Below are 72,089 nucleotides of genomic sequence, written 5' to 3'. Positions count from 1 at the left end.
CGTCTAATGGCATCATAATTGCCCTTCCGCCAGCTATAACTCTTGCCCTGCGGTGTATACTTATCCCTTTCCATCATTAACGTAAACGTCACCGAATTGTGGTCACTGTCCCCAAAGTGCTCTCCTACCTCCAAATCCAACACCTGGCCTGGTTCATTACCCAAAACCAAATCCAACGTGGCCTCGCCTCTTGTTGGCCTGTCAACATATTGTTTCAGGAAACCCTCCTGCACACACTGTACAAAAAATGACCCATCTATTGTACTCGAACTATATCTTTTCCAGTCAATATTTGGAAAGTTAAAGTCTCCCATAATCCAGGTTCCCATGCCCCTGCTGCATTAGTTTAAACCCCCCCAAAGAGCACTAACAAATCTCCCCCCCAGGATATTTGTGCCCCTCAGGTTCAGATGTAGACCATCCTGTCTGTAGAGGTCCCACCTTCCCCAGAAAGAGCCCCAGTTATCCAGAAATCTGAATCCCTCCCGCCTGCACCATCCCTGTAGCCACGTGTTTAAATGCTCTCTCTCCCTATTCCTCATCTCACTATCACGTGGCACGGGCAACAACCCAGAGATAACAACTCTGTTTGTTCTAGTTCTGAGCTTCCATCCTAGCTCCCTGAAAGCCTGCCTGACATCCTTGTCCCCTTTCCTACCTATGTCGTTAGTGCCAATGTGGACCACGACTTGGGGCTGCTCCCCCTCCCCCTAAGGACCCGGAAAACACGATCCGAGACATCACGTACCCTTGCACCTGGGAGGCAACATACCAAACGTGAGCCTCTCACGCTCCCACAAAATCTCCTATCTGTGCCCCTGACTATAGAGTCCCCAATTACTAATGCTCTGCTCCTCTCCCCCCTTCCCTTCTGAGCAACAGGGACAGACTCCGTGCCAGAGGCCCGTACCCCATGGCTTACCCCTGGTAAGTCGTCCCCCCCACAAGTATCCAAAGCGGTATACTTGTTTCTCAGGAGAACGACCGCAGGGGATCCCTGCACTGACTGCTTTTTCCCAGTCCCTCTTACAGTTACCCACCTATCTCCAATCTTTGGTGTAACTAATTCCCTGAAGCTGCTATCTATGACCCCTTCTGCCTCCCGAATGATCCGAAGTTCTTCCAACTCCAGCTCCAGTTCCCTAACTCGGTCTTGGAGGAGCTGGAGATGGCAGCACTTCCCGCAGGTAAAATCAGCAGGGACACGAACTGCATCCCTCACCTCAAACATCCTGCAGGAGGAACATTGCACTCCCTTCCCTGCCATTCCTCTAACTTTCTACCAAGATCTGGCTAACAACTAAATTAAATTTTTATAAAAAATAATAATAATATAATAAAATATGGTACTTACCTCAGACCAATGGGTTTTATTATTAGGTTAGAGGAGGAGGGCGGGTGGGAGACACTACACGTGTAGTGCCTCGGGTTTCCTCTGCACCAGAATTTATTGGTGAGGGTCTTCCCAGACGTCCGCGGGTCGATTTCCTGTTCCCGCCTAAAAAACTAATTTAAAAAAAAGAAAAATTCTCAGCTCCTGCTGAAATTGACTAACCAGCCAGCTCCACTCCCGCCGAAATCGACTGGCCTGCCCCTGCAAAGACAAGTGCTTTTAAAGGTTGACTTACCTCCCAGCAGCCACTTCCGCAATGCTCCCGCTGAAACTGACTCACCAGCTGTTCTCACGCCGAAATCGACTGGCCTGCCCCTGCAAAGACAAGTGCTTTTAAAGGTTGACTTACCTCCCAGCAGCCACTTCCGCAATGCTCCCACTGAAACTGACTCACCAGCTGATTCTCCCGCTGAAATCGACTGGCCTGCCCCTGCAAAGACAAGTGCTTTTAAAGGACAGACTTACCTCCCAGCAACCACTTCCGCAATGCTCCCGCTGAAACTGACTCACCAGCTGTTCTCCCGCCGAAATCGACTGGCCTGCCCCTGCAAAGACAAGTGCTTTTAAAGGTTGACTTACCTCCCAGCAGCCACTTCCGCAATGCTCCCGCTGAAACTGACTCACCAGCTGTTCTCACGCCGAAATCGACTCTGTGAGTCTCTTTCGTTGCCACAGAACCATCTATCTGTCCCTGTAACTATCAAGTCCCCAATAACTATTGCTCTCCTGCTCTCTCTCCTTTCCTTCTGAGTGCTGGAGATTCGTTCACCGTGGCCTACCCCTGGTAGGCCGTCCCCCTCAACAGTATCCAAAGCGGTATGCACTGACTGCTTCCTCCCAGCCCCTCTCACCGTCACCCATCTATCTTTATTCTTTGGAGTAACTACATCCCTGAAGCTTCTATCTATAACCACCTCTGCCTCCCAAACGATCGGAAGTTCATCCAGCTCCAGCTCCAGTTCCCTAACGCGGTTCCCAAGGAGCTGGAGATGGGTGCACTTCCCACAGGTAAAATCAACAGAGACACTGACAGTGTCCCTCACCTCAAACATTCTATAGGAGGAAGATTGCACTGCCTTCCCTGCCATCCCCCCTAGATAACTTGCGGATAAAAACAAGAAAAAGAAAGAAAGAACTTACCTGATATTCACTCAACCCCTTAGGTAAGAGGAGGTGAAAGGGCGGGGGACACTACAAGTGTAGTGTCTCGGGTTTAGGAACCGCCCAACTTAAATACAGGTAAAAATAAAACACTTAACCAGCAACCACTGCGCCCCGCACGATAACAGCAATCAGCTGTTATGGACCCGCGCAAACAATTTAAATCTTGACTGCTTACCCAGCAGTCACTCTGTCCTCACCCCGACCAGATTCAGCTGGAAACCGGCACAGTAAGTTTTTTTAAAATTTACTCCCCTTTGCAAGCACTCGCTCAGCTACCACTGCGCCCTGCACGATAACAGCAATCCAGAAGAGGCGTGCCGGTTTTAACAAAGCCAAAGCGGTGCTATACCGAAGGCAGATTCGGTTTGGGATACTGTACCCGGTGAAACTGTGGGTAATTTTTGATGGTCAGGAGTATTAATTTGAAACTCCAGAAGAGGTCAATGACTTCATAAGAGATCATAAATTGGGGGAGAGACTTCCGGGTGCGGCGATGACCAGCTAGGTCGCACGTTTCGGCAGCTCCCGGTGGAACGGACTTTTGGGCTCTTAATAAGAGCCCCAACGGCAATTTCAATGGCTAAAAGCACTGTGCGGTAAACCCCTGGATACGGATGGAAAAAGGAGAGGAAAGTGGCCGGATTGCGGTGGATCCTTTAGAGCAGCGGCAAGGAAAGCAAGCAAAAACCAAGATGGCGTCGGAAGGTGGCAGTTTAATATGGGGCCCTGAACAACACGAGTTTTTGAAACGCTGCGTGGAAGAGCTTAAAAAGGAGATGAAGAAGGAGCTGTTGGCCCCGATATTACAGGCGATTGAAGGGCTAAAAGATGAGCAAAAGACCCATGAGCGGGAGCTTTGGGTCGTGAAGGCAAAGGCTGCCGAGAATGAGGACGATATACAGGGCCTGGTGGTGAAGACGGAGATGCACGAGGCACACCATAAACGATGTGTGGAAAGGCTGGAGGTGCTGGAGAATAATGCAAGGAGGAAGAATTTAAGGATTCCTGGTCTTCCTGAAGGTGCAGAAGGGGCGGACGTCGATGCTGCACTCGTTAATGGGAGCGGAGAGAGATGGTCCTCAGATGGGCAAAGAAAACTCGGAGCAGTAGGTGGGAGAACACGGTGATCCGCATATATCAAGACTGGAGTGCGGAGGTGGCGAGAAGGAGGGCGAGCTTTAATCGGGCCAAGGCGGTGCTTCACAAAAAGAAGATTAAATTTGGAATGCTGCAGCCGGCAAGACTGTGGGTCACATATCAAGGGAAGCACCACTACTTTGAAACGGCGGATGACGCGTGGACATTTATTGTTGAAGAGAAATTGGAATAAGCGGGTTATTAAAAAAGAACGTTTGAGACAAAGTGGTGGGGCGAATATGGGGGGCGAAGAGGGGGGAAAAAGGGGGGAGAGATGATTTTTATGTTGTTAATCCTGCGACCCGGTAACTTTTCGCTCTTCCACAGGTCGTGGGGGAGGGAGGAAGGGAGGTGGCCATTGGGGGCGGGGCCAAAAGGGAAGCACGGGCTTTGTTCCCGCGCTATGATAATTATGGCGGGAATAGGGAAGCAGGAAGGAGGGGGCGTCGCACGGTGCGAGCCGAGGTCACGGGGGGAAGCCGAGGTCGGCCAGAGTTTGCTGACTTCTGGGAGCAACATGGGGGGTGTAACTACGCTAGTGGGGGATCTAGCGGGGGGGGGTGGGAGGGGGGATTTACTGGGTTGCTGCTGCCGGGGAGAAGGGGGAGCTGGTGTGGGGTGGGGTGGGCGGGGTGGGAGGGCACCGCCTGGGGGGGACACAGCTGCGTGGGAACCGGGTGAGGAGCTGGATAAAAGGGGATGGCTAATTGACAAGGGGGGGGGGGGGGTAAAGAGCCCCCAACCCGGCTGATCACGTGGAATGTGAGAGGGCTGAACGGGCTGATAAAGAGGGCACGGGTACTCGCACACCTTAAGAAACTTAAGGCAGATGTGGTTATGTTACAGGAGACGCATTTGAAACTGATAGACCAGGTTAGACTACGCAAAGGATGGGTGGGGCAGGTGTTTCATTCGGGGCTAGATGCGAAAAACAGGGGGGTGGCTATACTAGTGGGGAAGCGGGTAATGTTTGAGGCAAAGACCATAGTGGCGGATAGTGGGGGCAGATACGTGATGGTGAGTGGCAAATTACAGGGGGAGGCGGTGGTCTTGGTGAACGTATATGCCCCGAACTGGGATGATGCCAACTAATGAGGCACATGTTAGGACGTATCCCGGACCTAGAGGTGGGGAAGTTGGTAATGGGTGGAGATTTTGACACGGTGCTGGAACCAGGGCTGGACAGATCGAGGTCCAGGACTGGAAGGAGGCCGGCAGCAGCCAAGGTGCTTAAAGACTTTATGGAGCAGATGGGAGGAGTAGACCCATGGAGATTTAGCAGACCTAGGAGTAAGGAGTTTTCGTTTTTCTCCTATGTCCACAAAGTTAATTCGCGAATAGACTTTTTTGTTTTGGGAAGGGTGTTGATCCCGAAGGTGAGGGGGACGGAGTATACGGCTATAGCTATTTCGAATCACGCTCCACACTGGGTGGACTTGGAGATAGGGGAGGAAAAAGAACGGCGTCCACCCTGGAGAATGGACATGGGACTAATGGCGGATGAGGGTGTGTGTCTAAGGGTGAGGGGGTGTATTGAAAAGTACTTGGAACTCAATGATAATGGGGAGGTCCGGGTGGGAGTGGTCTGGGAGGCGCTGAAGGCAGTGGTTAGAGGGGAGCTGATATCAATCAGGGCACATAAAGGAAAGCAGGAGAGTAGGGAACGGGAGCGGTTGCTGCAAGAACTTCTGAGGGTTGACAGGCAATATGCGGAGGCACTGGAGGAGGGACTGTACAGGGAAAGGCAAAGGCTACACGTAGAATTTGATTTGTTGACAACGGGTACTGCAGAGGCACAGTGGAGGAAGGCACAGGGTGTACAGTACGAATATGGGGAGAAGGCGAGCAGGTTGCTTGCCCACCAATTGAGGAAAAGGGGAGCAGCGAGGGAAATAGGGGGAGTGAGGGATGAGGAGGGAGAGATGGAGCGGGGAGCGGAGAGAGTGAATGGAGTGTTCAAGGCATTCTATGAAAGATTATATGAAGCTCAGCCCCCGGATGGGAAGGAGAGAATGATGTGTTTTCTGGACCAGCTGGAATTTCCTAAGGGGGAGGAGCAGGAGAGGGTGGGACTGGGAGCACAGATCGAAATGGAGGAAGTAGTAAAAGGAATTAGGAGCATGCAGGCGGGGAAGGCCCCGGGACCGGATGGATTCCCAGTTGAATTTTACAGGAAATATGTGGACTTGCTCGCACCGCTATTGATGAGAACCTTTAGCGAGGCGAGGGAAAGGGGACAGCTGCCCCCGACTATGTCAGAGGCAACGATATCGCTTCTCCTAAAGAAGGAAAAAGACCCGCTGCAATGCGGGTCCTATAGGCCTATTTCCCTCCTGAACGTAGACGCTAAGATTCTGGCCAAGGTAATGGCAATGAGGATAGAGGATTGTGTCCCGGGGGTGGTCCATGAGGACCAAACTGGGTTTGTGAAGGGGAGACAGCTGAATACGAATATACGGAGGCTGCTAGGGGTAATGATGATGCCCCCACCAGAGGGGGAAGCGGAGATAGTGGTGGCGATGGATGCTGAGAAAGCATTTGATAGAGTGGAGTGGGATTATTTGTGGGAGGTGTTGAGGAGATTTGGCTTTGGAGATGAGTATATTAGATGGGTACAGCTGCTGTATAGGGCCCCGATGGCGAGCGTGGTCACAAATGGACGGGGGTCTGCGTATTTTCGGCTCCATAGAGGGACGAGGCAGGGATGTCCTCTGTCCCCATTATTGTTTGCACTGGCGATTGAGCCCCTGGCAATAGCATTGAGGGGTTCCAGGAAGTGGAGGGGAGTACTCAGGGGAGGAGAAGAACACCGGGTATCTCTGTATGCAGACGATTTGTTGTTGTATGTGGCGGACCCGGCGGAGGGGATGCCAGAGATAATGCGGATACTTGGGGAGTTTGGAGAATTTTCAGGATATAAACTGAACATGGGGAAAAGTGAGTTGTTTGTGGTGCAGAGCAGAGAAATAGAGGACTTACCGCTGAGGAAGGTAACAAGGGACTTTCGCTACTTGGGGATCCAGATAGCCAAGAATTGGGGTACATTGCATAGGTTAAATTTAACGCGGTTGGTGGAACAGATGGAGGAGGACTTCAAGAGATGGGACATGGTATCCCTGTCACTGGCAGGGAGGGTGCAGGCAGTTTAAATGGTGGTCCTCCCGAGATTCCTCTTTGTGTTTCAGTGCCTCCCGGTGGTGATCACGAAGGCTTTTTTCAAAAGGATTGAGAAGAGTATCATGAGTTTTGTGTGGGCCGGAAAGACCCCGAGAGTGAGGAAGGGATTTTTGCAGCGTAGTAGGGATAGGGGGGGGGCTGGCACTACCGAGCCTAAGTGAGTACTACTGGGCCGCCAATATCTCAATGGTATGTAAGTGGATGGGAGAAGAGGAGGGAGCGGCGTGGAAGAGATTGGAGAGGGCGTCCTGCAGGGGGACTAGCCTACAAGCTATGGCGACGGCGCCGTTGCCGTTCTCACCGAAGAAATACACCACAGGCCCGGTGGTGGTGGCTACTCTGAAAATTTGGGGGCAGTGGAGACGGCATAGGGGAAAGACGGGAGCCTCGGTGTGGTCCCCTATAAGAAATAACCATAGGTTTGCTCCGGGGAGAATGGATGGGGGATTTGGAACATGGCAAAGAGCAGGAGTAACACAATTGAGAGATCTGTTTGTAGATGGGACGTTTGCAAGTCTGGGAGCGCTGACCGAAAAATATGGGTTGCCCCAAGGGAATGCATTCCGGTATATGCAACTGAGGGCTTTTGCGAGGCAACAGGTGAGGGAATTCCCGCAGCTCCCGACGCAGGAGGTGCAGGACAGAGTGATCGCAAAGACATGGGTGGGGGACGGTAAGGTATCAGACATATATAGGGAAATGAGGGACGAGGGGGAGATTATGGTAGATGAGCTGAAAGGGAAATGGGAAGAAGAGCTGGGGGTGGAGATTGAGAAGGGGCTGTGGGCTGATGCCCTAAGTAGGGTAAACTCATCGTCCTCGTGTGCCAGGCTAAGCCTGATACAATTTTAGGTGTTACACAGGGCGCATATGACTGGAGCACGGCTCAGTAAATTTTTTGGAGTAGAGGATAGGTGTGCGAGATGCTCGAGAAGCCCAGCGAATCACACCCACATGTTCTGGTCATGTCCGGCACTACAGGGGTTTTGGGTGGGGGTGACAAAGGTGCTTTCGAAGGTGGTGGGGGTCCACGTCGAACCAAGCTGGGGGTTGGCTATATTCGGGGGTGCAGAAGAGCCGGGAGTGCAGGAGGCGAAAGAGGCTGATGTTTTTGCCTTTGCGTCCCTAGTAGCCCGGGGAGGGGAGGAACCAGAAGGACTCTCAGGGATGTTAGTGTATAAGTATAATATGTATAGGTTGTTGTTATAGGTAATTGTATACTGGACTGCTGAATTGTATTTTTGGAGAGTATTTATTTGGGACAAGGCAGTTGCCATTTAGTTTTGTTTTTTAATTTTGATGTTGTTTATATATTATTTATTTCTTGTTTAAAAAACTGGCCATTGTTATTTATATTGTTATATTACTGTGTAAAAGATACACAATGTACTGTTATGGTTGGCCAAAAACTTTGAATAAAATATATTTTTTTTTAAAAATTGGGGGAGAACTGAATGTTGATGGGAGATGGAGGAACTGGAACAGCAGAGGTCGAAGTTGGGTAGCATAGTGGTTAGCACTGCTACCTCGCAGTACCAGGGACCCAGGTTCAATTCCGGCCTGCGGTGACTGTCTGTGTGGAGTTTGCATGTTCTCCCTGTGTCTGTGTGGGTTTCCTCCGGATGCTCCGGTTTCCTCCGAAAGTCCAAAGGTGTAAGGGGTAGGTGTCTTGGCCATGCTAAATTGCTCCTTTGTATCCAGGGATGTGCAGGTTAGGTTATAGGGTTGCAGAATAGTGTGGGGTGGTGCAGGTAGACAGGGGTGGAGCGCTCATTTGAAGGGTCGGTGCAGTCTCGATGGGCCGAATGGCCTCCTTCTGCACTTTAGAGATTCTATGAAGATGCGGGTGGGGGCTTTTGGGTTGGGGAATTTTGTCACTTTTGTTGTTGGTTAGGGGGTAATAAGTTTGTAAAGGGGCAACTGCCCCCACCCTCCCCCGCCATCATTGGTGTTCTATGTTTTGGAGGAGGTGACCTGTGGTTTTGGATTGTCTTTGTTTGGGTGTGGGAGGTCCAAAGGGAGCCGTTTGCACAGGCCAAGGAGGGAAGGGCCAGGGGACGGGCAGAGGGGTAGGAGGAGCCTTCCTGCAGGAGCTGCCACACTGGCAGGTAATGCTGGTGAACGGAAGTGAGGTGGGGAAGGTGGCCACGGGGGATGTCCAAATGGAGGAGGTGGGGTGGGGAGGGGGAGGGGTTGGGGGGGGAGGGGGGGGAGGAGGAGATGTGAGGTGGCAGAGTTGGAGACTGATCGTGGTCATGGGCGGAGAAGAGAGGCCATCTTGCGTGGGCCCGGTTCAGGATGAAATTAAAGGAGGGAATGATGGCAGATGATAGAGGAAAGAAAGCTTCCGGAAAAGTTCATAATGTGGAAGGTACAGGGACTGAATGGGCCGGTGAAGAGGTCTTGGGTCTTCGCGCACTTAAGGAGTTTGAAGGCAGGGTCGATCTTTCTGAAGAAGACGCACCTCCGGGTCAAGGGTCAGATTAGGTTGAGAAAGGGATGGATGGGTCAGGTATTCCGCTCGGGGGTTGACTCAAGGTCGCAGGGGGGTGACCATCTTGCTGAGCAAAAGGACGGGGTTTGCAGGAGCCAAGGAAATGCGGGAGCCAGGTGGGAGGTACATGATAGTGAGCTGGGTATTGGAGGGAACGCCGGTATTGTTAGTGAATGTATATGCGACGAAATGGGACAACGTGGGGTTTGTCAAGGGGTTGCTGGGAACAATTCCGGACTTAGATACGCATGAGTTGATTATGGGGGGTGATTTTAACTGTGCTGGAGCTGACGGTGGATAGGTTAAGCTCTAAGTCAATGGAAAGGCTGAGGATGGCGAGGGAGTTGGGAATGTTTCTGGAATGGTGGATCTGTGGAAGTTTAGGAACCTGTGGGAGAGGGAGTACTCCTTCTTCTTGACTGTGTACAAGGTACACTCCAGAATTGTTATTTTCATAATGAGTCGAGTGGTGTTGGTGGGGGCGGAGTATGCAGGAATCACAATCTCAGATTATGCGCCGCACTGGTTGGAGGTTGGACTTAGCTCAAGGCAGGAGCAGAGGCCAGGATGGGCGTTGGATTCAGGGTTTTGGCGGACAAGGGGTCTGTGAGAAGGTGTGGTCGGTGATCAGAGACAATGTGGAGTACCTCAGATTAAAAAAGAAATCCAGGAGGGTGGAAAAGAATTGAAAAGTTTCAAATGTTTTCACTGTAATAAACTAGGCCATGTAAAGTCACAGTGTTGGTGGTTGAAGAAAAGCATTAGGAAGGCTGATGTGGTAAAACAGGATAAGACAGTGGGGTTTGTTAAAGTGGTAAAGGAAAGCGAAGGAGGTGCAAAAGATTGTACAGCCTGATCAAGAGGTGATTGATAAGAAGGTGCCAGATCTCTTTAAAGAATTTACTTGTGTGGGTAATGTTTACTCATGTGTACCAGAAAGAGCAGGTAAAGAAGTCACAATTTTAAGAGATACGGGAGCTAGTCAATCTTTAATGGTAAGAGATGAGGAGTTATGTAGTTTGGGAAGAATGTTGCCAGAAAAGGTGGTAATATGTGGAATTCAGGGTGAGAACATAAGAGACCATAAGACATAGGAGCAGAATTAGGCCCTGGGGACTTAACTACCTTAATATTTTTCAAGACGCCCAATACCTCATCTTTATGGATCTCAATGTGACCCAGGCTATCCACACACCCTTCATCCACATCCACCAGTTCCTTCTCTTTGGTGAATACTGATGCAAAGAGTCCACATCCATGACTCCAATGTGAAAGAGTATTGTGTGCTTCATGTCTGCCACTGAGAGCACTAGTTCACAAACATCGAACGTCTCCATAGTTCTTGTTCTTGAAGTCTATCATCAGCCCTGGCCGATCAGCGACTTTCCGCTGCACGTTCAGCTTTTGCAAAGAAGATCGACTCACGAGGTTGGCTGTCACTTTAGGGTCAAAGTCACAACATATTAAAGCATTGTTTACCATCAATTTCAATTTAGATGTAAAGGTTTTCGGAGAGTTCTTACTATCTTCAGTCTTTCTTTGGATTCTGTTTTCATCTCCGTTGTTCAGACTCTTCTGGTTTCTTGCCATGATAAGATCGATAAAAAACTGCTCTTCATTATTTATCTAATCAACTGCATGCACTCCTCGTGTATGGTCCATGGTAGAATGCGCAAAACATTGTTTTGCAAAATGTCCAACACGGCCACACCTGGAACAAACTTTTTTTTCCAAAGGACATTGCATGTCAAGTACCACACTTTTGGCACAAGGTGGTGGCCACCGCTCCTGGTAGCCACTTAAAATGGCCGCTTAAATGGCCGCCCGCACTGAGACCACATTTCTTCATGACTTACGTCGCAGCACTAATGGCGCTGGCTTCTTTTCCGAGTTCACGCCAAAACGTTTTGATCAGAGTGAGCTTATTCTCTGTGCAGCTATCTCACTCGCCTGGCAAATTTTCACCATCATTTCCAGCACCAAATCTTCCTCCCGCAATAATATTGCCCGAAGTTTATCATCAAGTAAACCAAAGACAATTGGGTCGCAGATTGACAAAGATTTCAGGTCACTGAAGTTGCATGATTGGGCCTTCCAGCCTCAAATCTGTGACAAAACTGTCAAATGATTCAGGCCTTTGGGTATGCATAGAGAACATGTAGCGCTCAAACGTTTCAATCTTCTTAGGGGAACAATGTTTATCAAAGCGCTTCATCAATTCATCAAATTTCTTGTGATCCTCCTCATTATCAAACACAAATGAGTTATACAGTTCGAGCGCTTGTGAACCTGCCAATGTTAACAGCAACGCGATTCGCCTTTCATCAGGCTGGGCCTGTAGACCCAGGGCCAAAACATAAAGTTCGAACTGCTGTTTGAACAGCCGCCAGTTCTCACTTATGTTACCTTACCAGATATCTGAAGCTGGTGGGGTGGCCTCACTCCGTCCATCTTGAGCTTCATCGTTTTCTTGCGCATTGGGTCACCTCAGGTTGCAGTTCACCAGACCGGTCTTCCAGCCGAATGCCTAACGTTGTCACTGCCATCGCTATCTTTAAATCTTAAGCACTCGTGGTACCATGTTGTGTTTGGTCTTTTATACCTTACAAAGGAATCCACCAAACACCTCAACTTGTCCAAACCAGAACCTTTACTGAGACTCGTGTGATAAGATAGAAATCTGTTACAGAGCACGTTATCATGGGGTCCGTTTGTTACTCCTCTGGAACTGAACCTAGCACCGACCATTCACTTCTATGTCTTATTACCCTCTCAATCTTCTTCTGAAGATGGCAGATGTGTCTCCCCTTGTATGGGAGTCACTGGTAACATGACATTGGTCTTGAGACCGCATGGTGTGTCTGCACCGCCAACTGCTGGTTGGAAGTTGCACACCATCGATCTATGATATAACTCACAGGCATATCATCACAGTCACCTGGAACATCAGGGGCATTATCTGCCTGGTGAATAGATCCAGAGTCTTCTCCCACCTGCAAGCCTGATGGCTGACATAGTCTTCCTCCAAGACACATACTTGTGGGAGAAGGGCCGACCGAGGGTAGGAAAGAGCTGGATAGGCCAGACCTACCAAGTGTGCTATGGGGCAAGGGCTATGGGGATGGCCATACTGTTTCGTAAAAGTATGACCTTTACAGCGACGAACACAGTGATGGACCCAGGGAAAAGTTTTGAAATGGCCAGCGATGTTCTGGAAGGGGCACCGGTGGTGCGTGCGAATATATACGCCCCTAACTGGGATTTTATCTGCATGTCATCCTTCCACGTGTTAATCGATAAATCATCATTCTAAGTCTGGGGGTCGCCAACAGTCTGTCCTGGTCCACTCACATTGATGTAAGTCAAGAAAGCCCAACAACATCTCTACTTCCTACGGAAGCTAAAGAAATTTGGCATGTCTGCATCGACTCTCACAAACTTATACAGATGTGCCATACAGAGCATCCTATCCGGTTGCATCACAGCCTGGTATGGCAACCGCATGGTCCAAGATCGCAAGAAACTGCAGAGTGTAGTGAACTCAGCCCAATGCATCACACAAGCTTGCCACCCTCCCATTGATTATGTCTACACCTCCCTCTGCCTCAGGGAAGCAGACAGCATTATCAGAGAACCCTTGCACCCAGGCTTTTCCCTCTTCCAGACCCTTCCATCAGGCAGAAGATACTGAAGTCTGAAGACCCGCATATCCATACATATGAACGGCTTCTTCCCCACAGCTACTAAACTCATCAACAAGTCTCCCTCAGACTGATCTGTTCCCTGTAAGACACTATTCATGACGCCTTATGCTGCTCCTGCTTATGTATTTGCTTTGTTTGGGCTTTTATCTGCATTTTCATCTGCATATTCCGCACTGTAACCAATTACTTATTTGTCAATGTACTTTGTCGCTTATTCTTTTTGTCTACTGTGTATGTACTGTGTACATCACCTTGGCCGAATAAAAATACTTTTCACTGTTCTTCGGTAAATGTGACAATAAATTAATCAATCAATAAAGTCATCAGCAGTTCTGTGAGCATCATTGCAACATTAAAACAACAGAACACAACATGGTACCAGAGTGTTGGACATTTAAGGAAACAGCAGAAAAGACAAAGGAAAACCAGCCGAGGAACGAAACAGAAAAAGGAAGATTCTTCAATCGGCGTGGTAAACTATTGCCTGTGGCAACTCAACGCAATAAATGATGGTGAAGCTCGAGATGGAGAGTTTAAAGGCACCCTCCAGCTTCAAGTATCGGATAACGTAGATGAAAATATTTTCAAATAGCAGTTTAAGCTCTATGTTTCAGCCCTAGGCCTGCAGCCTGCCGGCACAACCTGCAGAGAGGCGCATTGCATTGCTGCTCACGGTGGCAGATTTACAAGCAATCAAAATCTACAATACATATGCTTTTGATAGCGAAAAGGAAAGCAAGAGATACAATCAAGTGATAAGAGTTCTTCGATCGGCATTGCTCTCCCAAAATCAATGAGACATTTGAAAGATATATTTTTTGTCCGCGTACCCAGAAACTGACTTGAGGCTGAAGGCCCAGTCCTGCAATTTCAGTATTCTAAAATCGTCAACGATCCCCGACCTAATAGTATTTGGCATATCAAATGACAAGCTCCGTGAGAGATTTCTGCGGGAAGAAGATTTGAAATTAGAAAAAGTAATTAAGATTTATCATGCGAGTAAGTTGGCTGCACAGCGGATCAGTGCATTCAGCTCAAAACATTTTGGCGCCAACATGGAAGAAGACACCAGAGCCAACAGCACTGTAACGCCAGTCAATAAGAAACGTGGTCTCAGTGTGGGTGGTCATTTTAAGTGGCCGACCGGGTCCAACATCTTATGCTAGAAATATGGCAACCGACATAGCCCATGGCAGTGTCCAACATATGGAAAGGTATGCTCCAGGTGTGGCCGAACTAACCACTTTGCGAAGCAATGTTTTTTGCGTCCTTCAATGGACCAAATCAGAGCAATTAATGCAGTGAAGAAGATGTCTTTACAAGAGCAGTTCTTGGGGTAGCACGGTGGTGAGGTCCCAGGTTCGATCCCGGCCCTGGATCATTGTCTGTGTGGAGTTTTCACATTCTTCCCGTGTTTGCATGGATTTTGCCCCCACAACCCAAAGATGTGCAGGGTCGGTGGATTGGCCACGCTAAATTGCCCCTTAATTGGAAAATATTAATTGGGTACTCTAAATTTTAAAAAAAGAATAAGAGCAATTCTTTATTGATCTAATTTCAGAAAAAGTCCAACCGAAATGAGTGAAGAAATCCTTCTGAATAGTCATGAGCGGCTGTATGGTCCAGACAGCGAATGGCCAGACGATTATTACGACTCGCAACGAGATATGCTGGTGAACTCATTCAATGAGAAGCAAGAGACCGTCCCGCTGAAAGAAGACAAATCCAATGAGGCGCTGGAAGAGCCAAAGGGAATTCTAGGGTTCTGGTTAAAAGTCTTCAAGAAAGCATATATACTCAGTGGCATGATACAGGAGCACGATGAGCCCATATTAAAGCATCTACAAGATATGAACTTTAAATGTTCAAAGTGCACATAGCCGAGGAGCTTCACTCTGGAGTTTACGTTTGCGTCAAATGAGTATTTTACAAACGTGGTAATCACAAAAGCATGCCAGCTGGAATTGCGTCCTGACGAGTGGGAATTCTCATTCTGTGACGACCCAGAAATCATGGATGGACCAAGTGCTAGGTCGACTGAAAGAAATGAAAAAATGTCACATTGACGACCATGAAAATGAAGCCGAAGCAGAACAGTCGGAGCACTCGCAAAACGGTTACGAAAACTGTACCAAATGACTCATTCTTAAATTTCTTCAGTCTTCCAGAAGCTCTGCAGCATGGAATGTTAAATAAAAGTTCTGCAGCAAGACTCGCTGCTGACTTTGAAATTGTTCACCTCCTGTGTGAACATGTTTCCATGTGCAATGTCATACTTTACAGGAGAAGCTGATGACACTAACTCCGAAGGTGAGTACCTTGATGAATCCTACGAACACTTTGAAGGCAATGAAGTAAGTAAAGGTTTGGATGATGAGCTGGAGCTGGGCGAATATGAATCGCTAGTGAAGCTGTTTTGCGGGTGAAATTGCGAACTCAGTGAGGGAACCTGTGCAGCGCTATGTGGGTGGTTTGGCGGGAATGACAAGGTGATCGGAAGGGACGCCCAGCCTGTGCCGGACACCGAGAACAAACAAAGAACAAAGAAATGTACAGCACAGGAACAGGCCCTTCGGCCCTCCAAGCCCGTGCCGACCATGCTGCCCAACTAAACTACAATCTTCTACACTTCCTGGGTCCGTATCCCTCTATTCCCATCCTATTCATGTATTTGTCAAGATGCCCCTTAAATGTCACTATCGTCCCTGCTTCCACCACCTCCTCCCGTAGCGAGTTCCAGGCACCCACTACCCTCTGCGTAAAAAATTTGCCTCGTACATCTACTCTAAACCTTGCCCCTCTCACCTTAAACCTATGCCCCCTAGTAATTGACCCCTCTACCCTGGGGAAAAGCCTCTGACTATCCACTCTGTCTATGCCCCTCATAATTTTGTAGACCTCTATCAGGTCGCCCCTCAACCTCCATCGTTCCAGTGAGAACAAACTGAGTTTATTCAACCGCTCCTCATAGCTAATGCCCTCCATACCAGGCAACATTCTGGTAAAAAAAGTGTGAATACTCTTAGATGGCACATCTCGAAATGGACAGCAAGATTGCAGCAGCAGCCACCTCGGTCGAAATTGATGTAGCTCTGAACCAACTGAAAAAGAAAACACTAGACCAATTCTGAAGAAACTATCTCCAGAAGGATACGTGGAACCATCGCAGTCCCATGGAAAAGTTCCCGTAGTGGGCACCCCGAGACTGGAGGCCACGCCACCGCAGGAGGAGTTTGAAGAGCAAATGATGGCATCCCTATACAGTTCTACGGCGACGGATGATACATACATAATAATCTATGACAAAGATGACCCATGGCCTGCATCTGTATGCAGTGCCACAACGGCAGTTGATACTGAATCTGGATGCAGTTCCATGGCATTGGATGATACATATATACTATCACATGATGAGGATGAGACCCCACTTGGGCTATCTGAAAAAGATGAGGTGTGCATAGTAATCTAATGTGCGAGGAACCATCACTTGGGGCTCAAGCACAAGATGAAGGGGCAACACCCAGCGTTGACGATGCTAATCCTACCCAGATACCAGAGTGTGAGGCTCTGCAGCTGATCGTTGAAGGTGCTGACTTAACTACCACCGCACAGTCCCTCGGAAGCAAGCCGACACGAGATGTCTCTGCAGATGATCCACAACACACTACTTCCATGGCTCAGGCCAGCGACAAGATGTGTGCTACCAGAGCCAAACGAAAGATGAAAAACACTCAAAAGACAGCTCGCAGAAAATATAAAAGGAGCGGTCACAAATTGGCACTAAAAACAAAAAAGAGGAAGAGAAGGAGAGTGGGAGATACAGTGAGTCCCACCGTGGACACCAAGAAAAAAGACATTGGCAATGTGGCCAACAGGCCGGAGACCACACATCAGAGCAGCAGCAGAGAGCATCGCAAGACCACACAGCAATGCAGCATTCAATAGCATCGAGTAAAGAAACGGGATAATACAGGGATGGTGTAGCCATCTGGGATGGCCACTTCCAGAATACAAAATGGACGCTCACAAAGTATGTAGGGAAATGTGGACAATGCTAGACAACAAGCAGGCACAGTGAATGTATATTTGGGAAGCATTTACCAGACGGAATCAAAACTCTGGGTCGACTAGCATATTGATAGCCCATCTCCGAGGAACAAAGGACTAACACTCAGGTAGTTGATACTGATACAGACATCCCGACACCAGAAAGACACAAACAAAGCAAAGCCAACGGCCACCTAAGACACGCCCAGCCATCAGGGCACCCACCCATTTCATTGGTTAAGATCGATAACAATGATCGAGAAGCTGCCCAATTAATTGGGACCAAGTTTAAGGCCTGCCTAAAAGTGCGCAAAGCCCCTCCAAGTATAAGAAGGAACCACCACAAGAGATTTGCTCTCTTGGATTTGGCTCTCAGGCGGAGAGACACATCCACCAGCATCACCAGAATTAAGTAAGTTCAAGGTCAACGCTCGCTACCAGACGGATGACCTTAGCTGTTCTCCTGTATCTCTTCGAACCCAACAGCCTCAGATCCGAACCACAGCCATTGTTCCTCTGACTAAGTGGGCATCCGAAGTTAAGTGTTAGCATTAGAGATAGTTAGTTTGTAGTACTGTTGTGCATACAAAATGATCAGGGGGTTGGATAGGGTGGACAGTGAGAGCCTTCTCCCGCGGATGGAAATGGCTGGCACGAGGGGACATAACTTTAAACTGAGGGGTAATAGATATAGGACAGAGGTCAGAGGTAGGTTCTTTACGCAAAGAGTAGTGAGGCCGTGGAATGCCCTACCTGCTACAGTAGTGAACTCGCCAACATTGAGGGCATTTAAAAGTTTATTGGATAAACATATGGATGATAATGGCATAGTGTAGGTTAGATGGCTTTTGTTTCGGTGCAACATCGTGGACCGAAGGGCCTGTACTGCGCTGTATTGTTCTATGTTCTATGTTCTATGAGTAGATCTTACTGTGTGTGTAAATAAATAGTATTGACTTTGAACTAACTAACTGGTGTATTGGCTCTTTGATCGGTATTCAGATTGAACCTTGTGGCGGTATCGAGAGATACCTGGCGACTCTGAAAGTAGAAACATAATTAGGATTAAGGAAGGCGACCATATTGACCGCCATTTTTATAACCAGATAAACAGAGCAACATTACTGGCGACATCTGACGGGACTCGACCTTTGTCACTCCGAGAGAACCCAAATTTGAATTAGAAATCCAATTGGAAAAGGAAAAACCATAAGCGTAAGACCAATACCGATCAAACCTCCAAGATTCGGAAGTGCGTTAATGCGTGTGTACAAACAGGGATATAAGGTAAAGCTGAGAGATTTTGTTGCGTAAAACTGTCGGGAGTTTTGTAGACCGGAAAATAGCGTAAGCCGTACCCGTGTTTACATCACCACTTTTATTCCCCCCTGTTCCAAATTCGGTAGAAACTCCAGAGATAGCGATAGAAATGGCAATGAAGGCAATGGAACGCCTTATGAACCCCCAGGAATTCGGGGTCGCAGCGACGAGTAGAGTAGGACAGTGTCCCGTATGGGAAGAGGAAATCAGAAAATATCTCAAAGGGAAAGGATGGCCCTTTGAAGTGAATTTGGTGCGAAAGATGAAACAGGTCCCGGAAGTATAGGGCATACTTGGTGGGAGAACCTGACAGAGATCCATAAGAAAGCTCGTAAGCCGATGGCAATCGTGTCCTGCTTGGCACAATTGCGAGGCACAGAGGAGGTCGTGAGGACGCTCCGCAGAGAGAGAGAAGAGAGAAATAAGAATAGTGAGGGTACGGGAGCAATAGGTCAGAAGGTGAGAGCATTGAGGGAGAACTAGGGAATAGGGACAGTGTGGCTCTGAGGCAGAGCAGACGGGGAAAAGTTGCTGAACACGGGTCTAGTGGCCTGAAGTGCATATGTTTTAATGCAAGGAGCATTACGGGTAAGGCAGATGAACTTAGAGCTTGGATTACTACTTGGATGTTATTGCCATTACAGAGACCTGGTTGAGGGAAGGGCAGGATTGGCAGCTAAACGTTCCAGGATTTAGATGTTTCAGGCGGGATAGAGGGGGATGTAAAAGGGGAGGCGGAGTTGCGCTACTTGTTCGGGAGAATATCACAGCTATACTGCGAGAGGACACCTCAGAGGGCAGTGAGGCTATATGGGTAGAGATCAGGAATAAGAAGGGTGCAGTCACAATGTTGGGGGTATACTACAGGCCTCCCAACAGCCAGCGGGAGATAGAGGAGCAGATAGGTAGACAGATTTTGGAAAAGAGTAAAAACAACAGGGTTGTGGTGATGGGAGACTTCAACTTCCCCAATATTGACTGGGACTCACTTAGTGCCAGGGGCTTAGACGGGGCGGAGTTTGTAAGGAGCATCCAGGAGGGCTTCTTAAAACAATATGTAAACAGTCCAACTAGGGAAGGGGCAGTACTGGACCTGGTATAGGGGAATGAGCCCGGCCAGGTGGTAGATGTTTCAGTAGGGGAGCATTTCGGTAACAGTGACCACAATTCAGTAAGTTTTAAAGTACTGGTGGACAAGGATAAGAGTGGTCCGAGGATGAATGTGCTAAATTGGGGGAAGGCTAATTATGACAATATTAGGCGGGAACTGAAGAACATAGATTGGGGGCGGATGTTTGAGGGCAAATCAACATCTGACATGTGGGAGGCTTTCAAGTGTCAGTTGAAAGGAATACAGGACAGGCATGTTCCTGTGAGGAAGAAAGATAAATACGGCAATTTTCGGGAACCTTGGATGACGAGTGATATTGTAGGCCTCGTCAAAAAGAAAAAGGAGGCATTTGTCAGGGCTAAAAGGCTGGGAACAGACGAAGCCTGTGTGGCATATAAGGAAAGTAGGAAGGAACTTAAGCAAGGAGTCAGGAGGGCTAGAAGGGGTCATGAAAAGTCATTGGCAAATAGGGTTAAGGAAAATCCCAAGGCTTTTTACACGTACATAAAAAGCAAGAGGGTAGCCAGGGAAAGGGTTGGCCCACTGAAGGATAGGCAAGGGAATCTATGTGTGGAGCCAGAGGAAATGGGCGAGGTACTAAATGAATACTTTGCATCAGTATTCACCAAAGAGAAGGAATTGGTAGATGTTGAGTCTGGAGAAGGGGGTGTAGATAGCCTGGGTCACATTGTCATCCAAAAAGACGAGGTGTTGGGTGTCTTAAAAAATATTAAGGTAGATAAGTCCCCAGGGCCTGATGGGATCTACCCCAGAATACTGAAGGAGGCTGGAGAGGAAATTGCTGAGGCCTTGACAGAAATCTTTGGATCCTCGCTGTCTTCAGGGGATGTCCCGGAGGACTGGAGAATAGCCAATGTTGTTCCTCTGTTTAAGAAGGGTAGCAAGGATAATCCCGGGAACTACAGGCCGGTGAGCCTTACTTCAGTGGTAGGGAAATTACTGGAGAGAATTCTTCGAGACAGGATCTACTCCCATTTGGAAGCAAATGGACGTATTAGTGAGAGGCAGCACGGTTTTGTGAAGGGGAGGTCGTGTCTCACTAACTTGATAGAGTTTTTCGAGGAGGTCACTAAGATGATTGATGCAGGTAGGGCAGTAGATGTTGTCTATATGGACTTCAGTAAGGCCTTTGACAAGGTCCCTCATGGTAGACTAGTACAAAAGGTGAAGTCACACGGGATCAGGGGTGAACTGGCAAGGTGGATACAGAACTGGCTAGGCCATAGAAGGCAGAGGGTAGCAATGGAGGGATGCTTTTCTAATTGGAGGGCTGTGACCAGTGGTGTTCCACAGGGATCAGTGCTGGGACCTTTGCTCTTTGTAGTATATATAAATGATTTGGAGGAAAATGTCACTGGTCTGATTAGTAAGTTTGCAGACGACACAAAGGTTGGTGGAATTGCGGATAGCGATGAGGACTGTCTGAGGATACAGCAGGATTTAGATTATCTGGAGACTTGGGCGGAGAGGTGGCAGATGGAGTTTAATCCGGACAAATGTGAGGTAATGCATTTTGGAAGGGCTAATGCAGGTAGGGAATATACAGTGAATGGTAGAACCATCAAGAGTATTGAAAGTCAAAGAGATCTAGGAGTACAGGTCCACAGGTCATTGAAAGGGGCAACACAGGTGGAGAAGGTAGTCAAGAAGGCATACGGCATGCTTGCCTTCATTGGCCGGGGCATTGAGTATAAGAATTGGCAAGTCATGTTGCAGCTGTATAGAACCTTAGTTAGGCCACACTTGGAGTATAGTGTTCAATTCTGGTCGCCACACTACCAGAAGGATGTGGAGGCTTTAGAGAGGGTGCAGAAGAGATTTACCAGAATGTTGCCTGGTATGGAGGGCATAAGCTATGAGGAGCGATTGAATAAACTTGGTTTGTTCTCACTGGAACGAAGGAGGTTGAGGGGAGACCTGATAGAGGTATACAAAATTATGAGGGGCATAGACAGAGTGGATAGTCAGAGGCTTTTCCCCAGGGTAGAGGGGTCAATTACTAGGGGGCATAGGTTTAAGGTGAGAGGGGCAAGGTTTAGAGTAGATGTACGAGGCAAGTTTTTTACGCAGAGGGTAGTGGGTGCCTGGAACTCACTACCGGAGGAGGTAGTGGAAGCAGGGACGATAGGGACATTTAAGGGGCATCTTGACAAATATATGAATAGGATGGGAATAGAAGGATACGGACCCAGGAAGTGTAGAAGATTGTAGTTTAGTCGGGCAGTATGGTCGGCACGGGCTTGGAGGGCCGAAGGGCCTGTTCCTGTGCTGTACATTTCTTTGTTCTTTGTTCTTTGTTGAGACGTGTGTGAGTATGAGAATGTTAACAGGGAACTGAGAGAGCAGTTAGCGGCAAAGGACAAGGAGATGGCGGATGTCAAACGGGCACACCAATCTTGTCTCGCCCATTTAAGCAGCTTTCAGACGCAATATGATAAGGCCTACCAAGACACGCAACGCGTGGTGTTGGTAAGAGAAGAAACAGAACACCAAGTCGAGCAGTTACAGAAACAATGTAATGATTTAAAAGCAGCCCTACGAGCACTCCACAGTTCCACGACAGAACAAAGGCAGAGCTCGGTAGATCACGCCAAATGCCGAAAGCAAATTGCAGACCTGCAATCTCTGCTTTCTGTCCAAAATGGATTCCAGAACACGGTTGGACCCCAATTAGACCAAGACAATTGCCCCGATTGGCAGGAGTTAAATGAGACTGCTCAACGATATGTACACGGCACATGTACTCAGGACAAACCACAGAAAGGAAAATCACCCCCACCCCCGACTGCACAGGCAGAACACAACCCTATGAACCCTGTCACCACACAGCGCAGAGCCACAACAGACGGAGACCCAGATTTTCTGTACACCACCCCATTACCCGTCACTCAATTAAGGGACGCATGCGATAAAATAACACGGTTCCTACCCACATCGGACCCACACCATAATTTCGCAAGAGTAAAACAACAGGTGACCATTTACGGTCTGGATGAAAAAGAGCATGTGAAGCTCACAGTTTTGAGCCTCGACCCCTCAGTCATGGCAGCCTTTCCCGACCCACAAAATGTAGGAGGAGGTGTTCACGGAGTGATATTGAAAATTGACGGACCTACCTCGAGTGAATCAGCATCGACCAGCAAGCAGCCATCCGGTGAAATGGAAAACATCCAGCCTCCTCCCCAGCTCCGCATCTCCGGCAACGTCGGCGCAAATTGGAAGCTCTTCAAGCAAAAGTTCCTCTGGAACATCGAGGCCTCCGACCTTGAAGCAGCATCGGATGCCAGGAAGATCACGCTATTTCTCTCCACGCGGGGGACCACGCCATCCACATCTACAACTCCCTCACGTTCGCTGACAGCGAAGACAAAACAAAATTCAAAACAGTCCTGCTGAGGTTTGACAGCCACTGCGACATTGAGGTGAATGAAAGCTTTGAACGGTACGTTTTCCAGCAGAGGCTTCAGGGTAAGGATGAATCTTTTCAGTCCTTCGTCACCAATCTCCGCATCCTAGCGCAGTCATGTAACTATGACTCGATGGCTGATTCCATGATCAGGGTCCACTCCGACTCCCTTCGGCAGCAGCTCCTGAAAGTCAAACAGTTGACCCTGTGTGAGGGTGTTGAGTTTGGGTAGGGTGCTCTTTCCAAGAGCCGGTGCAGACTCAAAGGGCCGAATGGCCTCCTTCTGCACTGTAAATTCAATGATAATCTATGATTAATCTAGGACAAAGGTTCGGCACAACATCGTGGGCCGAAGGGCCTGTTCTGTGCTGTATTTTCTATGTTCTATGTTCTCTCTGTCACTATCGAGGCGTGCGTTGTCCATGAGCATGCTAAGAATCGTTACTCCCACATCAGGGCGGTAGAAACTGCGAAGCTGGCCTCCCACGAGGCGGAACGGGTGCAGGCCATTGCACAAATGCAGGGCCTGAGCATCGAGGAGAGTGGCCGTTTCGCACTCTTTTTGACGGGTCCCTGCGCATGCGTGCCATGACCAAGTGGACGACGAGCCCGACAACCCGACTGAGCAGGTGCGTACGTCGACCGACCACACTGCGCATGAGCGATGGCGCACGGAACGCGCTGACGTTGGCATCATGATGTGTCCAAATTGTGACTCCGCCCACTTAACGCGGCAATGTCCGACAAAAGGACGCCGGTGTCTACAGTGTATCAAGCTTGCCCACTACGCAGCCCTTTGCAGATCCGCTCCACGGCTCAGCAGCCAGTGATCCCAGCTGCGGCGCAGAAGTGTCCGCTCAATACAACAAGGCATGGCCAGATTCCGATCCCGACAGCCCAACGGACCCTGATTCTGAGTGCCTCATGTCCCCATACCGGGTGGGTATCATAACTACACATGCACTGCCTTCCACCACACCTACGCAAAGCCTCTTGATCCTCAGTGTGGATCCCGACGACCAGTGATCTGCTGTCCTCACAGTCAACAAGGCCCGCATCCGGTTCAAACTGGACCACCGGCGCATCGGCAAACTTCATCTCAAAATCCGACCTCGACACCATCCGCGCCAAACCAAGCATTCTTCCACCGGCCTGCCAGCTCCTTGACTACAATGGCAACGCCATAGCTGCCAGTGGCTCGTATCAACTGGGAGTATCCAATAAGGGGATCAAGGCGACGCAGCGACGTCGAGCCTGCCAGAGCATCTCTGCTCGGTGCTCATGCCTGCAAGCTCCTGAACCTTGTTCAACGCGTCCACACCATGTCATCATCACCGGCGACGGCCTCGCCTCATGGAAACTTGCAAGCAGACATAGATGACATCATCACGCAGTACCACAGCGTGTTCGACAGAATGGGCACGCTCCCATACCGATACAAAATCCTGCTCAAGCCGAACGCCACCCCTGTAATTCATGCACCTCGCCGGGTGCTGGCGCCTCTCAAGGATCATCTGAAGAAGCAATTACAGAACCTCCAAGACCAGGGCATCATATCAAAGGTTACAGAGCCCACAGACTGCGTCAGCTCCATGGTCTGCATTAAGAAGCCGTCAGGGGAGCTTCGCATTTGCATTGACCCTAAGGATCTAAACCGAAACATCATGGGAACCGATGCAGGAAGTTGGAAGGGAGTAAAACAGGGACAGAAATAAAAGGCAGTAAGGGGGAAAGTGTAAGGCAGAGAAGCCATAGTCAAAAATCAAAAAGGGCGACAGTACAAGGTACAGTGACTGAGGGGAGCTCAGTGAATAGGACCAGGAATACTAAAAGAAATAAAATGGGAAGTGAAAACATTAATGGTAAGCGACACGGCAGGTTGTTACATGAAGATATGGGTTCAACGACAAAGAAAATTAGGAGAAAGGTTAAGAGGAAATATAACTTTGTCGAGGTTACTGATTGAGGTGTTAAGATTCAGAACAGAGGTAAAAAAGCCACCAGAAGTGTACTTTACCTGAATGCTCGTAGTATTCGGAATAAGGTAAATGAGTTGATGGCGCAAATCATCGTGAATGACTATGATTTAGTGGCCATTACTGAAACATGGTTAAAGGATGGTCACGACTGGGAGTTAAATATCCGGGGGTATCAAACTTTTCGGAAGGACAGAGTGGATGGAAAGGGAGGTGGTGTAGCTCTGTTATTTAAGGATGACATCCGGGCAATAGTAAGGGATGACATCGGTGCTATGGAGGATGAGGTTGAATCCATTTGGGTGGAAATCAGGAATAGTAAGGTGAAAAAGTCACTGATAGGAGTAATCTATAGGCCACCAAATAGAGACATTATGGTGGGGCAGGCAATAAACAAAGAAATAACGGATGCATGTAGAAATGGTACAGCAGTTATCATGGGGGATTTTAATCTACATGTCGATTGGTTTAACCAGGTCGGTCAAGGCAGCCTTGAGGAGGAGTTTATAGAATGTATCCGCGCTAATTTCCTAGAACAGTATGTAATGGAACCTACAAGGGAACAAGCGGTCCTAGATCTGGTCCTGTGTAATGAGACAGGATTGATTCAGGATCTCATAGTTAGGGATCCTCTCAGAAGGAGCGATCACAATATGGTGGAATTTAAAATACAGATGGAGGGTGAGAAGCTAAAATCAAGCGCTAGTGTTTTGTGCTTAAACAAAGGAGATTACAATGGGATGAGAGAAAACTAGCTAAGGTAGACTGGGAGCAAAGACTTTATGGTGACACAGTTGAGGAACAGTGGAGAACCTTCCAAGTGATTTTTCACAGTGCTCAGCAAAGGTTTATACCAACAAAAAGGAAGGACGGTAAAAAGAGGGAAAATCGACCGTGGATATCTAAGGAAATAAGGGAGAGTATCAAATTGAAGGAAAAAACATACAAAGTAGCAAAGATCAGTGGGAGACTAGAGGACTGGGAAATATTTAGGGGGCAACAGAAAGCTACTAAAAAAGCTATAAAGAAGAGTAAAGATAGATTATTAGAGTAAACTTGCTCAGAATATAAAAACAGACAGTAAAAGTTTCTACAAATTCATAAAACAAAAAAGAGTGGCTAAGGTAAATATTGGTCCTTTAGAGGATGAGAGGGGAGATTTAATAATGGGAGATGAGGAAATGGCTGAGGAACTGAACAGGTTTTTTGGGTCGGTCTTCACAGTGGAAGACACAAATAACATGCCAGTGACTGATGGAAATGAGGCTATGACAGGTGAGGACCTTGAGAGGATTGTTATCACCAAGGAGGTAGTGATGGGCATGCTAATGGGGCTAAAGGTAGACAAGTCTCCTGGACCTGATGAAATGCATCTCAGAGTGGTAAAAGAGATGGCTAGGGAAATTGCAAATGTACTAGTGATAATTTACCAAAATTCACTAGACTCTGGGGTGGTCCCGGCGGATTGGAAATTAGCAAACGTGACACCACTGTTTAAAAAAGGAGGTGGGCAGACAGCGGGTAATTATAGGCCAGTGAGCTTAACTTCGGTAGTAGGGAAGATGCTAGAATCTATCATCAAGGAAGAAATAGCGAGGCATCTGGATGGAAATTGTCCCATTGGGCAGACGCAGCATGGGTTCATAAAGGGCAGGTCATGCCTAACTAATTTAGTGGAATTTTCTGAGGACATTAACAGTGCGGTAGATAACGGGGAGCCAATGGATGTGGTATATCTGGATTTCCAGAAAGCCTTTGACAAGGTGCCACACAAAAGGTTGCTGCATAAGATAAAGATGCATGGCATTAAGGGGAAAGTAGTAGCATGGATAGAGGATTGGTTAATTAATGGAAAGCAAAGAGTGGGGATTAATGGGTGTTTCTCTGGTTGGCAATCAGTAGCTAGTGGTGTCCCTCAGGGATCAGTGTTGGGCCCACAACTGTTCACAATTTACATAGATGATTTGGAGTTGGGGACCAAGGGCAATGTGTCCAAGTTTGCAGACGACACTAAGATAAGTGGTAAAGCAAAAAGTGCAGAGGATACTGGAAGTCTGCAGAGGGATTTGGATAGGCTAAGTGAATGGGCTAGGGTCTGGCAGATGGAATACAATGTTGACAAATGTGAGGTTATCCATTTTGGTAGGAATAACAGCAAAAGGGATTATTATTTAAATGATAAAATATTAAAACATGCTGCTGTGCAGAGAGACCTGGGTGTGCTCGTGCATGAGTCGCAGAAAGTTGGTTTTCAGGTGCAACAGGTGATTAAGAAGGCAAATGGAATTTTGTCCTTCATTGCTAGAGGGATGGAGTTTAAGATTAGGGAGGTTCTACTGCAATTGTATAAGGTGTTAGTGAGGCCACACCTGGAGTATTGTGTTCAGTTTTGGTCTCCTTACTTGAGGAAGGACATACTGGCACTGGAGGGTGTGCAGAGGAGACTCACTAGGTTAATCCCAGAGCTGAAGGGGTTGGATTATGAGGAGAGGTTGAGTAGACTGGGACTGTACTCAATGGAATTTAGAAGGATGAGGGGGGATCTTATAGAAACATATAAGATTATGAAGGGAATAGACAGGATAGATGCGGGCAGGTTGTTTCCACTGGCGGGTGAAAGCAGAACTAGGGGGCACAGCCTCAAAATAAGGGGAAGTAGATTTAGGTCTGAGTTTAGGAGAAACTTCTTCACCCAAAGGGTTGTGAATCTATGGAATTCCTTGCCCAGTGAAGCAGTAGAGGCTCCTTCATTAAATGTTTTTAAGATAAAGATCGATAGTTTTTTGAAGAATAAAGGGATTAAGGGTTATGGTGTTCGGGCCGGAAAGTGGAGCTGAGTCCACAAAAGATCAGCCATGATCTCATTGAATGGTGGAGCAGGCTCGAGGGGCCAGATGGCCTACTCCTGCTCCTAGTTCTTATGTTCTTATGTTCTTATGAGGGAGCATTACCCGATACCAAAACAAGAAGAGTAGACCAGTGAGACGGCTCATGCCAAATACTTTACTAAGCTCGATGCCTCCAAGGGTTTTTGGCAAATACAACTGGACGCGTCCAGTCGCAAGTTGTGCACGTTCAACGCCCCGTTTGGTCGTTACTGCTATAACCGGATGCCTTTTGGCATTATATCTGCCTCCGAAGTATTTCATCGCATCATGGAACAGATGATGGAAGGCATCGAGGGGGTGCGAGTGTATGTTAACGATGTCGTTATCTGGTCCACAACACCCCAGGAACACATCGCTCACCTCAAGAAGGTATTCCAAAGAATCCATGAACATGGTCTTCAGCTCAACAGGGCCAAGTGCTCATTTGGTCAATCGGAGATCAAATTCCTAGGTGACCACATCTCGCAGCAGGGCGTACACCCAGGAAGACAAAAAGGCGATCCTCCGCTTTCTCGGAGTGGTCAACTTCCTCGGGAAATTAATTCCCAATATGGCATACCACACCACGGCCCTCTGCCATCTCGTCAAAAAGTCGATGGAATTCCAGTGGCAGCCCACGCATGAAGAGGAATGGCGCGAGCTGAAAGAAAAACTCACAACAGCCCCGGTCCTAGCGTTCTTCGAGCCAACCAAGGAAACCAAGATATCAACAGATGCAAACCAGGACGGCATTGGGGCGGTGCTCCTTCAGCGGGATGACTCCGCGTCCAGGGCTCCAGTGGCGTATGTCTCCAGGGTCATGACTCCCACTGAGCAATGGTACGCTCAGATTGAGAAGGAGTGTCTGGGCCTCCTAACAGGGATAGTCAAGTTTCATGACTACGTTTACGGCCTGCCGAAATTCACGGTAGAGACGGACCAGAGGCTTCTAGTCCACATAATCCAGAAGGATTTAAATGACATGACACCTCGGTTACAGCATATTCTTCTAAAGCTATGCCGCTACGACTTCAAACTGGTCTACACGCCAGGCAAAGAGCTGATCGTTGCAGATGCCCTGTCCAGGTCCATTACCACACCGCATGAACAAGGTGACTTCATCTGCCACATAGAAGCCCAAGTGTAGTTGTGTGCCTCGAACTTTCCGGCCTCCGACGAACGGGTGGTCCAAATTCGTCAGAAGACAACCAAGGATCCCCTGCTGCAGCGTGTGATGCAGCATCTCAGCAATGGCTGGCAGAAGGGACAATGTCCCCAGTTCTATAACATAAAAGACAACCTGACGGTGGTGGAGGGAATCCTTCTGAAATTCGACAGGATCGTAATTCCTCAGAGTATGCGTGCTATGGTGCTGGGCCAACTACATGAGGGTCACCTTGGGGTTGAGAAATGCCGACGCAGAGCGCGGGAGGCGGTCTATTGGCCGGGCATCAGCCGACACAGTCCTCAATTGCCCTACCTGTCAGAAGTTTCAGCCAGCTGAACCCAAATAAACGTTGCAGCAGCACGAGATTGTGACCTCTCCATGGTCCAAAGTCGGTGTAGACCTTTTCTATGACTACGTACTCCTGGTCGGCTACTTCGCCAGTTACCAAGAAGTAGTGAAACTGTCCGACCTCACGCCGAAGGCGGTAATCAAAGCCTGCAAAGAAACGTTCGCCAGGCATGGGATTCCGCTCACGGTAATGAGCGACAACGGTCCTTGCTTTTACAGCCAGGAATGGTCTGACTTCGCACAGACCTACAACTTCCGTCACGTTACCTCCAGTCCCCACTACCCGCAGTCAAACGGGAAGGCCGAAAAAGGGGTCCACATTGTAAAGCGGTTGCTGTGCAAAGCTGCAGATTCAGGCTCCGATTTTAACCTGGCAATGCTGGCATACAGGGTGACCCCACTGTCCACTGGATTGTCTCCAGCCCAGATGCTCATGAATCACACTCTGAGGACCACAGTTCCAGCCATCCACGTTCCCGACCTTGACCACCTCACAGTCCTACAGAAAATGCAGCAATCACGGGCCGAACAGAAAGCCACGTACGATGCCCATGCCACGGATCTGCCCGAGCTGGCCCCAACTGATCAAGTTTGCGTACAGTTGCCTGAGGGCGGCTCGTCAGCCACAGCTGTTGTGCTCAAACAAGTAGCCCCAAGATCATTCCTTGTCCGCATGGCTGATGGCTCCCTGCTACGGCGCAACAGACGGGCACTGCGAAGAGTTCCACACCCGCTACCTGACCGGTGTGCCCCGCCGCCTAAGATGCCTCCTCCGGACGTACCCGATGACGAGGCCACCGATCTACCAGCAATCCTGCCGGTCCACGTGCCCACCGCAATGCCAGCAATCCCATCTCTCCAAGCGCAGGCGGCTCCCAAACCGCCTCTGCGGCGATCAACAAAAATTTGTCGCCCACCACAAAGACTAAATCTATAGACTGAGCTTTTGTACATTTTTGTGATTTCACCAATTGGACCTCTGTAAATATCGTTTTGTTTGCCATGTATCTGCACTATCGCAACCTTCCTGTGTATATACATTCATTTAGACATCTTTCTGTATATAGTCAGGCACATATATATATATATATATAAGCATCCACACCGTAGTATTTATTTATTGTTTTTGAAAAGGGGGAAGATGTCATAATATCCACGCATGTATATAATGAAGTGCAGACAGGCAGTGATTGACACACAGGATGACCAGTAAGCACACAACACAGTGCAGCCAATCACCAGACAGGACACCACCACTATAAAGCCAGAATGCACTAGGTTTCCCGCTCTCTCTGGACTCAGCCACTGAGACAGTCAGAGTCCACGAGCTAGCACAGTGCAAACACCATGCGGTAGCTAGTAAATCTGGTCAGGCTAGTACAAGGTCTCCAGTCAGTTCAGTACAGTGTCGGCCCACAGTTAAATATGTATGTTAGTTCTATCGTTCAATAAAACCGTGTTGGATCTTCTACAGTGTTAGAGGTCTGTTTCTCGCATCGCTGCACCAAGTGCAGTCCACACCGAACCGACCTGCCTAACACATCAGGAGGCACCCTCCAAGAAATGCATGCAGCGATCCTAGATGCGATCAGCTACAACAAAGGCCTAAACAAATGTAGGCAGAAAAAGACAGAGCACCCCACAGCGTTTGCTGGACGCCTGTGGATTCATTTCATGCGGTATTTGGAGAGTTAGCCCGCGCCCATTTGACCCCAGACAATATGGCCAAATGGACTTGAATCCTAGTCTCTCACGCGACAGAAGCAGGACAGAGAGCTTGCGCAAATTACGACCCCTCAGACGAGGCCCACAATGAGAAATGGATACTAAAGAGATTGTCCTGAGCTTGGAAACAGTCCGTTCAGGGAAAATCAGCTTACGGTAAAGCAGAGGAAGAGCAGGCAAATGCTAACATGCATCCAGTTAGGACACACCAGAACCCTGCATGGGTAAATGAGGGAAGAAACAGCCCACAGCACCCTAAATCCCAAGACTTACAATTGCGGACAATTAGGACACTACGCACGAGAGTGCAATGCGCCCCAGAAACAGCAGTGAAACCAGCAGGCAGGCACCCTGAATAAAAATAGGGCCAAGCCAATCCATAATATTAGCACCCTTTCCGATAACGCAGATATGAACGGCACCGATTGACGGTGTTCGGACTCCCCAACTTGGGTCTGCGACACCCTTTGGGACAAGTCCGGAAGACCGGTAGTGGCAGGCACAGTCCGGGGACACCCTGTCGAATTTCTTTGGGACACAGGAGGGTCCCGAACCACGCTCAACCCCTCCACAATATTTCAACAAGACACATGGCCCACCACAGGCACCATTACTCTCAGCGGTTTTACAGGGCACTTGCAGCAGGGACACATTACAGCCCCAGTAGCAATTCAGAGAGGGAACATTAAAACTAAACACTCCGTAGTTCTAGTCGCTCTACCACAGAGAGCCAACCACATTTTAGGTATAGATTTTATGAGCTCCCACAATCCATCGTTCGACCCCATAAACAAATGTGTGTGGAGAATGGCAAAGCACGAGCCCCTGCCACGCTCACAGTTGGAGACTACAAAAACAGAATTAGCGCAGTAGGAGACTTCTGGTTCAACCCTCGATCCATTAGTCAGGACAGAGAAGTTAGAGACATTTTGCAGCGACACAAAGCACCACTGTGGCAAGATCACTGGCTTAGTGAACATTACAGGCCCCGACCCCAAACCCCAAAAGCAGTACAGTTTTCCCCAAGAAGCAGAGGGAGAGATCTCAAAGGTTATCCAGAGTCTGCTTGACCAAGGCATACTCCATTCGGTAGCCTCAACGAACAATGCCCAATTTGGCTCGTCAGGAAACCCGATGGATCATGGCGACTGACCATCGATTACCAGGAACTAAACAAAGTAACCCCAGTAGCAGCCCCCACCGTAGCCACGAGTCCCGAGACAATGCTAAAACAGTCAAAACTTTTGTCGGTTTTGGATGTCGGTAATGGCTTTTGGTCCATTCCATTGGATAAAGCGTGCCAATATAAAATTTGCTTTCACCTTCCAGGGACAGCAATACACATGGACGTGCCTTCCACAAGGCCTGCACAACTCCCCCTCCATTTCCCACCGACAGCTGGCGAATGGATTAGCCAAATTTTCCCGACCCGATGGCCTTGTCCAGTATGTAGATGACTTGCTTCTACAGACCGACACTAAGGGAGAGCACATTTCGCTTCTCATTGAACTATTAGGACTCCTTCAACAAATTGGATGTAAAGTGAACCCCAAAAAGGCCCAGATTCTACAAGAAAAAGTAATTTATTTAGGAACAGTCATCACCCATGGCAAACGCGAGATCGAGCAGAAACGCATCGACTCCATTGTCAAATTACCCCTGCCCCATAATGTCACAGCCCTCCGGTCATTTCTAGGACTGGTTAGCTACTGTAGGAATCACAGCGACGGTTTTGCCACAAAGGCAGCGCCCCTCTCCGAACTCCTAAAGAAGAAAGCACCATGGGAATGGCTTCCACAGCACACGGATGCCGTGGATGCATTAAAAAGAGCCCTCAACACAGACCCCACGTTACAGGTCCCAGATCCACTCTCCCCATACGCAATTGAGGTTGCAACCACCGACCGGTCCCTTTCGGCCGTGCTCCTCCAAGAAAGACACGATCGTTTAGGCCCCGTAGCATACGCTTCACGAGTACTTGATCCAGTAGAGCAAGGATTTTCTGCCTGCGAAAGGCACCTGCTCGCAGTGTTATGGACAGTTCAACATTTCGCCCACATAACAGGACTCAACCCCATCACCATTTTAACTGAGCACATCCCAACACAACTTCTCCTGGATGGTAGACTAAAGGACGGCACAGTCAGCCAAATTTGCACCACCCGATGGACCCTTCTCTTACAGGGACGGGACATAACAGTGAAGAGGACAAAAGCACACACTTTCCTCGTAGACAATTTATACTATGCCGGCACCCCACATGAATGTGAAATCATCTCCACCAAACACAACACAGGACCCTTTGTACCAAAATCAGCTCCCCCAAAACCAGGTAACCCCAGAGACCCCAGTCCCAGACATAGGCGCTCCCCTAAAGATTTATGTGGATGGCTCCTCCACAGTTTTGAACGGTAAAAGGATTACCAGTTGTGATATATATGTAGAGGATGCGCAGGGACGCGCGTTAGAGGAGATATCTTTGAAATTGCCCGGACATTTAGGCTCACAGGCAGCATAACTAGCAGCCGTAGCGTATATTGTAGAGATCACTGACTCGTTCCCGACCACAGCTGACATATATTCCGACAGTCTATATGTCTGTAATAGCTAAACAGAATTCCTACCCCTGTGGGAATCTAGAGGTTTCTAGATTCGTTTTTGTTTCCGCAGATGGAAAACCGCTACCCTCAGCCCGATTACTCCAGCATATTCTAAGGACAGCTAAACACCGGAAATATGGTATTATTAAAGTTCGTAGCCACCATCGTTCTTCCCCCCCTGGTAACGTTAAGGCAGGCGCTCTAGCAAAGGCAGGTTCCAGACACGGTCACTTTTGGGATCCTTCCGAGAGTGCCCCAGTACACGCGGTTACGGTCTCACAGACAACATTCAGGATTTAGCGCAGGTCCAAAAAGTCGATTTCGGCGGCGTGAGAGCAGCTGGTGAGTCAGTTTCAGCGGGAGCATTGCGGAAGGAGGTTGCTGGGAGGTAAGTCAACCTTTAAAAGCACTTGTCTTTGCAGGGGCAGGCCAGTCGATTTCGGCGGCGTGAGAACAGCTGGTGAGTGGTGAGTCAGTTTCAGCGGGAGCATTGCGGAAGGAGGTTGCTGGGAGGTAAGTCAACCTTTAAAAGCACTTGTCTTTGCAGGGGCAGGCCAGTCGATTTCGGCGGCGTGAGAACAGCTGGTGAGTGGTGAGTCAGTTTCAGCGGGAGCATTGCGGAAGGAGGTTGCTGGGAGGTAAGTCAACCTCTAAAAGCACTTGTCTTTGCAGGGGCAGGCCAGTCGATTTCGGCGGCGTGAGAACAGCTGGTGAGTGGTGAGTCAGTTTCAGCGGGAGCATCGCGGAAGGAGGTTGCTGGGAGGTAAGTCAACCTTTAAAAGCACTTGTCTTTGCAGGGGCAGGCCAGTCGATTTCGGCGGCGTGAGAACAGCTGGTGAGTCAGTTTCAGCAGGAGCTGAGAATTTTTCTTTTTATTTTATTTTAAATTAGTTTTTTTAGGTGGGAACAGGAAGTCGACCCGCGGACGTCTGGGAAGACCCTCCCCAATAAATTCTGGTGGAGAGGAAACCCGAGACACTACACGTGTAGTGTCTCCCACCCGCCCTCCTCCTCTAACCTAATAATAAAACCCATTGGTCTGAGGTAAGTACCATATTTTATTATATTATTATTATTTTTTAGCCAGATCTTGGTAGAAAGTTAGAGGAATGGCAGGGAAGGGAGTGCAATGTTCCTCCTGCAGGATGTTTGAGGTGAGGGATGCAGTTAGTGTCCCTGCTGATTTTACCTGCGGGAAGTGCTGCCATCTCCAGCTCCTCCAAGACCGAGTTAGGGAACTGGAGCTGGAGTTGGAAGAACTTCGGATCATTCGGGAGGCAGAAGGGGTCATAGATAGCAGCTTCAGGGAATTAGTTACACCAAAGATTGGAGATAGGTGGGTAACTGTAAGAGGGACTGGGAAAAAACAGTCAGTGCAGGGATCCCCTGCGGTCGTACCCCTGAGAAACAAGTATACCGCTTTGGATACTTGTGGGGGGGACGACTTACCAGGGGTAAGCCATGGGGTACGGGCCTCTGGCACGGAGTCTGTCCCTGTTGCTCAGAAGGGAAGGGGGGAGAGGAGCAGAGCATTAGTAATTGGGGACTCTATAGTCAGGGGCACAGATAGGAGATTTTGTGGGAGCGTGAGAGACTCACGTTTGGTATGTTGCCTCCCAGGTGCAAGGGTACGTGATGTCTCGGATCGTATTTTCCGGGTCCTTAGGGGGAGGGGGAGCAGCCCCAAGTCGTGGTCCACATTGGCACCAACGACATAGGTAGGAAAGGGGACAAGGATGTCAGGCAGGCTTTCAGGGAGCTAGGATGGAAGCTCAGAACTAGAACAAACAGAGTTGTTATCTCTGGGTTGTTGCCCGTGCCACGTGATAGTGAGATGAGGAATAAGGAGAGAGAGCATTTAAACACGTGGCTACAGGGATGGTGCAGGCGGGAGGGATTCAGATTTTTGGATAACTGGGGCTCTTTCTGGGGAAGGTGGGACCTCTACAGACAGGATGGTCTACATCTGAACCTGAGGGGCACAAATATCCTGGGGGGGAGATTTGTTAGTGCTCTTTGGGGGGGTTTAAACTAATGCAGCAGGGGCATGGGAACCTGGATTGTAGTTTTAGGGAAAGGGAGAATGAGAGTATAGAGGTCAGGAGCACAGATTTGACATCGCAGGAGGGGGCCAGTGTTCAGGTAGGTGGTTTGAAGTGTGTCTACTTCAATGCCAGGAGTATACGAAACAAGGTAGGGGAACTGGCAGCGTGGGTGGGTACCTGGGACTTCGATGTTGTGGCCATTTCGGAGACATGGATAGAGCAGGGACAGGAATGGATGTTGCAGGTTCCGGGGTTTAGGTGTTTTAGTAAGCTCAGAGAAGGAGGCAAAAGAGGGGGAGGTGTGGCGCTGCTAGTCAAGAGCAGTATTACGGTGGCGGAGAGGATGCTAGATGGGGACTCTTCTTCCGAGGTAGTATGGGCTGAAGTTAGAAACAGGAAAGGAGAGGTCACCCTGTTGGGAGTTTTTTATAGGCCTCCTAATAGTTCTAGGGATGTAGAGGAAAGGATGGCGAAGATGATTCTGGATATGAGCGAAAGTAACAGGGTAGTTATTATGGGAGACTTTAACTTTCCAAATATTGACTGGAAAAGATATAGTTCGAGTACAATAGATGGGTCGTTTTTTGTACAGTGTGTGCAGGAGGGTTTCCTGAAACAATATGTTGACAGGCCAACAAGAGGCGAGGCCACGTTGGATTTGGTTTTGGGTAATGAACCAGGCCAGGTGTTGGATTTGGAGGTAGGAGAGCACTTTGGGGACAGTGACCACAATTCGGTGACGTTTACGTTAATGATGGAAAGGGATAAGTATACACCGCAGGGCAAGAGTTATAGCTGGGGGAAGGGCAATTATGATGCCATTAGACGTGATTTGGGGGGGATAAGGTGGAGAAGTAGGCTGCAAGTGTTGGGCACACTGGATAAGTGGGGCTTGTTCAAGGATCAGCTACTGCGTGTTCTTGATAAGTATGTACCGGTCAGACAGGGAGGAAGGCGTCGAGCGAGGGAACCGTGGTTTACCAAGGAAGTGGAATCTCTTGTTAAGAGGAAGAAGGAGGCCTATGTGAAGATGAAGTGTGAAGTTTCGGTTGGGGCGATGGATAGTTACAAGGTAGCGAGGAAGGATCTAAAGAGAGAGCTAAGACGAGCAAGGAGGGGACATGAGAAGTATTTGGCAGGAAGGATCAAGGAAAACCCAAAAGCTTTCTATAGGTATGTCAGGAATAAGCGAATGACTAGGGAAAGAGTAGGACCAGTCAAGGACAGGGATGGGAAATTGTGTGTGGAGTCTGAAGAGATAGGCGAGATACTAAATGAATATTTTTCGACAGTATTCACTCAGGAAAAAGATAATGTTGTGGAGGAGAATGCTGAGCCCCAGGCTAATAGAATAGATGGCATTGAGGTACGTAGGGAAGAGGTGTTGGCAATTCTGGACAGGCTGAAAATAGATAAGTCCCCGGGACCTGATGGGATTTATCCTAGGATTCTCTGGGAGGCCAGGGAAGAGATTGCTGGACCTTTGGCTTTGATTTTTATGTCATCATTGGCTACAGGAATAGTGCCAGAGGACTGGAGGACAGCAAATGTGGTCCCTTTGTTCAAAAAGGGGAGCAGAGACAACCCCGGCAACTATAGGCCGGTGAGCCTCACGTCTGTAGTGGGTAAAGTCTTGGAGGGGATTATAAGAGACAAGATTTATAATCATCTAGATAGGAATAATATGATCAGGGATAGTCAGCATGGCTTTGTGAAGGGTAGGTCATGCCTCACAAACCTTATTGAGTTCTTTGAGAAGGTGACTGAACAGGTAGACGAGGGTAGAGCAGTTGATGTGGTGTATATGGATTTCAGCAAAGCGTTTGATAAGGTTCCCCACGGTAGGCTATTGCAAAAAATACGGAGGCTGGGGATTGAGGGTGATTTAGAGATGTGGATCAGAAATTGGCTAGCTGAAAGAAGACAGAGGGTGGTGGTTGATGGGAAATGTTCAGAATGGAGTACAGTCACAAGTGGAGTACCACAAGGATCTGTTCTGGGGCCGTTGCTGTTTGTCATTTTTATCAATGACCTAGAGGAAGGCGCAGAAGGGTGGGTGAGTAAATTTGCAGACGATACTAAAGTCGGTGGTGTTGTCGATAGTGTGGAAGGATGTAGCAGATTACAGAGGGATATAGATAAGCTGCAGAGCTGGGCCGAGAGGTGGCAAATGGAGTTTAATGTAGAGAAGTGTGAGGTGATTCACTTTGGAAGGAATAACAGGAATGCGGAATATTTGGCTAATGGTAAAGTTCTTGGAAGGTTGGATGAGCAGAGGGATCTAGGTGTCCAAGTACATAGATCCCTGAAAGTTGCCATCCAGGTTGATAGGGTTGTGAAGAAGGCCTATGAAGTGTTGGCCTTTATTGGTAGAGGGATTGAGTTCCGGAGTCGGGAGGTCATGTTGCAGCTGTACAGAACTCTGGTACGGCCGCATTTGGAGTATTGCGTACAGTTCTGGTCACCGCATTATAGGAAGGACGTGGAGGCTTTGGAGCGGGTGCAGAGGAGATTTACCAGGATGTTGCCTGGTATGGAGGGAAAATCTTACGAGGAAAGGCTGATGGACTTGAGGTTGTTTTCGTTGGAGAGAAGAAGGTTAAGAGGAGACTTAATAGAGGCATACAAAATGATCAGGGGGTTGGATAGGGTGGACAGTGAGAGCCTTCTCCCGCGGATGGATATGGCTGGCACGAGGGGACATGACTTTAAACTGAGGGGTAATAGTTATAGGACAGAGGTCAGAGGTAGGTTCTTTACGCAAAGAGTAGTGAGGCCGTGGAATGCCCTACCTGCTACAGTAGTGAACTCGCCAACATTGAGGGCATTTAAAAGTTTATTGGATAAACATATGGATGATAATGGCATAGTGTAGGTTGGATGGCTTTTGTTTCGGTGCAACATCGTGGGCCGAAGGGCCTGTACTGCGCTGTATTGTTCTATGTTCTATGTTCTATGTTCTAAGATGAACAGCTCAGGGAAGTTTTAAAAGGCAACTTCCCAGCCCCCTACGATAAATACAAGAACACGTTGATGACACATGGCAGTATAATTTTAAAAGAAGGTATTTATGTGGTCCCCACTCAGGACAGAAACCAAATTATTTTTCAATTCCATGACAACCATGGACATCAAGGCAGAGAAGCAACCCTCGCCCACCTCAGACCTCTCTGCTGGTGGCCCGATTTAAATTCAAATGTAACGCACTACATTGAAAACTGTTTAATCTGTGCCCAGAAGAATCCCGACAGATATGCAAGGAAAGGTCAGCTTAGTCACACCCGCCCCGTTAATGGCCCCTGGACGAATTTGCAGATTGATTATATCGGAACCCTACCCCCCTGCAAGAATGGTTTTATGTATGTGTTGGTGGTCATCGACACTTTCACAAAATGGGTGGAAGCTTTTCCATTCAGAACGAACACGGCTAAAGCGACAGCCAAGATCCTCACTCAGCACATCTTTACAAGATGGGGTCTTCCCCGCAGCATAGAGTCCAACCAAGGCTCACATTTTACAGGACGAGTGATGAAAAACGTCCTCACAATTTTTGGAATCAAACAAAAATTCCAGATTGCATATCACCCCCAATCAAGTCGAATAGTTGAGAGAATGAATAGGACTCTCAAAGTAACCCTAAGGAAAATAGTGCAACAGCACAATAGCACCTGGGACACAGTTCTCCCCTTTGCACTAATGTTCATAAGGAACACGGTATCCACGTCGACAGGATACACCCCCCACACCCTCATGACTGGACGACCCATGAAGGGGACAGAATATTTGTTAGGACTCGATTTGGCCAGCCCCACAGTCACCGCCCTCACCCATGAGAAAGCAGTTCAGCAGATTGGCGAGAATGTAAAAGCAGCCCAGCTCGCAGCAGCTGTTAGGCTTGGGAAGAAGCAAAGTAAAGTTTGCTTGACAAAACAGTACATGCCACAGAATTTGTAGTAGGGCAGCAGGTCATGCTATCCCTATACAACCCCAGCTCATTCCTCTCCCCCAAATTTGCAGTACTCCATTTCTGATAAAGTCAGCCCCTCCGTATATAAAATTACTTATCCCAATGGCAAGTCTGCATGGTTTCACATAAACCAGCTTAAGGCTTTTGGCACACAAAACAACCATTCACACCACATCTCACTTGCAGCAGCAGATGAACACGCCCCGCCCACGGACGACCTATTCCTACCCTCCCCCAACCAGTTCAGGCCATCCTCAGACACTACTGCGACTCCACCCCCAGAGGCACGACTCCACCTCTCCCTTCATTCAACCAGCAGCGACAGCGATAGCGACAGCCCCATAGCACCACAACACGATTTCAGCCCTGCACCAGGCCCCACTCCCAGCGATTCCGAACAAGATTCCAGCGACCCCTTTGAGACCACGTACATTAAAGCCCCTGATCCAGACCCACCGCCCGACGACAATGGATTTCCCCCTACCATCTCCAACCTCGACACGAAACACTGCCACCGAGACAATTCGTACAGACTCATCCAGAATGATGAGATGGACCCCAATTCGCCCCAAGCAGCTTTGGCACAACTACTCCAGTCATGAGTATGGCAACCGGGAGAAGATGATGACTTAGAGTCTGACTCCCACCAGACGAACCCCTTTGCGACTCTGTTCGCTATAGAGCAATGAGGTGTCCAGATGATGGTAAAAAGGAACCGATGGAGATTTACGGTGTCCTTTCTGATGGAGCCTGCACGATTTTTGTTATGTTAGTTTGTTGCTTTAAATGTTTGTTACTGTACATGTTGAATGTTGTTTGTTCACTTAAAGTTTTCATGGCCCCACGCCACCACTCTTTTAACGCCCACTGGCAGTTAAAGGTACTAGTTTGTCGGCAGACAACCAATTATAGCTACTCTTCTGATTCGAAGGTAATCACAAGAGGCAACATCCACGGCGAACACAAATTCTTTCCATTCTTGTCCGGTCGCTCAGGCAGTAGAGTAACGGCACTGGTCCCCGCCGTACCTGATGACCCCCATCTGGTCAGCTACGCTCAGGTAGTGCACATACGGCACTGGTCACCGTCCTACCCGGGGATTCCACCAATTCTTACCCGCCGCGGCCCATACGCACCCCATTCGGACCTTTTGGTTCAAAACTCTTTTGTTTGTTTTCCAGTGACCCTTAGGTTGCTCTCCAAATGCTATTTACATCTTCAAACACTGGGATGGTACAATCACCGCATCGATCGCACAGGCTACGAGACAACTCGCTCTGTGACAATATTTTCTTATTGGATGTCTTGTCCCAAAATATTTGGTTTAAAAAAAAATGAGGGAGTCACAGATGGTGACCAATTATAATGGGCAATTGGTAATAAAAGGACAGACAGACAGACATACGAGATCTTAAGCAAGATAATAACAGATATTATGCTTGTGTCCACAGAAATCCAGAACCACAGAAGCCACAGGAAGACCACGGAAGGAAGAAGAGAATATGAACACTGGATTGGGGATGATGGGCACTGGGTAGGGATGGTGGACACGATGGGGGATGATGGGCACTGGGTGGGGTTTAATTCCTCCAGTGCAGAATGGTGTGCCCTAAACGATGGCACCTGAGAAGTGAGGTTTTTTGGTGGAAAGGAAGAGGTGAATATAATATAAATGATCCTGAAGATGACTGGACAGGTTGATGAGGCTGTTTACAAAAGGGGGATTTATCAATAGAGAAGCAGAATACAAAAGTGAGGATGTTCTGCTGAAACGATTTAACTCATTGGACTATTGTGTCCAATTCTGGGCCCTACACTTTAGGAATGATGACTTGGAGACGATTTATCAGTTCAGTTCCAGGGATGAGGGGACCTCAGTTAATCTGGAGAAACTGGGATTATTCTCTTTAGAGCAGAGAAGGTTATGGGGGAGATTTAATCGAGGTGTTCACAATCACGAGGGGGTTTTGATAGACTAAATGGGGAGAATGAGTTTACAAAGGGCCAGTAACCAGAGGGGACATAGATTGGAGAGATTGGTTAATGAACCAAAGGAGGAATGAGAAGAATTTTTTTAACACAGCGAGTTGTTGTGATCTGGAAGGCACTGCCTGAAAGGGCAGTGGAAGCAGATTCAATAGGGACGCTCAAACGGGAAAGTTGGATAAATACTTAAAGGGGAAACAAATTGTAGGATAGTGGGGATGTGCAGTTCCCATCTACAACACCTTCCTTTCATTTAATGTTGATGTCTTCCTATCCCTAGGGGCGGCACGGTAGCACAATGGTTAGCTTCTCCAGATTAACTTCATAGCTCCAGGGTCCGAGGTTATATTCCCGGCTTGGGTCACTGTCTGTGCAGAGTCTGCACGTTCCCCCCGTGTCTGCGTGGGTCTCCTCCGGGTTCTCTGGTTTCCTCCCACAGTCCAAAGATGTGCAGGTTAGGTGGATTGGCCATGATAAATTGCCCTTATTGTCCAAAAAGGTTAAGTGGGGTTACTGGGTTCAAGGGAAACGGTGGGGCGTGGGCTTAAGTAGGGTGCTCTTTCCACGGGCTGGTGCAGACTCGATGGGCTGATTGGCCTCCTTCTGCACTGTAAATTCTATGTTTCTATGTTTCTATATCATAATCTACATTTGGATCTTCGCGTGATCCCTACAGTTGCGTGCGGACGTGACCCCCCGACCCCTACCTCACAGGCTGTGAATGTTTCTCATCCCTGCCATACACTACACCCAGAGACAGCAACTGCTACACCAACCTGGTGTGACAAGTTCATCACCTGGTATTCCCTGTCCTACATTGTAGAAGCACTGTTAGCCATGGCAATACTCTGTAGTGTCATCCAGACACTGAGACTTAGGAAATGGCAAAGGAAAGCCTCCCGCACTCTGGTATATACATACAGATCCCCTATTTCCGGACTTCAGCAAACCCCCCACTCTCTTTAAGTGAATTAAAGTGCACCAATTTTTTTTGTTTGTTTGTTCTAATAAAAAGATGTAAAACTCTGTACTTGACTGCCAAGCCACAGAGACCTGCATTGTATAGTTTACTGTATAGTTTATACTGTTGTAAATTCTTTTAAGTGACTAAGGATAGTTTAGATAAGAATAGTTAGAGGTTCCCGTGTTTAATTGTAATGCATGCCTGAATGTCATAGCGCCCCGTAGAATTTTATAATGTGTGTATACAAAACAATTTAGGTAAAGTTCCAATCTATAGGACAGAGTAGAGTAGAGCCTGTCCTTGATTGCGGGTGCTCGACTTAGGCAGAGAACAAAGAAGATGCAGTAATATGATCCTTCACGCTTCGCATTGAGGATCACAAGGAGGTAGTGTAGCCATCTGGGATGGCCACTTCCAGAATACAAAATGGACGCTCACAAAGAATGTAGGGAAATGTGGACAATGCTAGACAACAAGCAGGCACAGTGCCTGAATGTATATTTGGGAGGCAGTTACTAGACGGAATCGAAACTCTGGGTCGATTAGCATGTTGATAGATACCGAGGAACAAAAGGACTAACACTCAGGTAGTTGATACTGTTACAGATATCCCGGTGCCAGAAAGACACAAACAAAGCAAGGCCAACGGCCACCTAAGACACGCCCAGCCACCAGGGCAACCACCCCTTTTATTGGTTAAGATCGATAACAATGATCGAGAAGCTGCCCAATTAATTGGGACCAAGTTTAAGGCCCGCCTAAAAGCGCGCAAAGCCTCTCCAAGTATGAGAAGGAACCACCACAAAAGATTCGCTCTCTTGGATTTGGCTCTCAGGCAGAGAGACCCATCCACCAGCATCACCAGAATTAAGTAAGCTAAGGGGCACAGAATTAAGTAAGCTCAGGGGCACAGATAGGAGATTTTGTGGGAGCGAGAGAGACTCACGTTTGGTATGTTGCTTCCCAGGTGCAAGGGTACGTGATGTCTCGGATCGTGTTTTCCGGGTCCTTAAGGAGGAGGGGGAGCAGCCCCAAGTCGTGGTCCACATTGGCACTAACGACATAGGTAGGAAAGGGGACAAGGACGTCAGGCAGGCTTTCAGGGAGCTAGGATGGAAGCTCAGAACTAGAACAAACAGAGTTGTTATCTCTGGGTTGTTGCCCGTGCCACGTGATAATGAGATGAGGAATAGGGAGAGAGAGCAATTAAACACGTGGCTACAGGGATGGTGCAGGCGGGAGGGATTCAGATTTCTGGATAACTGGGGCTCTTTCTGGGGAAGGTGGGACCTCTACAGACAGGATGGTCTACATCTGAACCTGAGGGGCACAAATATCCTGGGGGGGGAGATTTGTTAGTGCTCTTTGGGGGGGGTTTAAACTAATGCAGCAGGGGCATGGGAACCTGGATTGTAGTTTTAGGGTACGGGAGAATGAGAGTATAGAGGTCAGGAGCACAGATTTGATGTCGCAGGAGAAGGCCAGTGTTCAGGTAGGTGGTTTGAAGTGTGTCTACTTCAATGCCAGGAGTATACGAAATAAGGTAGGGGAACTGGCAGCATGGGTTGGTACCTGGGACTTCGATGTATGGCCATTTCGGAGACATGGATAGAGCAGGGACAGGAATGGATGTTGCAGGTTCCAGGGTTTAGGTGTTTTAGTAAGCTCAGAGAAGGAGGCAAAAGAGGGGGAGGTGTGGCGCTGCTAGTCAAGAGCAGTATTACGGTGGCGGAGAGGATGCTAGATGGGGACTCATCTTCCGAGGTAGTATGGGCTGAGGTTAGAAACAGGAAAGGAGAGGTCACCCTGTTGGGAGTTTTCTATAGGCCTCCAAATAGTTCTAGGGATGTAGAGGAAAGGATGGCGAGGATGATCCTGGATAAGAGCGAAAGTAACAGGGTAGTTATTATGGGAGACTTTAACTTTCCAAATATTGACTGGAAAAGATATAGTTCGAGTACATTAGATGGGTTGTTTTTTGTACAGTGTGTGCAGGAGGGTTTCCTGACACAATATGTTGACAGGCCAACAAGAGGCGAGGCCACGTTGGATTTGGTTTTGGGTAATGAACCAGGCCAGGTGTTGGATTTGGAGGTAGGAGAGCACTTTGGGGACAGTGACCACAATTCGGTGACGTTTACGTTAGTGATGGAAAGGGATAAGTGTACACCGCAGGGCAAGAGTTATAGCTGGGGGAAGGGCAATTATGATGCCATTAGACGTGACTTGGGGGGGATAGGTTGGAGAAGTAGGCTGCAAGTGTTGGGCACACTGGATAAGTGGAGCTTGTTCAAGGAACAGCTACTGCGTGTTCTTGATAAGTATGTACCGGTCAGGCAGGGAGGAAGGCGTCGAGCGAGGGAACCGTGGTTTACCAAAGAAGTGGAATCTCTTGTTAAGAGGAAGAAGGAGGCCTATGTGAAGATGAGGTGTGAAGTTTCAGTTGGGGCGATGGATAGTTACAAGGTAGCGAGGAAGGATCTAAAGAGAGAGCTAAGACGTGAGAAGTATTTGGCAGGTAGGATCAAGGAAAACCCAAAAGCTTTCTATAGGTATGTCAGGAATAAGCGAATGACTAGGGTAAGAGTAGGGCCAGTCAAGGACAGGGATGGGAAGTTGTGTGTGGCGTCTGAAGAGATAGGCGAGATACTAAATAAATATTTTTCATCAGTATTCACTCAGGAAAAAGATAATGTTGTGGAGGAGAATGCTGAGACCCAGGCTATTAGAATAGATGGCATTGAAGTACGTAGGGAAGAGGTGTTGGAAATTCTGGACAGGCTGTAAATAGATAAGTCCCCGGGGCCTGATGGGATTTATCCTAGGATTCTCTGGGAGGCCAGGGAAGAGATTGCTGGTCCTTTGGCTTTGATTTTTATGTCATCATTGGCTACAGGAATAGTGCCAGAGGACTGGAGGATAGCAAATGTGGTCCCTTTGTTCAAAAAGGGGAGTAGAGACAACCCCGGCAAATATAGACCGGTGAGCCTCACGTCTGTAGTGGGTAAAGTCTTGGAGGGGATTATAAGAGACAAGATTTATAATCATCTAGATAGGAATAATATGATCAGGGATAGTCAGCATGGCTTTGTGAAGGGTAGGTCATGCCTCACAAACCTTATCGAGTTCTTTGAGAAGGTGACTGAACAGGTAGACGAGGGTAGAGCAGTTGATGTGGTGTATATGGATTTCAGTAAAGCATTTGATAAGGTTCCCCACGGTAGACTATTGCAGAAAATACGGAGGCTGGGGATTGAGGGTGATTTAGAGATGTGGATCAGAAATTGGCTAGCTGAAACAAGACAGAGGGTGGTGGTTGATGGGAAATGTTCAGAATGGAGTTCAGTTACAAGTGGCGTACCACAAGGATCTGTTCTGGGGCCGTTGCTGTTTGTCATTTTTATCAATGACCTAGAGGAGGGCGCAGAAGGGTGGGTGAGTAAATTTGCAGACGACACTAAAGTCGGTGGTGTTGTCGACAGTGTGGAAGGATGTAGCAGGTTACAGAGGGACATAGATAAGCTGCAGAGCTGGGCTGAGAGGTGGCAAATGGAGTTTAATGTAGAGAAGTGTGAGGTGATTCACTTTGGAAGGAATAACAGGAATGCGGAATATTTGGCTAATGGTAAAGTTCTTGGAAGTGTGGATGAGCAGAGGGATCTAGGTGTCCATGTACATAGATCCCTGAAAGTTGCCACCCAGGTTGATAGGGTTGTGAAGAAGGCCTATGGAGTGTTGGCCTTTATTGGTAAAGGGATTGAGTTCCGGAGTCAGGAGGTCATGTTGCAGCTGTACAAAACTCTGGTACGGCCGCATTTGGAGTATTGCGTACAGTTCTGGTCACCGCATTATAGGAAGGACGTGGAGGCTTTGGAGCGGGTGCAGAGGAGATTTACCAGGATGTTGCCTGGTATGGAGGGAAAATCTTATGAGGAAAGGCTGATGGACTTGAGGTTGTTTTCGTTGGAGAGAAGAAGGTTAAGAGGAGACTTAATAGAGGCATACAAAATGATCAGGGGGTTAGATAGGGTGGACAGTGAGAGCCTTCTCCCGCGGATGGAAATGGCTGGCACGAGGGGACATAGCTTTAAACTGAGGGGTAATAGATATAGGACAGAGGTCAGAGGTAGGTTCTTTACGCAAAGAGTGGTGAGGCCGTGGAATGCCCAACCTGCAACAGTAGTGAACTCACCAACATTGAGGGCATTTAAAAGTTTATTGAATAAGCATATGGATGATAAGGGCATAGTGTAGGTTAGATGGCTTTTGTTTCGGTGCAACATCGTGGGCCGAAGGGCCTGTACTGCGCTGTATCGTTCTATGTTCTATGTTCTAAGGTCAACGCTCGCTACCAGAGGGACGACCTTAGCTGTTCTCCTGTTTCTCTTCGAACCCAACAGCCTCAGATCCGAACAACGGCCATTGTTCCTCTGACTAAGTGGGCACCCGAAGCTAAAGACAGGCAAGAGCCTTGTCAGCCAATGGTACCCCTGGCAGTAGGGACGGGTGCCAGGGCAAGAGACCCCCACAGTACCGAGCACCGACCGGGCCCGGGGCGCGGAGATGGGGGAGGGGGTCATGCAGGGGCAAAGTCTGCAGTGCCAACCAGAGCCATCATGTAGCCTATTGGACCTGGTTGGGTACAAGAGTGCGCACCATGCTAACAGGCCGGCCTTTTACCCTCTGCAGAGAATGGGTATTGGGATACACAAGCAGTGTGGCCCTCCTAGTTGCAGCAGCCCTGGAGGATGCACTGAGACGGTATGAGCTGGAGCTGCTCGAGGAGGAGGCAGCTGCAGCAGCGGAGCCCACCCCAGAAGAACAGGAGGCAACGGCTGAGGAAGGGGAACGAGCCACCCAACAGGCTGAGGAAGAGGAGGTGGTGCAAAGCAGGCAACACATGAGGCCTCTTTTGTACCAGTAGCGCCTGTCTTTCGAAGTCCTGCCGGACAGAGCATGCTGTTGAATACTCTGGCTGAACATGGAGACTATGCGACATATCTGCTGGATCATGCCGCACCTGACACGGCGGGGGGATGGGGGAGGACACCCGCTCCCGTCGGCCAACAAGGTGACAGTTGCCCTGGACCTTTATGCCACGGGGTCATTCCAGCGCCGAGTGCAGACGTGTCCGGGATCTCAAAGAGCTCGGTGCACAGATGCATCTGTCCAGTTGGCACAATACATCCATTTCAATGTGGACCGAGCCCACCAGGATGCCCGAGCAGTGAGGTTCGCCGTCATCGGCAACATGTCCCGAGTCGAGTGGGTGATGGCAGGATGCATGTCACCCTATGAGCACCTGCAGATGACAGGCCACTCTTCACAAATCAAAAGGGATTCCACTCAGTGAAAGTGCAGCCGGTGTGTGACCATGAGATCCGCATCATGCACGTCTGCACCCGATACCCGGGCACTGTGCACGATGCCTTCATCTTGGCACACTTGATGGTTCCTGGCCCCATCGAGGAGCATCTCGCCTGGGAGGTTGGCTCCTGGGCGACAGGGGTTATGCACTGCGGTCATGGCTGATGACACCTATCCGGAGGCCACAGACCGATGCAGAGACCCTCTACAACGACACCCTTGCAGCGACGAGGGGTGTGCTCGTGCGGTGCTTCGGCCTCCTGAAGATGCGCTTCAGATGCCTGGACCGCTGTGGAGGGCCCTCCAGTATAGCGCTGGGTGGGTCGCTCGCATTGTGGCGGCCTGCTGCATCCTCCACAACATCGCGCAGCAGAGGGCCAACGTGCTGGAGGAGGAGGATTAGCGCCAGGCCTCGTCTGACGAGGAGGATGGGGGGGTATGAGATTGTCCAGGGCATGGGGCCCAAGCAGGCATGGGAGGCCGCACAACATGAGCGCCAGGGTCGACGTTCATGGGGCTCTCTGATTGCTTCCAGGTTCACCGACTGGTGGGGGGGGACACGCCAGGGGCACAGATATCGCATCCCTACCCCCACCCCGGTCACACCCCCGCCTTCAACCACCTCTGCGATACTTAACTGCCACACTATGGGGTCTGGGCCCAGGTTAGCAATATCAGTGGGTATTGTCCATTGGATGAAGGATGATGGCAATTCGCTCGGCGATGCACTCTAGTGCTCCACATAGTTTGACAATGTCTGACTCCTGTTCACGATAGCACTTTCCACCGTCCACCTGGGTGATCCCTGCATGCGGGCTGGCCATTCTATTACACGGTCCCATCGAATTCTCCTGGGGTGGTGGAGGTGGTGATGATGGGGGGGGGGGGCCGGGGGGGGCGGGAGGTCAGGTGGGGGGGGGGGGAAAGGGGGGGGGGGTGGACCACCAGAGCAATGAGTGCTGGCTGAACTGTGGTCCCTGAGCCAGACCCACCCCAAATGTCCACCCACCCATTCCCCACCACCCCCCCACACTCCCTCTGGGGCCAGCCCAGGCCAGACCCACCCCTCAAACCCCTATGACAGAGCACTGAGGCAGGTTATAACATTGTGTACTGGCCACGCTCACTGCAATATCCAGGTGGTTCTGGCACATGGTTGCCCTGTCCTGGGCCTTGGCCACCGCCTGCACAAAGTGCCCCAGGCCTTAGACATGCTGATCCATGGCCGATACCCTTGCCCCAAGGCCTCCACTGCGGACATTTGTGTGGAATTGGCCTGGGTGGCATGAATGGCAGCTCCTGCACACGGTTGGACTCCTCCAACTGCACCTGCAGGTGCTGGATGCTCGACAACAACCCCTTATGCAGTCCCTGGCTCTGTGACTGCATCTTCACAATCGATGGGACCATCCATACCAGAAGCCTAAAACCTGATGGACAGCAGCTAATCCTTCGGGTCAGCCCGCCCTCTCGGGGGTTCCTACCTCCATCTGTTGAACTTGGGCAGCTTTGTGGTGCACATCCGAAAGAGTCCCAGGAGCCTCTTCACTCAAGTGCCCAACCGAGGTTGGTGTTTCTGGGATGGTGGAGAAGGAAAATCTGTGTTCTCCTCGGACTCAAGCTCTGGGGTGTGTTATGGGTCCGGGTTTACAGAACCCCAAAATGTTTCATGGAGTTCAACCGACCCACAACTTTTAATAGATTGTGGTGTGGGAAGCACACGGCGTGCTCTCCAGGTGTGATACAGCAGAGATGGACAAATGATTTTTAAAACAAAACAATGTTTATTCCATGAACTTAAGTGAACCTTTTAAAAACAAACATTGAATATCTTAACACCCATTACTTCAAAGATAACCCCAAAAGACTACAACACTAAATAATCCTTCAAACTGTTTCATTAAACATCCAAAAGACTTCAAACCTTCAAAAATAATAACACATTAGGTTACATTCAATATATTTTAGTCTTTGGATTTCAGAAATCAACAGACCAGCTCTGTGTTTCTTCCCGCAGCTCTCAGCAAAACACACAGACACTCCCAGCTGCCTTCTCAAACTGAAACTCAAAAAAGCAGAAATGAGCTCAGCACCCTCTGACATCACTTCAGTAATATGATCAGCTCCATTTCTTAAAGGTACATTGCTCAAACATCCATTTCTTAAAGGTGCTCTCACATGACACCTCCCCCCAAGAAACAAAACCCATCAACAAGATGGTTTCATTTTTAACCTTTGCACCATCAATTAAGAAATGCACACAGTAAAAACACTTTACCGGTTCAAAAAAGAACAACACACGCAAACAGGTATAATAATATAGTCCATGTTAATTTATCGTTCTTTTTCCTCCAAACGAAATCCTTCTCGATTGACAGTCTCTTTGAACAAGAAAGTCGCTGCACGATCCATCCATTCCTCTACGCCTCGGCATTTCTCTTTAAAGTTAGATGCTTCAGTTCAATCTGATCACAGAGTCCCTTGCAATTCTCCATTTCAGGAGCATCGGTTACCACAGCTTTCAGGCAGCCTGTTGAAAGTCCGCTGTCCATTGAAATTTTTGACGTTTCTCAGCAAGTCTATCAGTGGAGCCACCACGCTACAAATCTTTTGCACAAATCCACTCATGCCAAGAAATCGCATTATTTCCCTTCGTCTTGAGGGTATCGGAAACTCCTCAAGGAAAGTGATTCGGGCTTTTCCAAACACACTTTTGGCTAGGTTTATCACCAAACCCGCCTCCTGAAGTCGATCGAATAACGCCATCAGATGTTTCAAATGTTCTTTCCATGCCTGGCTGAAAATTACCAGATTGTCGATGTATACCGCACAATTGGGTAATCCTGAAACAACTGTGTTAGTCAACCGTTGAAATGTGGCTGGCGCGTTTTTCATACCAAATAGCATAACTTTGAATTGGTATATACCATCTGGAGTCACAAAAGCTGAAATCTCTTTCGCCCTTTTGGATAAAGGTACCTGCCAGTAACCTTTAAGTAAATGCAATTTGAAAATAAAAGCGGATTGTCCCACTTTCTCAATGCAATCCTCCAAACGTGGGATAGGATAAGAGTCCGTTCTTGTAACTGCATTCATCTTTCTAGAGTCCACACACAACCGTTGGGTACCGTCTGGTTTAGGTACCATCACTATGGGTGTGCTCCATTGGCTGCAACCCACTTCAATTATGCCATTTTTAAACATACTCTCAATCTCTTTGTTAACCTGTGCCAATTTTAAAGGATTAAGTCTATATGGATGTTGTTTGATAGGAACAGCATTTCCCACATCTACATCATGTGTAGCCATTTTAGTACTTCCCAATTTATCTTTACAAACTTGCCCATGTGATATCACTAACTCTTTCAGGTCAGTTCGTTTTCCTCTGGAAGGTAACCTAATTCATTCCAATTTTTAAGAACATTCTCATTTTCCAATTTAATTTGAGGTATGCCAAATTCACAGTCATCTGGATTTGGTTCGTCACTTTGAGTTAGAATCTTTAAAACCTCCTTTTTCTCTCCTTCCCTTTCAAAGTACCTTTTACGCATATTCACACGACACACTCGGTGAGTCTTCCTTCTATCTGGTGTTTTTACCACATAATTCACCTCACTTAATTTCCTTTCAATCTGATAAGGTCCACAAAACCTTGCTTTTAAAGGTTCACCTACCACTGGTAACAACACTAAAACTTTATCTCCACTGGCAAAACTACGAACTTTGGAGTTCTTGTCCGCTACCTGTTTCATCACATTTTGTGCAACTTTCAAATGTTGTCTAGCCAATTCACCTGCTTTATTTAATCGTTCCCTAAAATTTGACATGTAATCCAATCGTGTAATTTCCGATTTCTCATCCACCAATTTTTCTTTTATCAATTTAAGTGGTCCTCTTACCTCATGACCAAAAATTAGTTCAAAAGTACTAAATTTGGTAGACTCATTAGGTGCATCCCTAATTGCCAACAGTACGAATGGAATTCCTTTATCCCAATCCTCTGTATAATCTTGACAATAAGCCCTCAACATTGTCTTTAATGTCTGATGCCACCTTTCTAACGTTCCCTTCGATTCTGGAAGGTACGCAGTTGATTCAAATTGTTTTAGAACATAGACCAAACAGTGCAGAAGGAGGCCATTCGGCCCATCGAGTCTGCACTTAAACCTTCACTTCCACCCTATCCCCATAACACAATAACCCCTCCTAACCTTTTTGGTTACTAAGGGCAATTTATCATGACCAATCCACCTAACCTGCACGTCTTTGGACTGTGGGAGGAAACCTGAGCACCTGGAGGAAACCCAGGCAGACACGGGGAGAACGTGCAGACTCCACACAGACAGTGACCCAGTGGGGAATCGAGCCTGGGACCCTGGCGCTGTGAAGCCACAGTGCCATACACTTGTGCTACCGTGCTGCCCATTTTATTCCTCAGCTATCCATAACTTCTTTGAATAACCTCGAGGTGAAATTTGATCCTTGATCCGATTGAATTTCTGTGGGTAGTCCATATCGAGTAAAGAATTTAAGTAACTCCTCCACAATCTTTTTAGCTGTAATATTATGTACTGGAATGGCATCTGGAAACCTAGTAGACACATCCATTATAATCAAAAGGTATTGATTCCCACTTTTTGTTTTAGGAAGCGGTCCTACACAATCAATTAGGACCCTTGTAAAAGTTTCCTCAAATGCTGGAATGGGTATTAGGGGTGCTGGTTTTATCACTGCTTGAGGTTTCCCTATCACTTGACATGTGTGACATGATTGACAAAATGTAACTACATCTTTATGTAGTCCAGGCCAATAAAAATGTTTCTGGATTTTAGCTTGAGTTTTCCTTATCCCCAAATGACCTCCCACTGGTACCTCATGTGCCACTCGCAACACCTCCTTTCTATACCCTACCGGCAATACTACTTGATGAACTTCTGCCCACTTTTCATCCGCCTGCATATGTCTAGGTCCCCATTTTCTCATCAAGACATCACTTTTACGGTAATAACACTCTGGTATATTCTCAGATTCCTCTTCCGTATATGCTTTCTGATAAATCTGTTTCATTTCTACATCTTTCTGTTGCAACTCCGCCAATTTTCCTGAACTAAAAATATCCGCCTCATCCTCCCCCTGCTCCTGTTCGTTTTCAACCATCTGATCAAAAATCGTTTCTGATAATTGCACTTCAACTTCATCTTCACTCTTTGATTTCTCCTCTTGTCTTAACCTGTGACTTTGTGACCTTGTTACTACACAATCAGGAAAAATCCCAGGATTTTCATCCTTCAACACGTCAGTTGTGTGATTTTCCACTGGCTTATCAACCACAATAGGCATCACTCCCACTTGCGATCTAGCTATATCATTACCCAAGATAAACTGTATTCCTGGACAAGATAGTTTCTCTATTACTCCTACTACCACTTCACCACTCTTCACTGGACATTCCAACCTTACCTTATATAATGGAACGCTACTCTTTTCACCCTGAACTCCACATATTACCATCTTTTCTGGCAACATTCTTCCAAAACTACATAATTCCTCATCTCTTACCATTAAAGATTGACTAGCTCCTGTTTCTCTTAAAATTGTGACTTCTTTACCTGCTTGTCCTGATACACATGAGTAAACTTTACCCATACTAGTAAATTCTTTAAACACATCTGGCACCTTCTTATCAATTTCTTCTTGAACAGGCTATACAATCGTTTGCACCTCCTTCGCTTCCCTTGGGCTTTCTTGTACCACTCTCTAACAAACCCCACTGTCTTATCCTGTTTTACCACATCAGCCTTCCCAGTGCTTTTCTTCAACCACCAACACTGTGACTTTACATGGCCTAGTTTATTACAGTGAAAACATTTGAAACTTTTCATTTCTCTTTCACCCTCCTGGATTTCTTTTTTAATCTGAGGTACACTCTCTTTATTATCTCCCATCAGATCACCTTTACCTTTACGACTTGAGCATTTCTCACGTCCCCAGTTTCTATCCCTCACCGGCTGAAACTGATGTCGGAAACCAAGCCTTAATTTATGAACTAATTCATAATCATCTGCCATTTCTGCTGCTAATCTCGCAGTTTTAACCCTCTGCTCTTCCACATGAGTTCTCACTACTTCAGGAATTGACATTTTAAACTCCTCCAACAGTATAATTTCTCTGAGAGCTTCATACGTTTGGTCTGTTTTCAAAGCCCTTATCCACCTATCAAAATTACTCTGTTTGAGCATTTTAAACTCCATGTATGTTTGACCAAATTCTTTCCTTAAATTTCTAAACCTTGGTCTGTAAGCTTCAGGCACTTGCTCATATGCACCTAAGATGGATTTTTTTCACCTCCTCATACGTTCCAGATACCTCCTCCGGTAGTGATACAAATACTTCACTAGCTCTACCTACCAGCTTTGTTTGAATCAGTAATACCGACATGTCCTAGAACATAGAACATAGAACGATACAGCGCAGTACAGGCCCTTCGGCCCACGATGTTGCACCGACATGGGAAGTCAAAAAACAAACGCCATCTAACCTACACTATGCCATTATCATCCATATGCTTATCCAATAAACTTTTAAATGCCCTCAATGTTGGCGAGTTCACTACTGTTGCAGGTAGGGCATTCCACGGCCTCACCACTCTTTGCGTAAAGAACCTACCTCTGACCTCTGTCCTATATATATTACCCCTCAGTTTAAGGCTATGTTCCCTCGTGCTAGCCATTTCCATCCGCGGGAGAAGGCTCTCACTGTCCACCCTATCTAACCCCCTGATCATTTTGTATGCCTCTATTAAGTCTCCTCTTAACCTTCTTCTCTCTAACGAAAACAACCTCAAGTCCATCAGCCGTTCCTCATAAGATTTTCCCTCCATACCAGGCAACATCCTGGTAAATCTCCTCTGCACCCGCTCCAAAGCTTCCACGTCCTTCCTATAATGAGGTGATCAGAACTGTACGCAATACTCCAAATGCGGCCGTACCAGAGTTTTGTACAGCTGCAACATGACCCCATGACTCCGGAACTCAATCCCTCTACCAATAAAGGCCAACACTCCATAGGCCTTCTTCACAACCCTATCAACCTGGGTGGCAACTTTCAGGGATCTATGTACATGGACACCTAGATCCCTCTGCTCATCCACACTTCCAAGAACTTTACCATTAGCCAAATATTCCGCATTCCTGTTATTCCTTCCAAAGTGAATCACCTCACACTTCTCTACATTAAACTCCATTTGCCACCTCTCAGCCCAGCTCTGCAGCTTATCTATGTCCCTCTGTAACCTGCTACATCCTTCCGCACTGTCGACAACACCACCGACTTTAGTGTCGTCTGCAAATTTACTCACCCACCCTTCTGCGCCCTCCTCTAGGTCATTGATAAAAATGACAAACAGCAACGGCCCCAGAACAGATCCTTGTGGTACGCCACTTGTAACTGAACTCCATTCTGAACATTTCCCATCAACCACCACCCTCTGTCTTGTTTCAGCTAGCCAATTTCTGATCCACATCTCTCAATCACCCTCAATCCTCAGCCTCCGTATTTTCTGCAATAGTCTACCGTGGGGAACCTTATCAAACGCTTTACTGAAATCCATATACACCACATCAACTGCTCTACCCTCGTCTACCTGTTCAGTCACCTTCTCAAAGAACTCGATAAGGTTTGTGAGGCATGACCTACCCTTCACAAAGCCATGCTGACTATCCCTAATCATATTATTACTATCTAGATGATTATAAATCTTGTCTCTTATAATCCCCTCCAAGGCTTTACCCACAACAGACGTGAGGCTCACCGGTCTATAGTTGCCTGTGGACATTTCATTTGTTTAGCTACCTTCTCAAATGAAATGAAAAAGGCTTCTACCTCCTTTTCGTCAAAACTTGGCAATGCTTGGACATATTTAAATAGATCCCCACCGCATCTTCGACTATGATGCTCCGTCTCACTATCCTCATCAATCTCATCCGACTGTATGTTTCCCTTTGCGTCTGCCAATTTTAACTGATTTTCATGTTTCATAGCCATTTTACGAAGTTCAAACTCCCTCTCTTTTTCCCTTTCCTCTCTATCTCTATCTTTCTTTGTTTCTTTCTTCTCTCTCCTTTTCTTTTTCCTCTCTATCTCTTTCTTTGTTTCTTTCTTCTCCCTCTTTTTCTTTTTGTCTCATTGCATATTCAAGCTGCTTTAATGCTTTTTCATGTCCAAATTGCTAATCTGCAACTGGAGCTTTGCCATTTCTAATGAGTCAGAATGTATCTCAGGCAAATGTAAATGCTCAGCTCCCGCTGTAAGTACCTCATCTTTTCGCATTTTGCCAGGCAATGTTAACTGCAATGCTTTTGCCAAATCGAACAGTCTGCTTTTCGTCTCTGCCCGTAAGGTATTGCGTGTTACCGTGTCCACCCCCAAAAACTTCTGAGCCTCTGAAAGAGCCATTGTCCACAAAACACTCCCCACTTAAACTAAAATACCACACCTGAAAAGCAACCAGAATATGCTCATCCCTCACTGTCTTTAAGTTCGTTAAGCCAGTCCAATCAATAGACTTTTATCCCCCTTGAGCTCCCAATTGTTATGGGTCCGGGTTTACAGAACCCCAAAGTGTTTCATGGAGTTCAACCGACCCACAACTTTTAATAGATTGTGGTGTGGGAAGCACACGGCGTGCTCTCCAGGTGTGATGCAGCAGAGATGGACAAATGGCTTTTAAAACAAAACAATGTTTATTCTATGAACTCAAGTTAACCTTTTAAAAACAAACATTGAATATCTTAACACCCATTACTTCAAAGATAACCCCAAAAGACTACAACTCTAAATAATCCTTCAAACTGTTCCTTTAAACATCCAAAAGACTTCTACCTTCAAAAATAAGAACACATTAGATTACATTCAATATATTTAGTCTTTGGATTGCAGGCAATAACAGACCACTCTGTGTTTCTTCCTGCAGCTCTCAGAAAAACACACAGACACTCCCAGCTGCCTTCTCAAATTGAACTAAAAAAAGCAGAAGTGAGCTCAGCTCCCTCCACCCTCTGACATCCCTTCAGTAATATGATCAGCTCCATTTCTTACAGGTACATTGCTTAAACATCCATTTCTTAAAGGTACTCTGACATGACAGGTGTCATGTGTTTTGGTTCTAAAGCTCCAGCCCATTTTGTTGTTATCTTGCATGACCTACTGGTGATGGGGCAGACCCTTCTGGTGTCCCCGCCCCATCACAGCTGCAGCCATGCAAGGCACAAAACAAGTCGCATGATTAGACCACGGGCCGGGGGGTGGGGTGAGTGGAGTTTTCAGGGGGGGGGGTGTTTAGGAGGGGGGAGTAGGGCTGGTGTTCATGATGGTGGAATGAGGGTGTGGGGTGGTGTGCATGGTGTGAGGGTGGTGTGAGGGTGAGGGTGTTGTGGGGGTGATGGTGGGGGGGGTGACACACGTGTCATGGGGAACCGCAGCTCAGCTGTCCTTTCTTTGAGCCCAGCGACCACGTCCAGTGCCTTCTGCTCTGCCACAGTGAGGGGCTGCAGTCATAGAAGTCCACGAATCCTACGCCCCAGTGTCAACACTTAGCCTCAGGAATGGAGAATTCCACTGATTTCACTGCATTTGGGGCACCTTCACTGTTGGTTGCTGTCGGATATTGTCACTTCTATGGAGCTACGACAGGCTATTGTCAGACATACTTTCCCTCCAATACAAGTTCAAGAAATATAAATCATTGAAAACATTTGTTTGGCATTTTGTACTAAATCAAGTCAATTAGCCAATTAAGCACAACCCTTTCCATGCAGTACATAAGTTGTACATTTAATAATCTTTATTAGTGTCACAAGTATGCCTACATTAACACTGCAATGAAGTTACTGTGAAGATCTCCTAGTCACCATACACCGGCGCCTGTTCAGGTACACTGAGGGAGAATTCAGAAAGTCTAAATTACCGAACAGCATGTCTTTTGGGACTTGTAGACCAGAGTAAACCAGAGCATCCGGAGAAAACCCACACAGACACGGGGGGAATGTGCAGACTCCGCACAGACAGTGACCCAAGCCGAGAATCGAACCCAGGTCCCTGACGCTGTGAAGCAACAGTGCTAACCACCATGGTAGCACAGTAGCACCGTGGTTAGCACAGTTGTTTCACAGCTCCAGGGTCCCAGGTTCGATTCCCAGCTTGGGTCACTGTCTGTGCGGAATCTACACTTTCTCCCCGTGACCGCGTGGGTTTCCTCCGGGTGCTCCGGTTTCCTCCCACAGTCCAAAGATGTGCAGGTTAGGTGGATTGGCCATGCTAAATTGCCCTTAGTGTCCAAAAAGGTTAGGTGGGGTTACTGGGTTACGGGGATCGGTTGGAGGTGTGGGCTTAAATGGGGTGCTCTTTCCAAGGGCTTGATGGGCCAAATGGCCTCCTTCTGCACTGTAAATTCTATGATTCACTGTGCTACAGTGCCGTCACCAATTATTCTCAAATATTTAGGAGTCCTTCAGGGTTAGATTGCCCAGGAGCTGCAGTGCATGAATAAGTAAAACACATCTGTATTCTATGTGTCTTCACATTCAGTCTGCAAACCATTGACATGCATATTAATTTACTGCAAAGGATAGCGTTACAAGTTTTCTGTCTGGGTTTTTTATGTTTCTCAGTTCGTTATTGAACACTCGAAATCCACAATAGAGAGCTCATTATTTCTCCGCAATATTGGAGTGTTTATTTCTTTCCAGTACATTCATATTCTCATCTTCGCTCATTGTTCTTAAGTGAATTACTACATACCTGTTCTGAATCAGAAGGTTGTGGGTTCAAGTCCCAATCCAGCGATGTGAGCACAAGATCTAGGCTGCCACTCTAGTGGATTATTGAGGGAGTACTGCACCGTCAAGAGAGGCCATCTTTTGGATGAAACATTAAACCAAAGCCCTATCCCTTCTCCCTGCAGGTAAACATCAAAGATCCCTTGGTGCTATTTCTGAAGTAGAGCGGTGGATTTATGCCAGGTACCCTGGCCAAAGAAGAACAAAGAAGAAAGAAAAATACAGCACAGGAACAGGCCCTTCGGCCCTCCAAGCCTGCGCCGACCATGCTGCCCATCTGAACAAAAATCTTCCACACTTCCGGGGTCTTTATCCCTCTATTCCCATCCTATTCATGTATTTGTCAAGATGCCCCTTAAAGGTCACTATCGTCCCTGCTTCCACCACCTCCTCCGGCAGCGAGTTCCAGGCTCCCACTACCCTTTTTGTGAGAAATACTTGCCTCATACATCTCCTCTAAACCTTGCCCCTCGCACCTTAAACCTATGCCCCTGAGTAATTGACCCCTCTACCCTGGGAAAAAGTCTCTTGACTATCCACTCTGTCTACGCTCCTCATAATTTTGTAGACCTTTATCAGTTCGCCCCTCAACCTCCTTCGTTCCAGTGAGAACAAATCAAGTTTATTCAAGCTCTCCTCATAGCTAATGCCCTCCATACCAGGCAACATCCTGGTAAATCTCTTCTGCACCCTCTCTAAAGCCTCCACATCCTTCTGGTAGTGTGGCGACCAGAATTGAACACTATACTCCAAGTGTGGCCTAACTGAGGTTCTATACAGCTGCAACATGACTTGCCAATTTTTATACTCAATGCCCCGGCCAATGAAGGCAAGCATGCCGTATGCCTTCTTGACTACCTTCTCCACCTGTGTTGCCCCTTTCAGTGACCTGTGGACCTGTACTCCTAGATCTCTTTGACTTTCATTACTCTTGAGGGTTCTACCATTCACTGTATATTCCCTACCTGCATTAGACCTTCCAAAATGCATTACCTCACATTTGTCCGGATTAAACTCCATCTGCCATCTCTCCGCCCAACCCTTTCTCTGGCTACCCTCTTGCCTTTTATGTCCGTGTAAAAAGCCTTGGGATTTTCCTTAACCCTATTTGCCAATGACTTTTCGTGACCCCTTTTAGCCCTTCTGACACCTTCCTTAAGTTCCTTCCAACTTTCCTTGTATTCCACACAGGCTTCGTCTGTTCCCAGCCTTCTAGCCATGACAAATGCCTCCTTTTTCTTTTTGACGAGGCCTACAATATCTCTTGTTAGACAAGGATCGCGAAATTTGCCATATTTATCCTTCTTCCTCACAGGAACATGCCGGTCCTGAATTCCTTTCAACTGACATTTGAAAGCCTCCCACATGTCAGATGTTGATTTACCCTCAAACATGTTCTATGTTTTCAGTTCCCGCCTAATATTGTTATAATTAGCCTTCCCCCAATTTAGCACATTCACCCTAGGACCACTCTTATCCTTGTCCACCAGCACTTTAAAACTTACTGAATTGTGGTCACTGTTCCCGAAATGTGCCCCTACTGAAACGTCTACCACCTGGCCGGGCTCATTCCCCAATACCAGGTCCAGTACAGCCTGTTTAGCACAGGGCTAAATCGCTGGCTTTGAAAGCAGATCAAGGCAGGCCAGCATCACGGTTCAGTTCTCATACCAGCCTCCCCGAACAGGCGCCGGAATGTGGCGACTATGGGCTTTTCACAGTAACTTCATTTGAAGCCTACCTCTGACAATAAGCGATTTTCATTTCATTTCATTTCCCCAGTTGGACTATCTTGCCAATATTTATCCCTCAAACAACATCACAAAAAAATAGATAATCTGATCAGTATCATATTGTTGCATGTGGGAGTTTATTATGAATAAGCTGCACTGTTTCCTAAATTACAACAAATCTGAACTTCCAAAGTGCTTCATGGGCTGAAAACAGGGCACACTCCAGCTCTAGCTGAGCTTCTATAGCCATGACAACCACTGCACAGCCAATCTTTAATACATAGACATATATTTCCTATTAACAGAAGCTTACACACCTCAGGTAAGATAACATCCACTTACCTGACAGGACACCAAACACATAGACAGATTTCTGAGATAACCCTTCCCATTTAATAACTGAAATGCCCAAGGCCCATTGTCAAATTACGTGGGTTTCCAGACAAGCACATGTTGATTTTTTAAAATAAATACATTACAAACACAATTCAACAGACTGACATTGAACAGTTTCCTTGAACAGGTTCGAGAGGCTGAGTGGCCTCCTCCTCTTCCTATTTTAAAAACAATCAAAATAATAATTGCAACATTTCATACACTTCAGGAAGATAAATATAAGCGTTAATATGAAGTAAGTGCTGAGAATAGTTTGCATTGCAAAGATGGACTCTTCATCAGTGAAATTCCTGTGGATCCTGGGCGGAAGGCCGATCCTCAACCTGATCCCGGCCATCAGCTGGCCTTCCCTCCAACAGTAATAGGTCCCGATGTCATTGAGCTGAATAGCACGGAAAACCAGGTGATTGCCTTGATCGATGTACAGTCTCATGCTGCGGTTCACGCCCACCATATACTCCTCCCTGTACAATGGCCGGCGTCCCTTGTCCCAAGCCACAGCATGTTCCGCCCTGGCGTCTGGACATGCAATTGTCAAGGGGTACCCGATGGCATGGATATGGGTCTGCACTGGAACTTGGGGGGTCTTCTTATTCTTGTCATTCGTAAAACCAAAGACATCGAAGATGAACTTCTCGCCTTCTATCGAGGGGTACCGGGTCGCGCACGGCACGAAGCAGCTCCGTATCATGATCTCAGTTTTCCTTTTCTTCAAGATGTGCTGGTACCTGCGGGGAACCGCGCCTGAGCCACAGGAGACTACGTTGGTTAGAATCTTCTTGTACCTGAAGTACAGGTAAGGGCTACGAATGTAACACAAGCCAATACGTCTCTGCTCCCCCCTCACCCCACATCGATCGCACACTGTCCAATTCCAGTAAGAAGTGAAGACCTTGTAGGTCTTGGTCTCCACATCAAGCATGGGCTTCTCCTCCTTCTCCTTGAAGGTTATGTGTGCATTTTTGTAACTCTGCACGTCAATGTCATAACCATAGAAATAATCTCCCTTCACAGAGCCACACATGTAATGTCCGGAATCTTGGGGCTGTGCATTTAAAACCAGCAGGCTAAACATCAAGATTCTGAACCTGGACTGAATGTCCAAGCCAGCACGCAACTGGGAAGCATCCAAAATCTTCGTCCCATGGAAATCACTTAGCACCTTTGTGTGGCCTTTGCCCAGATCTTTCTGATAGTACCAAACAACCGAGGTGACATCCTCGGGCTTGCACAGGCACGGCAGTTCAAAGGTCATATCAGCCAGGTAGGCAGCATTCTGGAACATTAGGAAAGCGGGGCAGGATTGTATCTTGAAGATGTCTTCTTTCTCTTCTATCACAAACTCGCTAGCATGAATGAGGGCAGGCCACAGAAATGGCCCAAATGAGAGGACAACCTGTGTGAGCAACATTTAGGTGGGAAAGAGAATACAAGCACCCGGAAGAGTAGGCACTGGCCAGGTCTCCCTGCAGCCTGTGGAGCCCAACAGATAATTGTTAAGATCTAGAGAGAGAAAAAGCATTCTGTTCTAGAACACCATCATTGTGAATGGAACTTGTAATGCACATGAAACATTCCAGAATATTTCAACCAGGAGGAATTTTGGAGTTGGTTCAGGGTCCAGGTGTAAGTGCGCACTGCCACTGCCATTATACCAGCAATGGCCCCAATCCAAAGCAGGACAAAGTGCAGGTTTGTAACAGAAATATGCAAGATTAGTTCCCAATACTGTAATGGGTTGCACCTTATTTCCCAACTAGTTTTCTTTCTGCTTGACTGTCATCAAGGTAAGCACTAGGTTCGAGGAAGAGGCTGCCTTCTCACATAAATGGTCACTTTCTCTCATAGGAACATATAGGTTGAGGTTACATGTGCAGGGTAGATGATATACCAGAAGGACCTGTGGTTTGGAAGAATATACACAGGGAATGTAGATGGAATTGTAGAAAAGGCATGGAGTTGGATTTTTGTGTCCCAAAAAAGTCAGGAATTTGTGCAGGAATTTGCAAAAGTCAGACGGTGCAACCAGAAATTTGAATTTGCCCTTCACAATGACTCCCACATGAGAGAACCTTCCCATAGGTGGAAAGTTCAGGTTCGGTTAGGAACATAACCCTGCATGCATGTCCTCTGACTTCAGGGGCGGGATTCTCCGACCTAATCGCCGGGGGGGGGGCGGCGTGAATCCCACCCCTGCCACCCTCTGAATTCTCCAATCCCCCCAAAAAGTGGATAGTCAGAGGTTTTTCCCCAATTACTAGGGGGCATAGGTTTAAGGTGCGAGGGGCAAGGTTCAGAGTAGATGTACGAGGCAAGTTTTTTACACAGAGAGTAGTGGGTGCCTGGAACTCACTACCGGAGAAGGTGGTGGAAGCAGGGACGATAGTGACATTTAAGGGGCATCTTGACAAATACATGAATAGGATGGGAATAGAGGGATTCGGACCCAGGAAGTGTAGAAGATTGTGGTTTAGTCGGGCAGCATGGTCGGCACGGGCTTGGAGGGCCGAAGGGCCTGTTCCTGTGCTCTACTTTTCTTTATCCTTTGTTCTTTGAATGGCGGGGATCGGCACAATGCTATAGGCCCCGGGGCTGCCCGAATTCTCCCGTCGGCGTAAATTAAAACACCTATGTAACGGCTGATTTCTGGGATGAAGGGGTTGAGATGTTTAGAAGTGGGTGAGGGGCGTGAGAATAATGTGGAGAGCAAGGATGATGTCCTGGAGAACTGCTGCAGGCCTTCTAACCAGCCTGCCTTGGCACTCGGCCTCTTCCGACACTTCCTGGGCTCCGCCTAGGGAAGTGGCAGACCAAATCCTTGCCTGAACTCATTGAAAACATGACAGATATGGGAAGAAGTGACAGGCTTGGTTGGCAAAGTTGTAAATTGCCCCGACTCATATTTCCTGGACCAGAGATGAAATTCAAGCCATGGGGTAGGATGGAATGCATACTTGGGAATAACAAGAGTTGGATAGCTTATATTCAATCAGACAGATAAATCCATTGATACACACATGAAGAAGAAAACAAGTCATGCATTTCCACCATCGCTGGTCATCTCGAAGCACTGGACAGTGAATAAAATACTATTGAATAGTCATTGCTGTAATGTAGGGGAAACGACAGCCAATTTGCCCCTAGCAAACATTCACAAACAATTAATGTTATAATGGCCAGAAAAAGCATTTTTGCCATGTTGTCCAAGGGATCAATATTGGCCAGGGCACTGGAAGTAACTCCCCTGCCCTTCTTCAAGCTCGTGGTATGGGATCTTTTAGATAACCCCGCCCCTGAAGTCAGAGGACATGCATGCAGGGAGGTAAGTCTCTCCTTTAAAAACACTTGTCTTTGCAGGAGCAGGCCAGTCGATTTCAGCGGGAGCGGAGCAGGTTAGTCAATTTCAGCGGGAGCAGTGCGGAAGTGATTTCTGGGAGGTAAGTCTCTCCTTTAAAAACACTTGTCTTTGCAGGAGCAGGCCAGTCGATTTCAGCGGGAGCGGAGCAGGTTAGTCAATTTCAGCGGGAGCAGTGCGGAAGTGATTTCTGGGAGGTAAGACATGTAGTGTCTCCCACCCGCCCTCCTCCTCTAACCTAATAATAAAACCCATTGGTGTGAGGTAAGTACCATATTTTATTATTATTATTTTTTTTTTAAAATTTAATTTAGTTGTTAGCCAGATCTTGGTAGAAAGTTAGAGGGATGGCAGGGAAGGGAGTACAATGTTCCTCCTGCAGGATGTTTGAGGTGAGGGATGCCGTTAGTGTCCCTGCTGATTTTACGTGCAGGAAGTGCTGCCATCTCCAGCTCCTCCAAGACCGAGTTAGGGAACTGGAGCTGGAGTTGGAAGAACTTCGGATCATTCGGGAGGCAGAGGGGGTCATAGATAGCAGCTTCAGGGAATTAGTTACACCAAAGATTGGAGATAGATGGGTAACTGTAAGAGGGACTGGGAAAAAGCAGTCAGTGCAGGGATCCCCTGCGGTCGTTCCCCTGAGAAACAAGTATACCACTTTGGATACTTATGGGGGGCACGACTTACCAGGGGTAAGCCATGGGGTACGGGCCTCTGGCACGGAGTCTGTCCCTGTTGCTCAGAAGGGAAGGGGGGAGAGGAGCAGAGCATTAGTAATTGGGGACTCTATAGTCAGGGGCACAGATAGGAGATTTTGTGGGAGCGTGAGAGACTCACGTTTGGTATGTTGCCTCCCAGGTGCAAGGGTACGTGATGTCTCGGATCGTGTTTTCCGGGTCCTTAGGGGGGGAGGGGGAGCAGCCCCAAGTCGTGGTCCACATTGGCACTAACGACATAGGTAGGAAAGGGGACAAGGCTTTCAGGGAGCTAGGATGGAAGGTCAGAACTAGAACAAACAGAGTTGTTATCTCTGGGTTGTTGCCCGTGCCACGTGATAGTGAGATTAGGAATAGGGAGAGAGAGCATTTAAACACGTGGCTACAGGGATGGTGCAGGCGGGAGGGATTCAGATTTTTGGATAACTGGGGCTCTTTCTGGGGAAGGTGGGACCTCTACAGACAGGATGGTCTACATCTGAACCTGAGGGGCACAAATATCCTGGGGGAGAGATTTGTTAGTGCTCTTTGGGGGGGTTTATACTAATGCAGCAGGGGCATGGGAACCTGGATTGTAGTTTTAGGGTAAGGGAGAATGAGAGTATAGAGGTCAGGAGCACAGATTTGACGTCGCAGGAGGGGGCCAGTGTTCAGGTAGGTGGTTTGAAGTGTGTCTACTTCAATGCCAGGAGTATACGAAATAAGGTAGGGGAACTGGCAGCATGGGTTGGTACTTGGGACTTCGATGTTGTGGCCATTTCGGAGACATGGATAGAGCAGGGACAGGAATGGATGTTGCAGGTTCCGGGGTTAAGATGTTTTAGTAAGCTCAGAGAAGGAGGCAAAAGAGGGGGAGGTGTGGTGCTGCTAGTCAAGAGCAGTATTACGGTGGCAGAGAGGATGCTAGATGGGGACTCATCTTCCGAGGTAGTATGGGCTGAGGTTAGAAACATGAAAGGAGAGGTCACACTGTTGGGAGTCTTCTATAGGCCTCCAAGTAGTTCTAGGGATGCAGAGGAAAGGATGGCGAGGATGATCCTGGATAAGAGCGAAAGTAACAGGGTAGTTATTATGGGAGACTTTAACTTTCCAAATATTGACTGGAAAAGATATAGTTCGAGTACATTAGATGGGTCGTTTTTTGTACAGTGTGTGCAGGAGGGTTTCCTGACACAATATGTTGACAGGCCAACAAGAGGCGAGGCCACGTTGGATTTGGTTTTGGGTAATGAACCAGGCCAGGTGTTGGATTTGGAGGTAGGAGAGCACTTTGGGGACAGTGACCACAATTCGGTGACGTTTACGTTAATGATGGAAAGGGATAAGTATACACCGCAGGGCAAGAGTTATAGCTGGGGGAAGGGCAATTATGATGCCATTAGACGTGACTTGGGGGGGATAAGGTGGAGAAGTAGGCTGCAAGTGTTGGGCACACTGGATAAGTGGAGCTTGTTCAAGGATCAGCTACTGCGTGTTCTTGATAAGTATGTACCGGTCAGGCAGGGAGGAAGGCGTTGAGCGAGTGGTTTACCAAAGAAGTGGAATCTCTTGTTAAGAGGAAGAAGGAGGCCTATGTGAAGATGAGGTGTGAAGTTTCAGTTGGGGCGATGGATAGTTACAAGGAAGGATCTAAAGAGAGAGCTAAGACGAGCAAGGAGGGGACATGAGAAGTATTTGGCAGGTAGGATCAAGGAAAACCCAAAAGCTTTCTATAGGTATGTCAGGAATAAGCGAATGACTAGGGAAAGAGTAGGACCAGTCAAGGACAGGGATGGGAAGTTGTGTGTGGAGTCTGAAGAGATAGGCGAGATACTAAATGAATATTTTTCGTCAGTATTCACTCAGGAAAAAGATAATGTTGTGGAGGAGAATGCTGAGACCCAGGCTAATAGAAAAGATGGCATTGAGGTACGTAGGGAAGAGGTGTTGGCAATTCTGGACAGGCTGAAAATAGATAAGTCCCCGGGTCCTGATGGGATTTATCCTAGGATTCTCTGGGAGGCCAGGGAAGAGATTGCTGGACCTTTGGCTTTGATTTTTATGTCATCATTGGCTACAGGAATAGTGCCAGAGGACTGGAGGATAGCAAATGTGGTCCCTTTGTTCAAAAAGGGGAGCAGTGACAACCCCGGCAATTATAGACCGGTGAGCCTCACGTCTGTAGTGGGTAAAGTCTTGGAGGGGATTATAAGAGACAAGATTTATAATCATCTAGATAGGAATAATATGATCAGGGATAGTCAGCATGGCTTTGTGAAGGGTAGGTCATGCCTCACAAACCTTATCGAGTTCTTTGAGAAGGTGCCTGAACAGGTAGACGAGGGTAGAGCAGTTGATGTGGTGTATATGGATTTCAGCAAAGCGTTTGATAAGGTTCCCCACGGTAGGCTATTGCAGAAAATACGGAGGCTGGGGATTGAGGGTGATTTAGAGATGTGGATCAGAAATTGGCTCGCTGAAAGAAGAAAGAGGGTGGTGGTTGATGGGAAATGTTCAGAATGGAGTTCAGTTACAAGTGGAGTACCACAAGGATCTGTTCTGGGGCCGTTGCTGTTTGTCATTTTTATCAATGACCTAGAGGAAGGCGCAGAAGGGTGGGTGAGTAAATTTGCAGACGATACTAAAGTTGGTGGTGTTGTCGATAGTGTGGAAGGATGTAGCAGGTTACAGAGGGATATAGATAAGCTGCAGAGCTGGGCTGAGAGGTGGCAAATGGAGTTTAATGTAGAGAAGTGTGAGGTGATTCACTTTGGAAGGAATAACAGGAATGCGGAATATTTGGCGAATGGTAAAGTTCTTGGAAGTGTGGATGAGCAGAGGGATCTAGGTGTCCATGTACATAGATCCCTGAAAGTTGCCACCCAGGTTGATAGGGTTGTGAAGAAGGCCTATGGAGTGTTGGCCTTTATTGGTAGAGGGATTGAGTTCCGGAGTCAGGAGGTCATGTTGCAGCTGTACAGAACTCTGGTACGGCCGCATTTGGAGTATTGCGTACAGTTCTGGTCACCGCATTATAGGAAGGACGTGGAGGCTTTGGAGCGGGTGCAGAGATTTACCAGGATGTTGCCTGGTATGGAGGGAAAATCTTATGAGGAAAGGCTGATGGACTTGAGGTTATTTTCGTTGGAGAGAAGGTTAAGAGGAGACTTAATAGAGGCATACAAAATGATCAGAGGGTTAGATAGGGTGGACAGTGAGAGCCTTCTCCCGCGGATGGAAATGGCTGGCACGAGGGGACATAGCTTTAAACTGAGGGGTAATAGATATAGGACAGAGGTCAGAGGTAGGTTATTTACGCAAAGAGTAGTGAGGCCGTGGAATGCCCTACCTGCTACAGTAGTGAACTCGCCAACATTGAGGGCATTTAAAAGTTTATTGGATAAACATATGGATGATAATGGCATTGTGTAGTTTAGATGGCTTTTGTTTCGGTGCAACATCGTGGGCCGAAGGGCCTGTACTGCGCTGTATCGTTCTATGTTCTATACACCCAAGCAGGCAGACGGAAATCTCAGTTTAATGCCTCTTCTGAAAGATGGCACCTCGAACAGTGCAACACTCCCTTCGTACTGCACTGGAGTGTGAGCCTCCATTTTTGTACTCAAGCTTAGAGTGGGTCATGAACCCAGAACGTTATGACTCAGAGGCACGATCAATTGAGCCACGGCTGACATACACGTATACATAGATAGAAAGAAAGGATGAGAATAGAAAAGATGGAATTATAGATTGAATAAAGAAAGAGCACAAACACGGCAGGTAGATTGCGGGAGAGACCTCTCGTGGGCTTCCCAGCAGTCTTCACGCCTTGCAGGATCTACCCAAGTCCGGCGAGATGTTGGAATTGGAATCCCACCCAGTTTTAAACCTACTTATGTGATTACCCGGGATCTACCGGCCACCCAGAATCTACCAGCCTCCACAGGGAGACTGCAGCCGGACGCCGTTCAGCACCGGTTCACACAAACGTGCACTCTGTGGAACGGCAACCAAGGGGATCTTCCGGGCCATCGGAGACCCCTGGGGCGGGTCAAGGATAGTGCAGGGTGGCTTGACACTGGGCAGCTTGACACTGCCCAGGTAGCAACTTGGCACTTCCACCCTTGAACTGTCAAGATGCCTGGTTGGCATTGCCAAGATGGTATAAGCACTGCAAGGGTGGCAGTGCAAGGGTTCCAGGGTAGCACTGCCAATGGTCAGGGCCTGAGGTGGGCCATGCCCATGAAAGGCGGGTGGAGGTGGTGTTTGAAGGGTTGGGGTGCATGGCAGGTAAGTAGGGGCCTCTGGGCAGTTGGGGAGGGGTTATGGGTAGGGTTCCTGCAGTTGGGGGCCTCAAGGAGTTGTGGGGGGGGGGGCCTGAAGAAGGGGGGTCCCCGGGACCCCATAGGAGGGTGTCTTCACTTGGGAGGGTGTGGGATAGTGCCCATGTGTGTGGGGACGTGACATTGCACATGGGTGGGGGGACCCAGATGCTCACTTAGAGATCAGGGCAAGCTTTCGGAATGGCGACCTGATCTCTGAGTACAGCTCCCCAGTGCTGAAAAGAAATTCTAAATGTGAGTTAAACCATTAAGAAGCTTCCCATGACACAAAAAGTGATGAAGGGCATGATTCTCCAGCCTTGTTGCGCTCTCGCTCAAGCGAAAGAAGGCGGGTGAATAGCAGGAGAGGCAGAAAATGAGAAGTGCGCCAGGCACCGAACAGTTTGCAATGCAATCAGCCGTTGCCGTAGGCGAAATCGGGATCTCGCCGTAGTGTGCTGAGAAACCAATTATCACCACTTCAGCCCTGTTTCCACACAATTAATGGGAGCCACCTCTTATCCAACAGCCTCCTGTCATTCATCCCAGCAAGTCATCACTCTGGCGCCAATTAGTACTCCTTTTTAAAAACGTTAACCCGGTGGAAGGGCTTCTCTGGGGAATCGAGGAGGTGAGTAGCCATCTTTGCTTAAGGGAAAGAGCTGGGAGTTGCTGGGCTTGACACACCAGTGCTCAGCGGGGGGGGGGGGGGGGGGGGGGGGGGGGGGCCTCAGCTGGGGTTTGGGACCATCCGCAGAGGTGGACCACCATGGGAGCGTGGGGAGGAGGCACTGAGGGGCAGCCGCTCACGGCACCATTATGCCAACTCCTGGATCATGTGTACCCATTCCAGGGGAACCCTTCTCCCTGCCTGTACGCCCCACCAACCACCCCTGACGGCCAAGGCCTCTGGCCGTGCTGCTGAAGGCTAATGCTAATAGGGAATTGGCAAGTGTGGTAAAGTGAGGACTTCACAAAACCCAAGTGGATTCTCATGGGTGGATGGGCCATGAATCATGTGGGAGTCATTGCTCGTATAACAATCAAACAGTGATGCCTGGACACTGTGCCTGAACTCTGTGCCTGGACTCTGTGCCTGGACTCTGTGCCCTGGACTCTGTGCCCTGGACTCTGTGCCCTGGACTCTGTGCCCTGGACTCTGTGCCCTGGACTCTGTGCCCTGGACTCGGTGCCCTGGACTCGGTGCCCTGGACTCGGTGCCCTGGACACTGTGCCCTGGACACTGTGCCCTGGACACTGTGCCTGGACTCTGTGCCTGGACTCTGTGCTTGGACTCTGTGCCTCGACACTGTGCCTCGACACTGTGCCTGGACACTGTGCCTGGACTCTGTGCCTGGACACTGTGCCTGGACTCTGTGCCTGGACACTGTGCCTGAACACTGTGCCTGAACACTGTGCCTGGACTCTGTGCCTGAACACTGTGCCCGGACACTGTGCCTGGACACTGTGCCTGGACTCTGTGCCTGGACTCTGTGCCTGGACACTGTGCCTGGACACTGTGCCCTGGACATTGTGCTTGGACTCTGTGCCTGGACACTGTGTCTCGACACTGTGCCTGGACACTGTGCCCTGGACAGTGTGCATGAACACTGTGCGTGGACACTGTGCCTGGACACTGTGCCTGAACACTGTGCCCTGGACACTGTGCCTGGACACTGTGCCCTGGACACTGTGCCCTGGACAAGGTGCCTGAACACGATGCCCTGGACACTGTGCCTGAACACTGTGCGTGGAGACTGTGCCTGGACACTGTGCCTGAACACTGTGCCTGGACACTGTGCCTGAACACTGTGCCTGGACTCTGTGCCTGGACACTGTGGCCTGGACACTGTGCCTGGACACTGTGCCCTGGACACTGTGCCCTGGACACTGTGCCTGAACACTGTGCCCTGGACACTGTGCCTGAACACTGTGCGTGGAGACTGTGCCTGGACACTGTGCCTGGACACTGTGCCTGAACACTGTACCTGGACACTGTGCCTGAACACTGTGCGTGGACACTGTGCCTGAACACTGTGCCTGGACACTGTGCCTGAACACTGTGCCTGGACACTGTGCCCTGGACACTGTGCCTGGACACTGTGCCTGGACACTGTGCCTGAACACTGTGCCCTGAACACTGTGCCCTGGACACTGTGCCATGGACACTGTGCCCTGGACACTGTGCCCCGGACACTGTGCCCTGGACACTGTGCCTGGACACTGTGCCTGAACACTGTGCCCTGGACACTGTGCCTGGACAATGTGCCTGAACACTGTGCCTGGACACTGTGCCTGAACACTGTGCCCTGGACACTGTGCCTGGACACTGTGCCCTGGACACTGTGCCTGGACACTGTGCCTGGACACTGTGCCTGAACACTGTGCCTGGACACTGTGCCTGAACACTGTGCCCTGGACACTGTGCCCTGGACACTGTGCCTGGACACTGTGCCCTGGACACTGTGCATGAACACTGTGCGTGGACACTGTGCGTGGACACTGTGCCTGAACACTGTGCCCTGGACACTGTGCCCTGGACACTGTGCCCTGGACACTGTGCCCTGGACACTGTGACCTGGACACTGTGCCTGACCACTGTGCCCTGGATACTGTGCAAGAACACTGTGCGTGGACACTGTCCCTGGACACTGTGCCTGGACACTGTGCCTGGACACTGTGCCCTGGACACTGTGCCCTGGACACTGTGCCCTGGACACAGTGCATGAACACTGTGCCCTGGACGCTGTGTCTGGACACTGTGCC

At 48.3% G+C, this 72,089-nt stretch overlaps 1 protein-coding gene across 1 annotated transcript; it reads right to left on the bottom strand.

Annotated features, from left to right (window-relative positions):
* Positions 1-60,788: 60,788 nt before the first annotated feature.
* Positions 60,789-62,375, bottom strand: LOC140397988 (Ig-like V-type domain-containing protein FAM187A). Its single transcript, XM_072486230.1, has one exon. It carries the CDS (start codon positions 62,360-62,362, stop codon positions 61,115-61,117), a length of 1,248 nt encoding a protein of 415 aa, XP_072342331.1. The 5' UTR covers positions 62,363-62,375; the 3' UTR covers positions 60,789-61,114.
* Between the last annotated feature and the right edge of the window lie 9,714 nt (positions 62,376-72,089).

Source organism: Scyliorhinus torazame, chromosome 21 (genome assembly GCF_047496885.1).
Source record: "Scyliorhinus torazame isolate Kashiwa2021f chromosome 21, sScyTor2.1, whole genome shotgun sequence".
In the NCBI taxonomy this organism is placed as follows: Eukaryota; Metazoa; Chordata; class Chondrichthyes; order Carcharhiniformes; family Scyliorhinidae; genus Scyliorhinus; species Scyliorhinus torazame.
The sequence above is the reverse complement of the archived record's forward strand: the minus strand, read 5'-3'. Positions and strand labels throughout refer to the sequence as shown.

Excerpts from the sequence above, each read along its gene's own strand:
- LOC140397988 (XM_072486230.1), bottom strand. The coding sequence starts at position 62,362 with ATGTTGCTCACACAGGTTGTCCTCTCATTTGGGCCATTTCTGTGGCCT.